We start from the raw sequence: 72089 nt of genomic DNA, 5'->3' as shown, positions 1-72089 counted from the left end.
CTTTAAATGTCCTTATATATAGCTGGCAGGGGAGGAAAGCTGGAAAATTTTAAATGATGTTACAACAGCAGTACAGCTGCCAACATAGCCTTTCACTCTTAAGTCCTGTGATATTTATTATGTTTCATAAAAAAAATAGTTCCTGTAATTCTGTGCTGCAAAACGCATGAACACATGGTACTATTAAATAAGTTATAAAGATACAAAAAAGACAAGACAAAAAAAAAAGAGTATAAAATTTATTTATTATTAATACTGTGATTTGTAGGCTGATCTCAAGGCTTGATTCCCATCAAAACTTTGGGACTGGGAAGACTAAATGAAGAAATACAGTACCTAACTTACGTTTAAACAGCATTAAATCTTCATATTGGCTATTGCTAATATGTGTATGCATAAACAGACACCATATTCGTGGGAAAAGATGCACTAATTAATTTCATGCACATATGGATGATTCTTACTTAGAAATACTTTTGATTTGAGTAAAAGTGCATAGAAAATGGTGATACGCCAGAGGGATCTGCTGAATGTCCAGGGACATCGTGGGCTTTTAAGGAGAATGAAATACAATATCATGTGCTGTTTTTAGAGCAAGGTATGACACAGACTAGGTAGAAGGTCACACAACGTGTATCTAACATTAAGGAACAAAAACAGCATCAACATTTTTATTACTTAAAATCTTATGATTTTGGGGGAAACTGTCTTATTATTTTTGGATGCCTGAGTTTTGCAACTGCATGAAATAAACTGCACGGTAAAACAGCTCCTGATAAAATTTGAATCAGTATGATCTATCTGTTATTCTGACTGCTTTTACAGATCCCAAGGTAGCTTAGTTGGGAAGGGAGCTGGTGTGTTATAAATGCACTTATTATTTTAAATAAAACATTTTAGTCAAACTAACTGACTAAATTCGTTAGGACTTATAATCTTGGCAAAAGATGATTCTCCTTTTTTAATGTTTATCTTTGTTCATATATTACATTATTTCTGGAAAAGAATGGGTAGGGAACCGCTTCTTGACTGAAAATTCAGAATGAAAGAGTTAATGAAGCAAACCATGTAATGAGCACAAATGCAATCACGATTAAAAGGTAAACATATATTTGACAAGCTCACATATATGGAAATGACACCAGCAGCCTTATCTATGTACAAATCTATCCCATACATCCCTAAGCAAAGGACATTGCACAACCCAAAATGCAAGGCTTTTTTTTTTCAACTCTAGCTCACCATGCACCAGACAAGCACATCTTCAGCGATGAGAAAGCCACGGGGGCGGCATGTGTGTTTTGCATAGAGGGCTGCATTCCATTCATGCACTGAAATTAAAGCTAAATGGAAACTGGAGTTCCTCAGGGCAAGAACTATAACTTCTAATTACCAAAGGTAAAAGATAAACTGGAAAAAAAAATATTCTTTCAGATACGGCTAAAATTATGATGTGAGTCTTAGAAATATTTATCTTTCCTTCCATAAGTGAACATTCTTCTGGTAACTTGGAGTTTTTCTTGGACTGTTATTGCTGTTTCACAATGATCTAAGGCTTTATTTGTAGTCTTAGTGGTGCTTATATAATTACATAAATCTAAAAAAAATATAATGTCTGATTATTCTAAATTCCAGTTAAAATGAGTCAATTGAGAAAGGAACTATACCTCAGTGTTTCAGCTACACTTGAGAGGGTCATATGTGCTCAGCGGGCTACAGAATGAATGAACTTGTCACAGGAGATCATCGGGCGTTCTTTGAAATCCCAAATATAATTAAATGTCTAATGTGTATTCACAAATATATTAAGCCACAAAATGCAGCAGTGTCCAAAGTCTCTGGTAGTTCTGAAAAACGCCCTAGAGCTGGGCCAAGTGAGAAACGAGACTATCTCCGCTGAGAGCTTGTCTTTGAGAAAGCACTCAAGAAAATCAAGGCTAATTAACCAAAAGTAGGGAATTAAAGTTGATTAAATAGCTATTCTCATGCAATTGAGGGTAGGACCAGCTGAACTCTGCTGCTGCAGATGCTTTGTCTCTGTGTTGCACCACCATACATACTCCTGGGATTTCCTAGACCTACTGCCCCTCCACAGAATAATTCTGCAAGACCAGCCCAGTAATTAAAGCTGATTCTTCCTATAAGTGTCACACTGATTGCACAGGTCAAAGGTGGCTGTATAATGCATGTGGGGTATATCCTACGCTTGCCAAAGCACCAGGCATTGTGTGAGTGAGGTATATATCCATACCATGTGTCCACACTCTGTGGTTATCTAGGACCTCTGTATACAAGCCAGGTCCAAAACGGTCAGCTCATATGTCAGTACAGGGCATATGCAAAACAGCGTCTGACCTTTCACCAAGAACTAGTCTCTAGGAAGGCTGAAAATCCCAGACGAATATAGAAAGTGATCAAAATTTGCCCAGCCAAGACTTCCAGGCACGAAAAGGGCACATGCTGGGAAACAGAAAGCAAACAACAAACCAGGGGACATGCCAGGAATGGCAGTTTTGCTGTATCATTCACAGCTGTTAATGCATGCTATTGCTGTTGGAAAGTATGCAAACACAAATTTTAAAAGTCCTTCTGCAGAAGCATGTCTTCCTACTGACTAATCAAATCAAAAGTCTGTATTATATTATGTATTAATGACTAGAGCTGGATCAAACTCAATTCAGATTCATTGCATAATCTTCCGTGATTACAGTTCACCTTTTTCTGTTGCTCAGGTCAGAAAAGTCTTATTAAAGATATACAACTATAATTTCTCTTGTTTAGGATTAAAGGAAACCTTAGGAGGAACGGGACAAGACATCCTGAGAAATTCTGTCAGTAGTTGTTCATAACAAAAACCAAACACCTTACAAGATAAGTGTTAATAAAGACAAAACATTTTAAAAAAGCATGGTGTTTAAAAGGAAACATAATTTTCAATACTTTTCACTAGGAGAAGTGTAATGTGTTGCCAGTAGAGTAAGCTGGATTTTGTAGGCAGAGTCCTTCGCAGAGCACAGTGGATCTGACTTTAAACTTTTCCAGATTACAAACTGGGTAACAATAGCTCATGTCTTTTGCACATGCTCTCCCCTGTGCTCCGCAAGAAACTCTTGTAGGTGAGAAGTCCCTAAGCTTTTGGCTGGCTGCCAGTCTCAGGATGTTCACTTGCTCTTTCAATGTAGGCTAGAGGCAAAAATGGCAAAAAAAATGCAGGAAAACATTCAAGACAGTTCTTAGTACTGGGTCCCGCTCACTAGTGTCTTATTGCATTTGGACTGCCAAGAAAAGAAACCAAGGCAGAAAGTCGAAGCAGATCAGAAATCACTGTATTTCCATGCTGTAATATGTACTATATGCTGCCATGAGGATTTTGGCTACCATGCCCTTCTCCTTTGGAGAAAACATTCTCCATCTAGTAAGAATTTGCTGAATGTTGAATGCTTGCCTATTAATTTTGAATATCTGGGCCAAGAAATGTGCACCTGCGGGTCTCGATACACAGCTGGAGCAACATTCCAGCAGGCTCCTGCAATGACTCATCAGCTCTGATCCAGTTTGTCCCTCCAACTGATGAAAACAATAATACCTTCAAAGTCCAGTTTTAAGCCTTTTATCTAGAACCACTTGGCCATTGCTAAAAAATAATGAAGTACTTCTCTGATATACATGGAGATTCAGGACATTTTACAGAGAACGCTATAAAAGTATGTTCATCTTTACTTGAAAGTTGGTTTTCGTGTCATTGCCTTAGCTTAGTCTGTTATACTAAGGACTTGCTTTTAAAGAAAAAGTACGATGTTATCTATCTACTTAGTGCAGACTCTTTTATTTCCTCTTTTATTCATGATTTATTAAATTATCAAATATAAGGTGGAAGAAAATCTAGGCATATATGTTTTGGAACAGAAAATAGGAATTAAGTAATCACTGTCAGGCTAAGCTTCTGGTTTGCACCTTCTTCTTCAAACTAAACTATGAACAAACATAGGAGAGATATCAACACTACATCTTTTCTTATAAATATCTTAGATCCAGCTATTATCACTGATGTTTTCGCATTACAGCTCCCCTGACATCTGTGGAGTTTCTATCTGATTTCCACTGTACTTAATGAGAGCAGAATCATTCCCTTTAAAGATCATCACTTTATCACGATTTGGCCTGACAGTGTACCCCTATTTTCCTTACCCTAATAGTAACAAATAGGAGCTCTGTGTAGAGGCCTTAAGCACCAGACTTTTAATTTGGAGGATGATGAAGTGGTAAACTATCTCAGCCCTTCCCTTCCATTAATTAAGCAATACAAAATGCTGCATTATTTGATTATGCCATTTTCTTTGTGAGACCTATGGAAATTAATACTAATAGTCACCATTCGGTTGCTGGCAAAAAGCATATTAGCAAAAGACACGGTTACCATTGGAGTCTGTTGTCCCACAAAATCATGTGAAATTCTCTTTTCACTCTTTGAAACTTGAAAACACAAACCCAGTGAAAATATAGGACATGGATGAACCGTGAGGAAGAACAAACAGCCCTGATGAAAGTTACACAATTATTGGGTAACTACAGAGACAGTTAAGAGAAAACACATAAATCTGTGCAGTCGGCCACAGATTTAATCCGGCCCCTGCTTTCCCTTCAAGGTGCCCACAGCAGGGTGTCACAGCGGCCAATGGGACTGTGGGTTTCTGCCAGACCCACCCCCCATCTCTGCAGCAAACCCCTCGCTTTACTCCTGGCAGCTGCTTACTCCGTGGCCAGAAGGATGCAAGCACCCGAGGGGGAGTCTTGTCCTGCTCAAAACACCCCAGGGCTGCACACCATCAGTGCAAGGAAGTCCTCAAGTGGCAAGCAGGTGATGCCCAGTTCCTGCCTTCCCACCGTCCCCTACTCACCAATTACCCCCCTAATTACAAGTAACGACCACAAAGGGAGAGAAAGGCTGATTACTAGAAGGTCATTACTTCTGGAAGGTCAAGAAGCACCATATGGATGCTGTGGAAAGAATTTCAATGCAAGATGCAAACAAGGGTGAGGTGTGGCTCATGTGTTTTGAACCTAGAGGAGTGACTCTCACGGTCAAACCAAACTATCGCTGTAGAACCAGCCTGAGGCCTATCTAAACTGGTGCATCCAGAAGCACTTCCGATCCCCTGGGTGAGGGCAGCCCAGACACTTCCCAGCTGCATACTGGAGGGAAAGTCAGACACACGCTGACTCCTCCCTGCCCGGGCTTCTGCAGGAAGCAACATGGAAATTGAGCAGAGAGCTGCCATGTGCTCAGGGCAAGACCTTGATGGAGCTGTGAGGAGGCCAGGATCCTCACTGTATACCAGAGCAGGCATCTGCCCTCAGCCTAGACACAGCCTGGGTGTGCCAGCTGCATCTACCAAGGACCAGGGATACCTGTGTCCCACAGGGAATGGGTAAGATCCTTGGAAAACAACGGGGAGAGGTTCGTTTGTAGCGGCTATCAGCCCAGGGTGATCTAATGGTGCTGTAATTTCACGTACTCACATTCCTCGATTCAAACCTACCATGAACTAATCGATGATCCATTTGTCTCCCCATTGGATAGCAAATAATAGGGGTTTAGATGCCAAACAGGCATGCGGCACAACGGGGGAAGTTTAAAGCTCCTATTTATTTGGGACTTCCCCAAATTGAGATCAGCAGTGATAGGAGGGCCAACTGAGCAGGAAGGATATTATGGACTATTGCCTGCTCTTTGCAATCAATTCCTTTCAAATCTGTGCAGGATGTAGCCTTGTCGTCCTGTTTGAAAACATTCTTTGCATGTTGGAGTTTTCAAGAGAAAAGGTGGCTAAAGGGTTTCTTACGGCCACAGGGATCAAGAGACACATATATTTGTGAGGATGAGCGTCACAGAATAACTCTTTATATCATCCTGCTGGCTCACTGCACCTGTGCAGGCATTGTGTTTTTTAGGAAGTGTTTCAGTTTACAATATCCTGTACTGCTCAGCTGAAGCCACAGCTATTTACAGCAAATGGCAATACAACTCCAAAATGAGAAGTGCTGGAATGTAGTTGTTCAGTGTTTCTTGATCTTTCTCTAGTGTCGGCTGTCATGTCCCCACCCACAGAAATAATTATTTAGCTGTAAGGTAATTCAGTTCAGATCAGTATTTATCTCTCCAGTCAATATTTTCCTTCCAGGTAATTCCTGTTGAGGAGAGCAAAACTTTCTTACCTTGCAGAAAAGGAATCCCCCAAACTGTAAGGCATGCATAATAATGTCATTGGCACTATGTTCTTATAAGTGACTTTGATGTCCGGGCAGGACTTTCTGTTAAGGCCACATTTTGCCAAATCTCAGCAGCAAAGTACCAGCAAGTTCTATGGGAACCAATGAGGAACTATAAAGCCCACCTGTTGGCATGCTGCATCATTATAGTAGCTTGCTTTTAATGGCACTTTCCTTCCTACATTTTTATTTCTATTTCACTTTTAAGAGACGGCATATTTCAAAATTAATTTTGCTAGGTGTTAATAATGTTCATTTCTTAATATTGTCGGGTTTTATTTATTCTAAATAAGAGTGTAATTTAAAATTAGACATAAATAACCTGCTAGTCAACATGCTCCAAACTTGTGAATCTTATTAGGCATATTGCCAGGCAGAGAGCTACCTGAAGTCAATAAACTTTCCTTTGAACTCAAGTGGGCTGTAAGATAACCTCTCCCAGGCAAAATCCCTGGGACTGCTCCACAGCAGGGAGTGCTGGGCATGCTGATTGGCTTTACAGACTAAACCTTTAATTTGGAAGTTTGTATTTTTAAAATCCAACAGTTTTTTTCAGATAATGTAGCATTGATGTGTGTGAGCTCTTTAAATATGACCCCCTTATGTCTTGCGGGTCAATGTGTGTGGAGGGATGAGCTCCGTGGGGCCTGTGAGCTGCCACCAAACAGTCTGGAAGCTTTTTAGGGAGGTAGACCTATGCTCTGAAAGGCTGTACATCACAAAATAGTTTTTGACAGAATTCAGTGAGAAGGATTTGTCAGCACTTGTGAAGTTTCACAGCTCAGAAATGCAGTTCCACACAGAGAGGGTATTGTTAACCAGCATGCAATTTCTGCAGGATGTCATGAATCACAGGTTGCGGGACATCCTCCTGAAAGGCTCCATAAATTCTGAGTCACTTTTAAAACAAACACTACACAATGGCAAGCAAGGCCAAACTAAGGTAAATATGAAAAATACTGAGATGCAGAAATAGGATCCCTTCCTCTGTCTCCTCCCAGCTGACACCTTCCTCCCTTCTCCAAACCACTGGAAATGCTGAGAGCTCTGGCATCCCTCCAGGAATGATTGCCTCTGCATCTCCGCGTGTGCATCCTATTGAATCAGAGCCTGAGCAAATCTTTGTTCAGGACTTCAGGAACTGGTCGACTGTGAGCAAATGCTGAGTAAGACACGTTCTTTTCTTCATGGAATCCACTAGGGAATTTATTGTAATCTGCTCTGGCATTTTTTTCAACGATGCATTTTTTTAATTCAGTTTTTCATAGTTGGACATGTCATGAGAGAGTCATCACATGACATTTTTCCATGATGCCAAGGTTTTTTTTCCAAAAGATGTGTCCATACTGCATAAAATATACAATTGAGATTTGCACGTCAGTTAGGAATCCAGTTAAAAATGGAAAAGACTGAGTAGAAGTGTCATCTCTTCAAGCATAGAAATGCAAGATAGCTGCACATTACTGAAAATCCAAAGCTCAGCTCTAATACCCTAGCCTTAAGCTGATGTGGCTCCAATATTAAACTGAAGATTGATGAACCTACCTGAAATATTTGTACGGAACTCAAAGTTGATGTGAAAAAAAGATGCTCTCACTTCTTACAAAATTATCAAAATGGAGGAAAAATAGATATCTGAAAGCAATTTCACATTTTTCTATTTCTTTCAGGTTTACTTTTTACAGCCTTGAGCAGACAACCAGAAGTCAAACATAAAGATGCGTGCAAGGGATTTTCTAAGTATTCAGACAAGCTGAATAAGCAAATGGTTGGAAAGCGGTATGGTGTTCTGCTCTCTGTGCAGTGCTAGCTCAGATCTAGCAAGGTTTGTTAGATTCCCTAGCTGCGCTTACAGGAGGGCTTATAACAAACTTTTGGGCTTTTTTTTTTTTTTAATTCCATCATCAGATGATATAAACTCAAATGTATAATCTGGTTTGGGTTAACACATACTTCTATGTAGCAACCTGAATTTTAGACCAAATAGAAGGAGCTGTTAGAGGTTTTGGAGCACTGGCTGATGAAAGTAATGGAAATCTTGTAACAAAACCACTTTGTGTGTTTCCAGTAAACTGGCAGATGTTACTAACTGACTGTCTTTGTTCCACTCCAGTAGTTTTTACAGACATAAGTGTAATAAGCCTGTAGTAAATAACATTTTTTTTAAAAAAAAGCCAACATTAAACATACCAGACCCCAAATGAAAACCTGTAAGTATTGTGGCTACATAAGAAAAACAAATTATGTAATTAGGCAGAAAGACAGTTGATTAAGGTTTAACACACAACTTTCTTCTCTAAAATATATATTTGTCATACCATTTTGCTTAAGAGGTTACTCAAAAAGAATAATTTAGCTAAAACAGAATAGGATTTAAAATCAGTGAGTGTTAAAAATCCTGAAAACCATCAGCACCTGGTTCTGGACTAAGCTGGTGCAGGCAAAATTCCTACTGAATTAAGTGGGAGTTTTCTTATTCTAGGGTTTAATTACACTAGCAGGGCACTTTTTGCCTGTAGTTAATGGCCAGTTTGTAGGCTGTAACCACATTTAAAAAGATTCATCCAGTTGCTTCCCAAATGATCATCTAGGATGACAACGTATTTATGTATGTGTGGGATGGAGAGGAAGGGAGAGAAGGAGTTAATGACAGTTATATTCTTCAGATGAAAGTATTTCTGTCGGGGAAAAAACCCACCACTATTTATCACAAGCAAATTAATTTCTCCAGCACTGTCATATTATTATCCTATGCAATTTGATCAGTGTTTTAATCACATACAGTATGTTGTTTGTTTAGCCAGATATCAGGTCATCTAATTATACGACAGGAGCGCTGGTAAAAACATTAGCATAACTGATATGAATATTGTGAAAATTAAAACATATGTAACAGTTATATTTGTTATTAGGTTTCCAGACATTTTTCTGCAAATGCGCTAGGTATCTTACAAAATGGAGGCATCTTTAAAAAATGTATTTCAGATTTTATAATGGTAACCATTTTTAAGCTTTCCTTATATTTTTTTTCTGCTAACACTTTTCAGTCTAAAATAAATCACAAAATCTTTACCATGTGTAAGAAAAAGATGTGAACCTGCATGTCCTGGATTAGCTACTTCCATCTTTCTCAAATTGTATACTCCTAAAGATTTTCTTGTGCAGATACAAACTTAATGACAATGAGCATGCTTTTCTTATTTACGTTTCATAAGCCCCTCAGAACTGGGCACAGGGGCCCACAGACAACAAGTTTAATACTAGTGCTTCAAAAGTAAGGTAGAAACTCACTTCTCTTAACAGTTCTGGAGATGCCAGGCGACAGGAAAAAGTCAGACCTTTACAGTCTTGGGGGTTTTGGTGGTTTTAAGTTTGGTTTGTGACTTGTTTAAGTTGTAAACTAGAGAATATTTGTGGGACTGTGGAATAGGTAATTTTGTAAATTTCGCATTTTAAATGCAGATTTAGTTGATATTGATGCAGAGGATAGACACAGCTAATCACATTTGTGAGAAGGGATAACTCTCCAGTGTTTATGGAGTCTATGGTAGAGGCAGACACGGTCCCAATCTACAGGGCACGAGATGGGGACTGCACAGATGTGGTAACATCAGGAGATACAGAAGTGCACACCGTAGTAAATACATAAAGACATGTCTCTCTGAAGTGTATTTCTTTAAGTGATGCTTGCATGTGATTTCACACCAGCATCATGCCATGATCTTAATAGTTATTCTCGACTTACAGTAAAATCAGCTGAGAATCAATTTTGTAGTACTTAAACAATGTGCAAAGGCCAACACAAGAAAAGATAAATCACTCCTTTGTTTCCAGTGGGAATAGGGTCTCAAAAATATATTAATGGCAAAGAAAACAGGTAATTGTTGATTTTTAACTCAGGTCTAAGTACATGAACAGCAGAGCTATGCTGAGGTGTATCTGGAGCACCTTTCCTATGAAGACAGGCTGAGAGAGTTGGGGTTGTTCAGCCTGGAGAAGAGAAGGCTCCAGGGAGACCTTCTAGCAGCCTTCCAGACCTTAAGGGGGCCTACAGGAAAGCGGGAGAGGGGCTTTTTACAAGGGCATGTAGTGATAGGACAAGGGGGAATGGTTTTAAACTGAAAGAGGGTAGATTTAGATTAGATATTAGGAAGAAATTCTTTACTGGGAGGGTGGTGAGACACTGGAACAGGTTGCCCAGAGAAGTTGTGGCTGCCCCCTCCCTGGCAGTGTTCAAGGCCAGGTTGGATGGGGCTTTGAGTAACCTGGTCTAGTGGAAGGTGTCCCTGCCTGTGGCAGGGGGTTGGAACTAGATGATTTTTAAGGTCCCTTCCAACCCAAAGCATTCTATGATTCTATGATTCTATGATCTATTCTGGTACTGTATTCAGTTATGGGACATACCATGATGTCTGAGGTTATATTTACTGGTTTTAACTCCATGCTCAATTGCACCATTCTGTGGTGTGCTGTGGGAAAACCGGTCTGTCCTTTGTGAGTACCTGTACAGATGAGACTTTGTCCCATAAGCATAGTAAACTACTTTCAGTTTGGCATGCTGAATTTTTCTCTCTGCAACCTCTATTCCAATCAGTGGGAAGGCAAGAATCCAACTTGGAGCACTGATCTGTTCCAGCTGTTGGCATTAATGCAACCTTCATTTTGGAACCAGAAGGTAAATGCAAGATGTAAGACATGTTTGAAGGCATCTTGTCAGTGACTTTTTGTTAGCCAGCAGCATGTCTGGCTAACAACAACGTGCAGACACAGAGGCAGCTGATACAGATTTTTATAGCTGTGAAATCCCATAATGCTGATCAGTGGTGCTGTGATAAGGCTGCAAGCAGAGGGCAATGAAATAGCTGTCTTGCAGACCAGAAGGGATGGCAGAAGTGCCAGACCTACAGGAAGAGGCAGGTCCCATGAAGCTGTTGGAAGAGCTTGCCTCTTCACTTGTCCAGTAAAGATGAGCCCTTAAGGAATCTGTAAAAAAAGCCAGAAGATCTTCTGATCCTCTAAATACATCCCATCCAAATCCAAAAATGAAGAAAAACTGAAGCTACATTACAGCTGGAATTGTCTCATCATCCAAGTAGGACACTGTGGTTTACGAGTATTTGCTGTCATTGGTGCTGGATTAATACCTAGCTGAGAGAGTGTGCAGAGACCCAAAGGAGAGCACTGGCTTGCTAAGCTCTATTTTCTTATGTGAGCCAGAGGGGCTTGTGTGGTAGGGAGAAGGGGCTCTGTAGTAGGCGATATTGGAGAAACACAATTTTTTGCAAGGGCACGCAGAACAATGGCTTCCTGGGAGAAACTCTGTCTGCCTCCCTCTGCAACCTCTTCCTTCCAGCACTAAAAGCCGGAATAGAGCTCTAATTCTCATCTGCGTCAAAAATAAGAATGTGACCAAATTTGGTTTGTCCTGCTGGATTCGCAAAGTGTTTACAAAAGAGTTTCATGGAAGTGAAACTTGGGGAGCAATTGTTTAGCTTAGTGGCAACGGTATGAGGAATGTGAGATGCGTATGTGATATCTGGATTCGGGACAGAAATCTGCACTGTTACCTTTGCTTTATCCTCTGTGAACTCTCATTTTCAGTAAGTGAAGGTCATATAAAATGACTCTTTACCAGCCCACATCCACACCCAGACAACTTCAGCATTTCCTAATTAGGTTATATTCAATCTTTATAATGTGCTTGTAATAGATGTGGTACTGTAGCGTAATCTCAACTGATATTATTCACTTCCCAGGAATGTACAGCTGAAGCTGCTCTGCAGGCTCTGGCTGAAAACAATGGGTGTGCAGCTGACAAATAAAAGTAGGTATTTTACATGCCCTGGTCTATTTGGATGCCATTGTTCAAGCGATGTCTGCTGAACAGGTATTCACATTAGAAAAACAAGCACAATTACAATTTTCTGATGCGGCAGCTATTTTTGAAACTCATTAAAGCTTGCTAGTGCTTTTCCCATGCAATGAAAAACTGGAATTGCCTGTTGTAATATTGGCTGGCAGTTATGAATGGTTTCAGCTCACATTTTATAATGAAGAAATGAGCTCATGCTATATAATTGTGGGCTATCCCCAAGAATATTTTTATTCAGCATTATTGTCAGACTAAATTAAAACCGCCAAAGAGCCTGATTCCTCAAGATGCCAGGTGCTTTCAACTCCCACAGTAGTTAATGGAAGGGAAGAGTACTCAGCAGTTTCAGAATTAGTCCCTAAATGCTGATAGTGATGTGCAAATTTTCATATTAAGCAAGACAACATTTTTCAGAGCTCTCATTGTTCTTTCACTCTTCTTTTTCTTTGTAAAGTGAGCAATTATTGCTAAAAGTAATATTTATTCTATGCCATAACCATTTATCACATTTATACGAGCTACTGCAATACCCTTTCAAGTGATTTGTTGTTTACTTTGCTCCTTCTAAGCTTAAAACAGCCATTAACTTCCTTCTATTAAAAATTAATTTGTGATGTATTTGAAGCTGCTGGTGATCATGGACAGCAGCATTCATCTGGCACTAGAGACTTGTTTGCATCCCCTCCCACCAAATGCTGTGGAATTTTTGTCCTCTTCTCCCTGGGGAGTTCTGCAGGCAAAAGTGCTCTGAGCTTAGGGGACCCAGGGAGAGAAGATGACAAAAGAAAGGAAAAGCTGTCTGGGGCAGTATGTGAACTACCGCCTCCTTTCAGCAGCTGAATCACCACTACACCCCATGCACTCCCCAGGCAGTACTGAGCAGCCTGGGAAGACTGCGGGGTGAGGGGGTAAGGCTGGTGCCCGCACACATGCATGCTTCCACTTGGCGTTTCATAATGAAGTAGGAAAAGGCAGACTAGGAAAGCCAAATCTTGTGCAGTATTTGAATACCAGAAAAAGTTGAAAGTCAAACATCCATTATTAATATGTACAAGGTCAGGCAAAAGCCTTGCTCAAACTGTGGGTCAATTAGTCCTTCTTTCTCCCGGGGGTCCAAAGTGTTATCACCACAGAGGATAACGAGTTAAAGCCAAGTAAGGTCTTCTGGAGCTCAGAGGTCATGGAACGAGAGTCGAAAAAATAGGTTCCAAATATTATAAGTCTTTCAACACTGTTTTCTAGGTATTCTGTTAAATATCCCACTGGGAGGCTTCTTTTCGTCAAACCTAACCACATTTCTTTGGACTTTCTTCTCTACGTGATTTCAAATATATAAAGAATTTAGATGAAAAACAGATCTGTATTTTTTCATTGTTTAAAAAATGGTAGTAAATGCTCACTTCTCAGAAGAGTGATAGTGATTTTATTTATAGAAATTCCCAAAGTGACAGTTAAAGAAATAATCTGTGGCAAACAAGTTGCAGAAGATTTTTCCCTCAGTCAGATCATGTTTTTTCTTTCCAATGCTGCATAATAATTTCCACACAAAGAAGCTGTATTACGTAGCCCTGATCATTGTTTCAACTTGGTAAGAGCAAACGGTGAGAAAAAACGATACAGTCGGGGAAAATAGCAGCCTCCAAATAGGATTGTTATAAAGAAGATGGCCTCACTGTTCTCCAGGCTCAGTGAGAGAAAGCGGACTGATTTGCAGCAAAGAGAGACATAACTTGTGTATCTGTTGGGAAAACAGAAAAAATACAGATAGTGAAGGGGTAAGACTATGGAGCTACCTCAAGAGGTTGTGGAATTTCCATCAGTGGATGATTTTAGGAACAGAGGATAAATGAACACGTGTAGGAATAGCCTAGGCATGTGGTTGCCCAACTGGCCCACAGCACCACAGGGATCTGGGAGGGACTGTGAAAGGTGGCTGAAGAGATGAGTTTGTATGCGCTACATAGCAGCCTCTTTCAGGGAACTCTAAATGGGCTGCGTCTTCCCTGGAAAAGATCATGGCGAGGTCCAGAGATTTTGGAAGGTTTTAGAAGTTAAATGCTCGATCCTGCATCAGGGCACAATGTGGAGGAGATGACCCCAAAGTCCCTTCTGACCCTACAGTTCTGTCACTCTATAAAGTAACTTATCAGAAATCTTGTATGTTTGGATATGTGTGCATTGGTAATCCATGGGAATCATTAAAAAAGAGACAAATATTTAGACTATTCCTATATGGTATTGCTGAACATTATTTAGCAATAGTATTTCAGAATGCAATCTCCAGAAACATTGGAAAATAGTACTAGAAAGTTTTTGAAAAAGGTTTTAGTAACATTTTATTGTTTATGGTGGTAGTATGAAGAGGGTTTACTTTAAATAGTTTAACTTCTTAGCTTCCAGAGCTCATGTTAATCATGTGTACTTTAAGGATTGTAAAACCTTTGTCCAAGTACAGCTTTTAAACAGACAATATCAAAGCATAACAGACTGATTAACAATCCTCACTAAACTCATGATCTAGCTCCAGCTGAAAGAAATGCAAAAGCATCATGGACTTGAGCTGGGCATATATAAATAAAACCAATATTATGACAAATAGAAGTCATCCTGATTCAGCAAAGCGCTCAGATACTTACATTCTCTAGATATCACAGCTTTGTAAGTATTCAAGTATTCAAGCATGCCTTCCATCTAGGATTCTTAAGACCATGCTTTAAACTCCAGTTTTAGTTCCTAATGAGAGAGGTTTGAAATGACAGGAGAGGCAGCATAAATCTGTGGTGGAAAGACACTAAACAGCAGAGGATCCCATCACTCCTTCCTGGTGATCAATTCAAAATCTGCATGTTATTAACAATGCTGATACTTTAACTGCTAAGAAGTTGAAGAAATTCAGAATTGAGGTTCTCTTAGGAACCTTGGTTCTGCATCTAGACCCTACAATTCTGTCTTCCAGGGTCTCCTATAACATGCTAAACTGGGGAAGGGATCAGCATTTTTTCTGCAGAGAAACTGAAACTTTTCTCTAAATCGTTAGTGCCTCAAAACACTCACTGTATTTATGTGTACACATAACACTTTCCTATTACTATGTCCTTTGCTTCTTCATAAGAGAACAAACCAGTATCATCATGGCCTATGACAGTACACTTAGGTGCAGTGCAGGGTAAAGTACGTGCTCCTTGTACTGGGGAATGCAGCCTGCCTTTGATAACTTTGGGGTGACAGACATGGGATTGGAAAAGGTAAGAGCAATGATACAAGAACAGCAGAAATGGTGTGGCTGCGGCTTTGGGCTGAATGGGCTTTTAGGGCTAAAGAGAAGCAAGTCATCTCCTCACCACAGTGAAAACAAGCGTGAATCTCAGATGGGATAAAGACAAGGGAAAACTGAAGAGGAAAAGCTGGAGCAGGTGCTTCAGGTCAGAGGAGCAGGAGGTCACGATATGAAAGAGCACAAGAGAGAAACCTGAGTTAAACCAACTGTGGCACAGTACAGTGGCAGGCAGAGGTTTGAAACCCAGCTCTGAAAAAGAAGAACTGGGGAAAGTATTCAGAAAAAGCAGGGAGGGATGTGTGATGCGACTGGGACAAGCTTTTGAGTGTGCCACTGTAAAATGTTGCCAGCCTGTTATTATAGCAAATGAATCCGTGTATCTGTCTGTTTTGTCCTCAGAAACAGTTGTGTGGATTTTCTTCAGCTTCAGCACATGGAGCCACACACATGCAAGCCCACACACATGTCCTTTCTGAACTAAAAAGAAGTATGAGCAACGTCATCCCTTGAGTGTCCCTTTTGAAATATTTTAAACCACTTAAATTAGGTTCCTAAATGAGAAAGTAGTCTCAAGAGTAGAGCGGGCAGATTAAAGGTGGCGTGGAGTGGATTCACGCAGGATAAATAATTGAATAATTGCAAAGTTGGAAATGTATCCAAAGAAGCCAGGATTTATTACAGAATTCTTTTTTCTTTTGCTTACACAAACTTTATAATAGCTGTTTTCTCTGACTGTCCTTTTGCATAAACTGGGAGCAGCCTCTGGGCTGCTCTCAAATTTACTTTGGCTTCTGCAATAGCAATTAAGAATTACTGGAACTGTGCAGTATCTGGCCATGCCTTCAGTACCATCGAAGGCCACAGCGCAGAGCCATCCCGCTCCCTTGGGCAGCGGTGAGGGCTGCTCCCTCCAACCACCTGCTTGGTTGGTGCCTGCTCCCAGCTGGGGGGCTGCACGGCAGGCTGGGGAAGGGCCGTTTGCACAAAGCCCTTGCTCCAATGGAGCAACTTCACCCTCAGATATTAAATTGACATATGGAGGGCTTGTTTCTTTTTTTAAAAAAATCATATTACGTAAATCAAATGGCTAAAAGGATTGTCATATAATTGAAAATAGTTCAGCAATGAGAAATTTCATGTGAAAGGGCAGCATTTTCTGCATAAGTTCTATTTCCGATAGCGGGATCGGGGTATAAACTGCTGTGTATGACCTGGCGTTTCCTGCCCAGAGACATCACGCTGTATGTGTAAGGGCACAGCAGTCTGCACACATACTGAATATTACAGTCTCAACACCTTGAAATGAAAATGTTCTCTGAATTTGGGCACGTTTGTATTTACAGAAAAGAAAATACAATTGCCCTGTGGTAAAGTGCTATAGCATTCAAGTGCTTCAAAGCTAACAATGCAAAGAGAGCGAAGAGGAAAATTCTCTCACCCAGCTGTGGTTAAGTAAACATATTTTAAAATAAGTATACACTTATATACAATGCATCCACTGTTTACACTTACTTAAAAATGACGTACGTAATGAAAATTATGCAAATATTTATAAAAATATCTTAGCCTGAGTAAGGTATGTACCACACTTAATATTTCAATAAACGCACATGCAGTGCTTGTATGGCAGTGCCAAACGTAACATTTTGAAAAATGACCCTTCGGTAAAACTGGCCGATGGAGAGTGTTGAGTTCAGGTACCTGCCAACAGAAACCTCTGGGAGGATGTCACTGAGAGAAGGGAAACAATACCGGGGTCTCTAGCTGGATTAACCAAGGAACTTGTAAAAAATTTAACATCAGCTCAGTATTTATGGGCTTCCCAGTCAGTCATCTGCCGGACTGCCAACAGCTATTTCGAGCCCTTTCACGTTCTGGGCAAGGTAGTTTCACTTGTATAAAACATATGGGCAGGTGCCCTTAAATCTGTCATTAAAGGGCTCTTAGCCCCGGCGGGTCCCGCGGAGGTGATGCTGGGTGCTGGGTGCTCCGCGCCCCGCGCAGCACCTCCGCGCCGCTGCCCCGCCGCGGGGCGGGGGAGACGCCCCTGCGCCTCGCCAGCTCTCGCAGTATTTGCCGTTTACCTGCAAATCGCAGACCGTAGAATCGTGAAAGCCTGAGCGCTCCTTAAAACCGCCTAAATAATGGAGGAGAGGCAGAGTGAATGAGTGCGGCGGGTGCTGCTGCGGAGAGCGGGCTGGAAGGCTCACCCGTGTCGGCCCGGGGCGTCGAGGAGGTGAGGAGGGAGAGGGTTTGGGTGAAAAATCATCAGCTTTTAAGCACCTCTCCGAGCTGGCCGTGCTCGGCGGGCGGGGGGGTGCCCACCCGAGGGCTTCAGCGGGACACTGCCGGGGTGGGGGGTGGCCTCCCGGCGCACCCCGCAACGCCGTCACCCCCGCAATGAGCTCAAAGAAAAAAAAAAAGGGGGGGGGGAACCCCTTTATTGTTATTGTGGTTGTACTGGCCTCCCGTGCCCGCCTCCCAGGCGGCGCTCCGCGGTGCCAGGATTTCCCTGCAGCCCGCCCTCCCCGCCCGCAGCCCCGCCGGCAGCGCCGCCTCCCCGCGGCTCCCGCTCGCCGCCTGCGGCCCCCGGGACACGGGGCGCCGCCGCCGCCCGCCCGCGCACTGACAGGCGCTCACAGGTGCCGCGCTCGCCCCGAGTCGCGGAGAAGCGGCCCCGCTGCCCTCCCAGCTCCGCACCGGCGGGAGGGAGGTTGCTGGGGAGGGAGGAGCGGCGGGGGGAGCAGCCGGCCGCGCCGTAAGTTGGGGAGCGGGGGCGGCGTGTGCGCGGAGCGGGGCGGGCCGGCACCGCCGGGCTGCGCGGCCGGGGACCGGAGACCGGAGAGGGGCCCGGCACGGCCCCTCTTCCCCCGCGGAGCCGCACCGCGCCCCCTCGGGGGACAGGGAGGGCGGCTGGGAGGGAGGGGAGGCATTTCGGGGTGGCCTGTGAGAGTATCCATTAATCCTCGTGTTTGGCTGCTCGGGGGATTTATGCCGGAGCAATCGCATCGCTGAGACCGTCTCGGGGTGTTTCTACATCACTGAAATCCCGAGCGGAAATTCGTCCCTTATAATCGCTTTAAATGTTCTTCCCTGCGTATTTTGACATACCTGATTTTACGCCCTGTCTCGGAGACAAGGCACGCCTGCATCGCCCCAAAACAGCGCGGGCGTCTTTTGTGCGGGATGTCCCTTTTTGCTGCGCCTTGCTGCGTGGGTTTAAACATAACCGTGCGCTTGAACGCGCCGCCGGCGGCTGCGCGGCTGGGGCTGGGGCTGCACCTAGGGCGATAAAGGGCTGGGGAGAACGGCGATGGCCCCGTGCGATGCTGGTTGTCGAACAGAGAGTTCAAGTCGAGAAGTCAAATAAGAATTTGTGTTGGGTTGCTGATGAAGAAATGCGGGCAGTAGATTAATAAGAGGGACCTGATTTATTTTCAGTTGAAATTAAAAAGAGACCAAAATAGAGGAAGTAATTAATTTAGGACTTGTGTCACTGTAGATTGTTGTTCTGTTTTAAAAATAGGAAGAGGGCTTATTATGAAATGTTTAATGTAACAAATGTGATCCTGATCTCGTACTTTCCTTTGAAAAATATTTGGGGGAGGGAGGGAAGGAGAGCTCCCAGGAGTGAAATTACTCATGTGTAGACCATTATTTTCAGTTACATATAGGTTATAAATATATAATATTGTTCAGCAAAGTACAGGGAAAAAAATCAGAGGCTTCAAGGTATGAAAATCTAAAGCTGAACAATTCTTAAGACGCATAGTACCAGAAATCATATAATCCGTGTGCCGTGGTTCAGATGTTTAGAGGAATGACAGAGATACCAAAAAAGGCATCGTGATACTCAGCACAATTCCAGGAGCAGAATTTTCTCCTTCTGTACAGAAAAGGAAAGCACATTTGTGGAAGCAAGAAGTGACAGATGTGGCATCTTAACAGCTGGCTAAACATAAAAGCATATATCAGCAGGTGATTGCTGTCGCAAGGATTTATTTTTAAAGTGGCTTGTACTGAAAGGGTCCGGCCTGTTTTAGTGTTAGCGTTAAGATTTACTTTTAGCTCTATGGCATGTTGAAAATAGTCTTTCAGCAGAAGCATTCAGAAAAGTAAGAGAAAACTCCTATGTTCAGGGCACTCCTTGCTTTGAACATTTGGTTTTTATTACAGCATGCAGAGGAGAGGAACTGAGCAGGTTCTTTGGTTGGTAGGATAGTACTGAAGGGAATGATTTTTCCTGGCGTCAGCATAAGCCAGCCATCTCTGGGAAGGAAACAATGAGGCCTGTCTCCCCCTTAGATTAAAGCTCATCACAGTTACTGTTCTCTTAGGAGCACCTGGTGCACCCACAGAAGTGAAAATCAGGCTGCAGAAACTACCTCAGTGTTTCTGCCTCTCTTCTGTGATCTTTGGGTGAATTTTGCAAAGGAAAGAGATGGGTATCACCTAAGAGGCAGCCCAGAGCCACTCTTCCCCTGAGGCAGCGTGGCTCTGCACCGTCCCTATTTGACTCCTGTGGCTAAATGTCACATTGACTTCAAAGAGGTGTCTAAAATTGTTCCAAACCACTTATATCAGCTTTACTGTAACCAAAGAAAGCCATGGTTCATGGCAAAACGTGCTTTGCTCTCAGCTTTTTGTAATTAGGTATGCTGGTTTAGTTTATAGTCTTCTAAGCTAGATGACTTCTTGTACAAGAAATTCTGATCCTCTGCCCAAGTCTTGAGAAATAATTTGGGGTAGGAGAGGCAACTGGCATTTAAAAAGAAATTTCCCTCTGCCATGCTTTGCTTCTTGCCAGTGAGGCTGTGTCCCAGGGACTCAGCAATGTTCTCTGACCAGTTCTTCCTCCTGTTCCTCACCATTGACAGAACTGCTGTGGATCAGGTCACCTGGTGCCCATTTTGGCCTTTCATAACAATGTAAAACACCATAAGCTTTCACCCTCCTGCATGCAAATGTTACTTTTTGAAAACAAACAAAACAAAAAGCATCACTGTTTACTCCCCTCCCTTATCATGATCAAGGCAGAGTAAATATGTTTTCTCAAGATCTGAACCATCTGAGGTAGAACTGTCTGCCTCTCCCTCCTCCAGTGGTAAAACTGGACTAATTGGGTGGTCTGTGCCTAATAAGCTCAGCCGTGCTGCAAGGACATGGTATCCCCACGGGTACAGCACTTACAGGGCTGGCAGTCCACTGAAGGTATATCTAGTGGTTGGTTGGGTTTTTTTGTGTGTTAGCAAGATGAATTTCCCAAATGAACTGATGCCTGAACTTAGCTGGGGATGTGGGGAGAATTGTATTCAGGTGTTGGATGGGGGACTGTTTTTAAATTATTTCCTCTTGCTACAAAGCAGACCAGTTACCAGCCAGCTGGTGCTGATGGATGTTTCTGGGTAGAGCAGTGAGAGCAGCTTTGAAGCACCACCTACGCAGGGGAGGGTGTTGTGTGAAGCAGGGTGGCAGAATGAGGTGCAACTAGCAAGTACAAGCTCAGGTAAAGTTCATGCTGAAGAAGAGATCTATTTCTAGTGCTATGTTAAATAAGAAAGATTTCTGAATGACATTCATGAAGATGATAATTGCTTACAATATTTTACAATGTTTTGTATTCATAGTGTTATTGAGCAAAGATATTGATTGAGCACGGTGACTGCAGGGGAGATGAGTGTAACAGGAGCAGCTCGAACTGATGTCTTCATAGTTTAAGAGTTAAATCAAGACCCAGTAAAGCTTTAGAAAACACACTGCCAAGATAAAATGAGACGATTACAAATGGACAGAGTTGGCCAGGGTGACATGATATATTTATAGTTTTACTTGGGTTTCATTGACATTTATGGAATAAATAGTCAGGTGTATAAACAAATGTTTGTCTTATGGTTCTGCCACTAGTTCAAGTCCACAAGGGCACAGTTAATTTTTATAGGCAACTGTGAGATTTTTCTTCCAAGAGGCTAGTGAACTGTTAAATGTGTTTTATTCCTTTTTGTTTTGTGGTGGGTTTTTTGGTTGTTTTGGTTTGTTTTGTTTGGGGTTTTTTTGTTTGTTTTTTTTTTTTAAAAAGAAAGGAGTTAAGCCATTTACAGTCTGAGCCTACGTTGGAGTAGCACATTTTAATACCTAAAGCTCTGAAGATGTGAAAGTGATGGTTGAATACTCAAACTAAACTGTATCTTCATGACCATAGTAGCTTTTTGTGAGACCGTTTTACTGAAATATATGTTTAGCAAAAGTAATTTGAAATACTGTTATATTTGAAATTATGCAAGTTGTGCAATACTCCTAAAACTTGATGACTAGTATCTCATGAATGCCACATTAAGGGTTTCAACTCCCACCTTGTGTGGGACAACAACATACAACTTAACTATGTAAATGTTGCGTTAATGTTATTTACTTGCACTGAATAATAGAAGAAAGCTCACTAAGTCTGATACACTGCTTTGATTTCTATCATAAAGGTGAATAGGGAACAACTTAGATAAGAAATTAAATGGACTGATATAGTGAGGTATTGTGCTGGGGCTCATTCTGAATAAGCTAAGTGAACTTTTCTGTGGTTACAGAAGCTGACCTTCTGTAGAGTTACAAGTGCTGATGACGAGCTGTGGTCACTGAAACTAGGTATGACTTGCTTAGTCAGGTCTCCGCAAAATTGTTTTCATGCGTTTAGATGGCAATTAAATTTTTTTTTAAGTTATTTGTAGAGAACTTTCTAAAAATAAATAATTCTTCACATCTTTGCTGGGAAGGTGTAAAATGTAGGGCTTGGTGTATTTTTTTTTTTTAATTCTGTCTCTTTGAAATACCAGATGTTTCAAGTCCAGTTCTCACTGTTTTGCTGTAAAATTTTATGTGTATCTGAATATTTGTATTGTGCCTTCAACAAAGGAAACGGGTGTTGAGTCTTCATTCCAAATGTTTTTTTTTCATATTAGAATATTAGACACTGCCATAAAAATAGTAAATAAAAGCAAACTGTTAGTTTGAAAATCTGTTTTTTCCCCTTCAGTTAACTTTTAAAAAAGCCTGTGCAGTATAACTGTAAAGTTAAATAAACCCAAAAACCTAAAGCCTGTTAGGCTGGTAAAAGCAAGTATCCATAAATTGGAAAATGCCTGTAGAAAATGGTGATACATATATAAGTGCATTATTGTCACGTTATTTCTCATAGCCCTCTTGCCTCAAACAGTAGGTGGAGTGAATGAGGTAAGAAGTAACAAAACAAGAGGATTTGTTTGAAATTCTGGGCTAAAGCTGAAGGTCCTGCTCTGTCATAGTCCTTTTGGGTGGTGCTGGGCACCATTGTAATGCCAGATGGTGAAGGAACCAAATAATGGTTGCACAAGTAATATAATCTTGGCATTTCCTAACTTTGTATTCTTGGACTTTGCAACCTTAGTGTTCCACATATGATATTTCTAATTATGGGGTTCAGAATTCTCAGTGATACTCAGCAAGGAAGATCAAAGGTGCTTTGCTGCCACCACAGTCAGCATCTATGAAACATTTCTCCAAAGAGGTTGTGAAACTAGCTTTCTAGCCAGCTGAGCTCTCTGTCATGATCTTCACAAGGAGAAACCCTGATACCTGTAAGGGTATGAGTAATATTGTTTCACATCTTCAGCAGGAAGCAAAGAGGTGGCAGGAAGGAGATGGTAGACAGGACGTGAGGCTTAAGTCTTTAGTGAAGAAGAGGCTGATGGATCTTGTTGCTTTCATAAACACTTTCTCTGTTTCTCCTATTCTAGTAAAGCTCCTTATTGACTTTTTTTCCCAGGCTATGTGACTGTGTCAGCTCCTGTGTAGTAGGCATTTTTTTTCTTGTTTTTTTTTTTCTAGTGCTTGAGTGGTGCACTAGTACCAAGTGATGGACGGGAATGTAACACTGGTTTTGCTGGGGATTTTTTCCCCACATTTAAATTCTTGCCTTTTTGTTTATTTTTTTCCTTATTTCATTTATATTGCCAAGAAGTGTATGATGGATTAAAGTGACTCATTGGTTCTTTGAGAATATGTGTTTTTGTAACCACAAAGATTAAAACCAAAAGCACCTCTGACACTAAAAGCTTCATGTGCCACAGTGAGGGTGAAGGAAAAAGAAAATGCAGGTTTTGCCTTTTGTAGCTTGATGTGAAGGCCAGCCATACCATTTCTCCACAGTGCTGTGGTCCTTGCAAAGGTACTTTTCTTTTGCTTTTGCATGACTTGTCTGTATTCATTTAGAGGATGGTACATGGCTATGTAGTCTTTGGTGTTTCCTTCTTTTAAGGATGCATCGGTCCTGCAAATATATAATGTTAGAGGTTAGCCCAATTTAAGGAAGACTCAAACAGTAGGAGACCTACATGGCAAGTGAAAGAGGGACAAGGAAAGAATAGTGACATTGATTGTCCTGCATGTCAGATGCAGCTCACGTGTTGCTGCTCCAGATACAAAAGATTGTGGCTCTTATCAAGTTGAAGATGGTTCTTTGCTTGCTCGTGGCTCTCCAGCAGATGACCCTGGAAGAATAACCACGGTTCATAAAAGGGTAAGATGCAGTGTATCTGGGGGTCTTTTCTGCTTGGATGTTTAAAAACCAGATGGGAATGCGGAGGTAAAAAATAAATCAGTGTGTCCACACATAGGCTGTATATATGGCATACAGAATTGTATTTTACTTCAGTCTGAACACTTGGAGTGGAAGGATGAAATAGGAGGGAGGTGATGCTCACAACAGTTACAATTCTGTTACAAAGCTAACAATATTCCCTGTCCCAAAAGATACAACTGAAGAACTGTCTTTTGTGAGATTTTGTTGTTGTCATTTTATGGCTGCATAATTCCTAATAAACTAGATACGTGGCTTGTAATTAGGGCTTCTGATGCTACAATAATACAAATTTATAGTAATACATTGCTCAGTTTGGTCATTTTGCCTAGAAGTAGATGGTAGAATCTAGTCAGTTTGAAGAAGACTTTTAATGCAAAGGTTGGGTTGTTATGGTTATCAAGTCTGCTCTAACTTGTTTCTTATTAATGATATGCAAAGTAATTATCGGTAAGAGAAGTCATACAGACTGAATAGAAAATCTGTTGTTAGGAACAGGATAGTGGACTGAGCAGACCAGTAATTTATATGGCAGCTGCTCTGTTCCTGTATGTCCCTTTCCCACTTGCATGGTATGATTTTAGTGGGGAGGGAGGCTATGTTTCTGTTGGTTTTGTCTATATGCACCCTCAGGCATGATGAATACCCAGCTCAGTCTCCAGAATCTTTTAGATAAGATCCACTAAAATCAACAGCAAAAACAACAAACTCATTCATTTTATGGCAGAGTGAATTGTACAGCTCTCTTAAAAATACATATTTCTTGTCCGAAAGAAGAAAAGTTACAATAGCAAGAGCCCGACTAGATTAGGAATCTGTAGGAGTTACTAAAGGAATTTGTGAGGACAAAAATAAAACCAACTCTCAAAACAAAAGCGATGAACAATCAAGTAGTTTATGCTGCAGACAGCTTTCAGATTTTTGTCTGAGAATTAACTTCACTTTTAGTTGCAGTAGTTATTTTACTTTGAGACTACAATGGTGCCTTTACTTTGGCAGAGGAATATGCGTTGTAAATAAGGTATTTTGTGTCATGGTATAACAGTTGGATGGCTAGGATATGCTTTGACAACCTTATAGGAGGAAGAGACAGGAGTAGCATCTAATGAAGCAACAACAGAGAAGTTGGAAGCTTTTTGACACTGCCTTTGGTAAGAACAGTATATCCATTGAAATGTAAATCCTTAAGTGTATGCAAGTAATCTCTGAAAATACAAAGATACAATCTGCATAAAACTGAAAAATCTGTAAGGAAAGAAGCAGGCTTCAATGCCCAAATGAGCAATCTAAACAAGAAATTAGCTTATTGCTAAATTCCAGCTAATTTTCATGCATCAAGCCTGCTTACATGTCTTTTTCCCTTACATCTGTGCATAAGGGTCAATCCCTTCCCCACTTCCACTGTCCTCCATCTCCTCGTTCCACATCCCTAGTTCTTATGCAGAGATTCTGTCCTTCCTGAATTTGGGCTGATGGTTATTCCTTCCTGCTGAGTTATGGGGATAGAGAAATGTAAGCAGGAGGGGTGGCATTTTTAATAGGGAGGGGATTTTGGAAGACTTTAGCTGGCAGACACTAAGCTACTAAATCTTGCAAAAATTAAAACACCTTAAAATTGACTATCCTCGTAATTCACAGTGACAGGAAAAGACACATTCTCAGGTACAAATTTGAATGTCAGGACTAGATTTAAAAGTACAGAAGTCCTAGAACTTTTTAGCAAGGCTGTGGATTTTGATGGGTGGTGTATGCTCAGTTCTGGGGCTGGTGCTGTTCAATATCTTTATTGATGATCTAGACGTAGGGATTGAGTGCACCCTCAGCAAATTTGCAGATGACACCAAGCTGGGTGGGAGTGTCGATCTGCTGGAGGGTAGGAAGGCCCTACAGAGGGATCTGGACAGATTAGATAGATGGGAAGAGACCAACAGCATGAGGTTCAACAAGAACAAGTGCCGGGTCTTACACTTCGGCCACAACAACCCCATGCAGCTCTACAGGCTGGGGGAAGAGTGGTTAGAAAGCGGCCCGGCGGAAAGAGACCTGGGGGTGCTGATCGACAGCCAGCTAAACATGAGCCAGCAGTGTGCCCAGGTGGCCAAGAAGGCCAATGACATCCTGGCCTCTATTAGGAATAGTGTAGCCAGCCGGTCTAGGGAAGTGATCGTCCCTCTGTACTCGGCACTGGTGAGGGTGCATCCTGAGTACTGTGTTCAGTTCTGGGCCCCGCACTTCAAGAAAGATGTTGAGGTGTTGGAGAGAGTCCAGAGGAGGGTGACCAAGCTGGTGAAAGGTCTGGAGGGTCTGACCTACGAGGAACGGCTGAGGGATCTGGGGTTGTTTAGCCTGGAGAAGAGGAGGCTCCGAGGTGACCTTATTGCAGTCTACAACTACCTGAAGGGAGGTTGTAGTGAAGTGGGAGTCGGCCTCTTCTCCCGGGCAACTAGCGATAGGACAAGAGGACACAGCCTCAAGCTTCGCCAGGGGAGGTTCAGGTTGGATGTTAGGAAAAATTTCTTCTCAGAAAGGGTTATTAGACATTGGAATGGGCTGCCCAGGGAGGTGGTGGAGTCACCATCTCTGGATGTGTTTAAGAAAAGACTGGACATGGCACTTAGTGCCGTGGTCTAGTTGACAGGGTGGTGTAAGGGCAGCGGTTGGACTCGATGATCCCTGAGGTCTCTTCCAACCTGATTGATTCTGTGATTCTGTGTATGCATGGGAGTAAAGGGCATTACTGTGGAGCAGGGGAGTAGAAATACGTAACTTTGTTTTGTCTCATTAGAGAAACAGTTTAACAACTTTTGTTAAAATTCTCCCACCTCTTTCTAATCCTCCCAATAAACAAGCATATACAGATTGCTGCAGATAAAGGATAGAAAACGTTGGCTTGAATGGCAGTCTGATATTTATAAACAATTCTGAAAACGAGCTTTAAAATCATAGAATCATAGAATGGTTTGGGTTGGAAGGGACCTTAAAGATCATCTAGTTCCAACCCCCCTGCCACAGGCAGGGACACCTTTCCTCTAGACCAGGTTGCTAAAAGCCCCATCCACCCTGGCCTTGAACACTGCCAGGGAGGGGTATCCACAGCTTCTCTGGGCAACCTATTCCGGTTTCTCACCATCCTCACAGTAAAGAATTTCTTCCTAGGATCTAATCTAAATCTCCCCTCTTTCAGTTTAGAACCATTCCCCCTCATCCTATCACTACATGCCCTTGTAAGAAGTCCCTCTCCAGCTTTCCTGTAGGCCCCCTTCAGGTACTGGAAGGCTGCTAGAAGGTCTCCCTGGAGCCTTCTCTTCTCCAGGCTGAAGAGCCCCAACTCTCTCAGCCTGTCTTCATAGGAGAGGTGCTCCAGCCCTCTGATCATCTTCGTGGCACTCCTCATGGACCTGCTGGAGTGAGTCCAGTCCTTCTTATGTTGGGGGCCCCAGAGCTGAATGCAGTGCTCCAGGTGGGGTCTCATGAGAGCAGAGTAGAGGGGCAGAATCACCTCCCTCGACCTGCTGGCCATGCTTCTTTTGATGCAGCCCAGGATACGGTTGGCCTTCTGGGCTGCAAGTACACACTGCCGGCTCTGTTAAGCTTCTCGTCAGCCATCACCCCCAAGTCCTTCTCCTCAGGGCTGCTCTCAATCCATTCTCCACCCAGCCTGTATTTGTGCTTGGGATTCCGCCGACCCACATGCAGGACCTTGCACTTGGCCTTGTTGAACTTCATGCGGTTTGCACAGGCCCAGCTCTCAAGCCTGTCAAGGTCCCTCTGGATGGCATCCCTTCCCTTCAACATGTCGACCACACCACACAGCTTGGTGTCGTCGGCAAACTTGCTGAGGGCACACTCAATCCCACTGTCCATGTCGCCGACAAAGATGTTAAACAGGACTGGTCACAGTACCGATACCTAAGGAACACCACTCATCACTGGTGTCTGCTTGGACATCGAGCCGTTGACCGTAACTCTTTGAGTGCGACCATCCAGCCAATTCTTTATCCACAGAGTGGTCCATCTGTCAAGTCCATGTCTCTCCAATTTAGAGACAAGGATGTCGTGCGGGACAGTGTCAAATGGAAGCTTCCAAGGCATCTGAAGGGTAGGTGGACATGTTAAAAAGTCATCATCTAAGAAGTTGTGTATATGCTCTGTGTAATAAAACAGTGTGGTATCTGCGGAAGTAGGAGCAGCTGTCTCTGTGTGTATATACATTAAAGATGCTTGTCTGAAATGGTAATAGATAATTTTTCAGGTGCTCTGATTCAGTGTGTTCTTTCAGTCCATCTAATGAGGTAATTGTCAGTAGTTACTGGGTTTTCTGAATTTCAAAGTTCGTAGTTCTTGGGTTAATACCCTGAAAGTACAAATGTGGTCCCAAAGTCAAGTTTTACAGCAGTAACAATATATAGGAGATATGGCTTGAAAAGAAATGATAGAGTTATTGTCAAATTCAAGAACTAACTCAATTTCTCTTGAGTAAAAGTCAATGAAGCCACATCTCATTTTTTCATTGTGCTTTCCTTCAATACTGAGTTTCTGAAGTTGGACACTGGATTCTGCTCAGCCATGGATTTGAGATACCCTTGTTAGAAAGTTGTACTTTTAAAATGTTTAGTTTTCCTTGTTCATTTTGAATAGGCTAAGTTGCTGTGAAATGTGTGCCCTTCTGCTTGCACAGCATCATAGGAGAAACAGCTTTTAAAGTTTGGAGATCTCAAACTGTTCATGGCAATTTGACAGGAAATAATTTATTCAGTTTTCCATGCAGGATTTGAAGTAGTGTCAAACGTAGATATCTATTTTTTTTTTTTCTATTTTGTGCTGAAAGACAAGAACTTTCCAAACACAACAGTTTGGATGAGAGCTCTATTTTGATAACTTCCAGGAGATTTGCCCTTTCAACCTTCATGATTATCTTGATGGCCAAGAAAACATGATCTGTGCACAAAAAGACTCTAAAAATTTAGTATGCCTTTCCCTAGGTAAAAATGCTTTCCAAAATATTTAATTCTTAAGAGAAATGTCATGTATTTAGGGAAAAATACTGTTCATATCTTGAATGATAAAAGCCAGAACAGACCATTGGGAATCTGTCTATGACAAGCTGTAGACCTTTCCTGAATTGTTACCCAGTATTGTGTCTGCATGACTCCTGTCTCTGCCTAAATTGTTTGAATTGGACAATGAGCAATTTTTAGAACAAAAAAAAAAATCTTTTTTTTTTAATAAAATTTCAAATAATTCAAAAAATTCAAAAATTCAAATAGAGAATCCACCACAAGCCTTGATGAATTGTTCTTGCTATTCTGAAAAGGTACATTTTCTTTCTTACCTTGCTTTGTCTAGCTTCAGTCTAGCTAACGTAGGTGATGGTATCAGTCCTGTGGCTCTTCTGAAGCCCTGTTTTGCTTAGTGGCATCCTCCCGGAGTTGTGGCTACTGGGACTGGACATGGTGATGGCCAAATACAAAATTACTCGACCTTCCATTTCCCTTGTCAGTGCCCTCTTATGCAACAGGGGATTGCAGTAGCCCCTTGTGACTACAACACAAGAGAATCAGGTTTAGCTGATTATCTTTTCTGACCTGCAAAACTCACATTACTGTTTCTGAGCACAATCTTCCATCCTGAAAGTGTAGCCTATGTGATTTAGTCTTAAATTTAAATCTTGAATGCATGACTTTGGCTACTGTTCAAATTCAAGTGGCTTGCTGGTGTTCGGATATCAGCTAATCAAGATCACTCTTTTCCTCTCATTTCCATTATCTACGAGTTAATTTTCATCTCCTCCCCCTGATGCCCAGTCCTCTGCTGGTGCAGGTCATTTTAGGAAATGGATGAATTGAAGGCAGATAGTTTAAGAGCATCCACTGGCAAAGCAGGTTGAAAGTCCTTCTGCTGAGCAGAAAGCCCACACAAGTCCTAACGCCTATAGAAAAAATGCCACAACTTCTGTTTGTAACACCTTGTAACATCAGTCTGACTTGGAAGTGACGTTACCTTTTACAGCATACAAATGAGAAAATCCTATGAACTCAGGCATATTACACTGGTGTATAAAAACTCATACTTGATCTACTTTGAGATCCTGTGACAGGAAAAAATAATATTCTTTTGGTTTTGAGTAGATGTACTGAGCAGAAGAGGAGCTGTGTATGTTGGGTGTTATACAGACTTATCCTTCCATTGCAGTTGTATCGGTTTTGTTATCTTACCATCTGTTTAGTAAAGCAAGAGTCCTGATTCTGATCTGATTTGCAGTAGTTGATCTTGGTTGTTTTTTAAGCTATGGGAAAAGTGTCATTAGTAGCTGTCAATTGCTACAGTGTTTCAACATGTTATTTTGTTTCATTCTTGCTTCTTGCATTTAATACTGGAATATTCTAGCAAAAAAGAACAGAAATAGGAGTTCATTGTACTTCCCGGGGTTGGGGGGTTGTTGCTTTCCAAATACAGCATGTGTACCAAGATGTTTATTATATTGGTAAACTCTTTGTTGCACTCTGAGGACATGAATGCTGTTTGACCAAGGAGAAAATGGCTATTTCCAGGTGCCTAGTAAATGACAGCTGTCAATGGAAAGCCCAAGAAGAATATTTCGGTGTCTGAAAAAACACTTAAGAAAATTTTCTGTATCTTCTCCTGCATAAGAAAGGTGAATAGCAAGAGGTATGAAGGGAGTTTCATTATTTATTAGGCTTAATCAAGTTCTAAACCAGCACTCAGTTCGTCTTGTTGGATAAGTCATCACTGGGAACGTAACAGCCAAAATGCAAGGCAGATTAAGAGTCTCGCTGGATTTTTCAGGCATTCACAATATTTTTGTTTTTAAAAGTGAGATTTCACTCTAAGATGTAATGCTCTTTCAGCCTGTGTTGGCACCCTGGGTAAAACTGCCTGCCTTGTTTCAGACAGTCTTCAGACTTCAGTCTTCACTCACTTTGGGAGGTATGAACTTTCCCAGCCACTAACCTGGGATCCTGATGACTATTAAAAGTTACCTGTTCTACTGCAAGCTGCTGATGTGTTGTATTTGGAGAGTTTTGGTTTACTGGTTAGGTGCAGATTTTTTTCTTTTCATTGTTGTTTGGACCTTTTTTCTCTTCCCATGCTAAATTATCTCTGCCTTCCCAATTTTGTTCTCAAAAGTGAATGGATTATGGTCTTTTCAGGAATGGCAAGAGTTTAACAGCAGTGTCTGTGGCAGGATTTTTGTTTAAGAAAATAGATATATTTAATTTTAATTATTGTAGGATAACCCATATTTAGTGTTCTGAGAGAACTTACAACAACAAAATCACGTTTTCCCTCAAGGATGTGGTTTAACTTAAGCAGCATAGCAATATAGCAATAGGGGTGTTGATGAGCTATTTCTACTATGGATCTTTGTAGCTGTTGGTGAACAATTTAATGATTTCTTCCAGTAAGGATTTCCTTGGGCTCCTTCCTCGGAGCCCAAGTATGCTGCCCCACTGCTTCTGCAGCCAGAAGGAGCATACCTCTGGTGAATCCAGGTAGTGCCCACGCACAGAGGAAAAGAAGGAATGCCAGTTTGGTAATATCATCTTCCTTCTAGAAGTTACTGTACATGCCTTTTGCTGGGACTGTGTTTCAAAGTATTTTGGTTATGATATTTCTATTCCTTCCCATGTGAGCTATGTCCAGCGAGTCTGTGGAACAGGCTCTACATTATCCATGGATTTCTTCCTGTCCAGTACTGAAGCAGCAACACTGACATTGTTGATGCCCTCCTCAGATGCAAGTTCCCTCTTAAATTTCTTGTGTACTGTCTCTGTTGGCCGTGTGCTGTCCTGGAAGAGCTCTCTTCAGGGAGCTGAAGTGTGTTGCTTCCCTGTGTTTCTACAGAGGCTATCTCTGTTAAAAGAAACAGCATGGACTTTTACAAGAGAAGAGAGCACCACACTGTGCCTTAAATTAATGCAATCCTGGTGCATTGTTATGTTATTATATAGGGGATTTTTTTCTGGGTATGGTTTGGATTTGCACTCAGGACAAAGAAATTGACCTCAGTTTCTGCTCCCCTTGCCTACACAAAGGAGATCAGGAATACCTGGCCACTTACTTGTGTGGCTTGGATTCTGACCATCTTTACATTGGTTTTGTCTTCTGAGTTGGCGGGGGTTTTTTTTTGTCATAGCTGTTGTGTTTTATTTTTTTGTTTGGTTTTGGTGGGGTTTTTGGTTGGCTTTTTTTTTTTTTCCTAGTGTTTGAGCAGAGGTTTTTGTCAGCGCTGCAGGGGTCTGTCCTGGACTGTACAACATGTCACCTGTTTTAAAATTTCTGAAGGATGGTAAACCACACTAAGCAACGTATCACTCCTCCCATGACTTGAATTCTGACTCCCTGGAGCTTGCAAGAGCCATTAGAAATTTGCTTTAAATAGCCTTCAGTAAAGGCAGAAGTTCATCTTACCTACTTATTAAAGGATTAAGTAAATAAATGTGCCCTTTACACAGGAAAGTAGGTCCCTGAATTATGTTCTTTTATTTGCCTGCCTACGTCCCACTGCCTTCTGTACCAGCTGTATGAATTGGTACATAAGCGACTTGCAGCATGTGGTCACAGCTCATTCTTGGTCAAGAGAGTGGTGCATCCATGCCCAAAGGGATTGCTGCACCTCACTTCTGTGCTGTTATATAAGTAAGACAGAGTTATAACAGTCTAGCAACAAGTATCACAATGCAAAATAAGGCCTTGGTATATGTCTGCTCTGTTTCAGAATGAGCTTCTCTCAACTCTGAAGTAATTAGTGCAACGTAGATAAAGTATAAGCTTGGTATATTCAGCTGGTGTCGGTTTAGTCATACCTAAATGTGACTTTTGACTTGTGCAACTGACTGTTTCTTCTACCTGTCCCCCAGTACTCTGCATCATGTGAGGGGCAAAATGTTTTGAGATTTCTAAGAGGCAAGCTGAGGTTTTACTGAAAAGCCAGGTGGTTGTTTAATTTGGGTGGAATTTGGCTGTCACACCTGGTATAGGTCTCCTCAGTATCCTGGGAGTGGAGGTGCCACTGCTGATCAGTCTTAATTCTACGGACAATGGTTTTGGCAATGGGTTATATATTTAATGGTCAGCTTCAGGCTCTCTCTCCCCTTTGATCTCTTTTGTCAGAAGTAGCATAAGGAACACAGTCGCTGGTGCCAAGGAGCATGTTTAGCAGCTAGTTGGCATTTGTAAAGGGGAGTGAAAGGGACCTGCAAATGCAGGGCTTTGCTCCTGAGGTAGAAGGGAGGGAGAAGAGTCGACTCATCCGTATTTGGCCTGTGAGGGCTGCAGAGAGATGCAGCTGGGTGTTGTCATCTGTTACCTAAAGTCTAGCCTAGTTTCTGTTGATTAATTTTGGGGTTTTCATTAATGTGGTTTTTGGAACAAATTAAATGTGACCAAGGTCCCAACAAGGATCTGAAATTTGTTTTCTACTGAAGAACTCTTTATACAAATGAACACCAATTTGCATCATTAAGCACACGCTTCACTTAGACTGCCCAACAGGATTGAACACTGAGACAGAAATTGCCTCTTGAAGTGCCTTTCTTATAAGGTGACAGCCACGTAGGCCCAGCTTGTGCTTTGGCTTGAGTGTGTGTGTTCTTTTACAACCTTTCTGGGGAGGTGGTAGTTGTTTTATAGCAGTCTGAGTTTGCTGTGATGCTCTTCAAAAGGGCCATGTATCTTGTACTTTCTTAGAGACTAACTAGCAATTGGATATTCCGCACCCTCTCCCTACACACCCTAAGGATTTACAGTGTTTTAAGGTGTGTGAGAGAGTTTGTCCTGATAGGAGAACTCATCATAAAAAGTTGTAACTTGTTTCTTGCAACAAAGGCAAGTTGTTGTTTTGGTTGAGTATGGTATTACGCCACCGTGTTTGTCAGTGTCAATTTATGCCAGGCTTTAAATAGGATACTCTGCAATGAGTTTGTTTTCTGGTAGCCTGTAATCCTTTCAGGCTAGCTAACATTGACAAGCGGCAGCATTACTGTGGCTGGTTTTCTTTTGATCATGCACAGCCCTAGTCAGGAAATGGGTGAGGAGCATGAGTCACAATTACATTACCCTAATGTGACTGCCTACTAGAAGTTTTCTTTTTGCCGCCAATGCTCATTCCCTTGACACTACTTCTGAAAACAAAATGTTCATTTTGGAGCACTTTGAATTATTGACCTTTAAACAGAGGGATTTATGTTCTCTTGCAGTCTCAAGTCAAAGTTCTGAGCAGGATCCCCTGCAGAGTGCAGAGAGAACATGAGCGTCTGCAAAATGCTTTTCCAGAAAGCTGCAAAGGGCAGGACTTAACTTGCAGTACATTAGGTCTGCTTGGGTTCATTGGATACAGCATGTGTCCCTGACCCATTTAATTATTCTGTCATGTTGCCTGCACATGCAAGCTCGAGGTCCAGTGTTCTCTATATACAGATGCTGTCATCTCATCGTTTGGCTTAAGCTGTGTCTTTGAGCTGTACTTCTCTTTTGAAATATGGCTGCAGTAATGGGAAGATAGGTGCTGAGTACTGGCTGAGGTAGACCCCTGAGTGTTGAGAAGGTAGCTTTAGTGGGATTTGAGACAGCAGTATTTCAGATAGTTTAATTAAATACATGGGGTTTAGAGTTTGAAAGAAAAATCAGCTGCTAATCAGTAAACTAGCTTTAGCACTGAATTGCCACTGCCACTCTGAATATTCAGACAGTAAACCTCTGTGTAAGTGCTGAGTATATTAATTTCTTTCAAATTAAACTGATTAACTCTGCCTGGTTTTAAGAGCAGTATGTGAATGACTGTTGGCACAGAGTGAATGCACTCTGATACTACTTGATATATTCCAGAAAAAAGAAGTCTGAGCAATTTAGTACAAGCAACTCAAGTTAATAGGATGGAGCATATGTTGCAAAGAGATTTCAGGAGGAAGTGGAGACTCCTGTGCTACTGTCCAGCGTGATGCATCCCTATCAGCTGGGGCATGTCACAGGTGTCATTGACATGCTACAGAGCAGAGACAGAATATGACGTGTTTTTCAGTTGTCACTTATTCCTCCAGATTCTTACCTCTGCTCAAATGGTGCCTTCAAAGAGTGGATTTTCTTTGTTAGGAGTATAGTTGAAACTCACAGTGAAGATGTAATTTCTGTTTTTTTTCCTTTTGTTTCATATAAGGGTGATAAACCAGTTACTTTAGTTGTATTAACAATCTACTTTGAATTGCATATAGATAATAGGACTTCTAAAATTTTGTTTACTCCATGATTTCATCCCCATTCATTAAAGAGGGCATGAGTTGGCCCAAAAAAGAAATTCAGTGAAGATTTTTGTAATCCATTGAAGAATTTACTTTCTTCCATCTACCCCAGCCCCATACTCTTTGATCTCATCTTGATGACCATTCAACTTTCTGAAGGAGGCAGAACTGCAACGGAGCAGAGGATTCGTCCTTTTTCTATGTAATAAAACAGTCCTGTGCAAATTTGTATTTTTCATTAGCTTTGTACCTCTACCTCATTGTTAGCCTTTGCATATAGAGGGCTCTCTGGCCTTCAAGTTTGTTTTAAACCTAGTTTATCAGCCACTTCAAGATGGTAAATATTTATTTCAGGTGAAACTTTTTGAGAATTGAATAATAGGAGAACTGGTGATTAAAATATACTTATGTCACTTGTGTGTTTCAAGGAGATGATAAAGAATATTTGACTTGGAGATGAAGGGTATTTGAGAATTGGAGGTGGGAAGTTCAGGATGGGGGATTTTTTTGGGTGGTATGCTTTCATTTTAGATTGCCTATTGTCAGGAGCTACCAGTTATGGAAATGTTAAACTAGGGATCTTTTTTTTAAAAAAAAAAAAAAAAAAAAACCACTCTTAACTATAGCTGGAAAAACTTCATTTCAACATGACAGCTACTTTGGAAACCCTAAGACAGAAGCTAGTGGAGCTAACAAACCATTTTTGCATCAGAAGTTAATAAAACCTGGATGTAATTCCATGGACATTATTTCTTGCAGGAGAGTTGGTTAAGAATGGCCCTTCCCTTCTGCCAGAACTCCTGCCTGTCTAAGAGTGATGTTTCATGAGGTAACTGAGCTATTCAAGTGACTTGTCACAGCTGAAAGTAGCAGTCTCACTCCTAGCCTTGTGATCTCTCACCCCTTTCCTAGCTAGTTTTCACCTAGTTCAGTGTGCTGAACTGGCTTATAAGGGCTCAAGTGTGTGCACACAGTAGGGGGAAGGGGAGAATGCCTTTCTGACAGCAGCAGTTGTATTGGGCTTGAACTTCCTTGAAGCATTGCCATCAGTCTCACTGCAGCTGTTGGTAAGCCTTTACTGTAAACTGAGTCAGTAGGGAGAATTGCTGCTGTGACCAGTTTGCAGTGTGGCTTGTAGGTCTGCCTGCCCACGGAGGGTACAAGGAACTGCCGTGCAGAACTGGGAACTTGCAGCGAGGACTGAGGAATCCAGGGTGGGAACTTCTTAAACCGGCTTTGAGAGCAGAGCTGAGTTGGGGAACTACACCCTCGGTGTCAAAAGAGAAAGCCATCTATGCTAACCTGCTCAGAATTACAAAGGGTGTGGATTCATAATCCACTTAAACTGATATGAGTGCTGGCTGACATCAAAAGGGGCAATACTGCCTGCCTCAGTCCACATCTTCCCAAGTTCTTCCATATGGCAATACCAGCACTTATGTGAACATGCCTTGAGCTGCATCAGGGAGTTGCTCTGGCTAAAAACTGTTCCTTTCTTCTCCCTCAGCAGATGAGATTTCAAGCAGAGCGGTTACCCAGTCTTTTAGGTGTCACATGGGCTCAAGTTATAGGTTTGGGGTTTTTTTGCCCCATTTCACAATTGTTTTCGTTTGGCCTACGAGAATTGATGGACAGTTTTTAAGCCTCTCCATCTTGTGGCTTACAAGTTTATAGTCCCCAGCTGTTTGCTCACCTGGTCTGCTGGCTTTGTAGGAGGAAACGTGTGACTGTGCTTCAGTGCACAGTCTGTCTGATGTAGCATAACCTCGCCTTCACTGGCTGCATGAGTTAAGGTCCTAGACTTTGTACTGACATGTACCTATGCCTAAATCTGCATGGTCTTCCACTCACCCAATTTTTGAAAGCCAGTGATAAAACTGAACTATATAGTATTAAATCTGTATGTGTGAATGTACCAGCCAACAAAGATAAGAAGAAGGTAATAAAGACGGACCTGTTTCAGTCCATGGAGCCAAACAACAGAATACAGGGAGCTCATTAAATGGCTGTCTGGAGAAGAGAAGAAAAGGAAAAAAGTTTTTATTATTGTAGAAAATATGCTAACTTTTCAAAGCTGAAAGAAAGCCGTGACTGAAACCTGTTGGAAAGTGGAAAAAAAAATTGCGTAATGAAAAAAAATTGACTTATTTAAGACATTCCAATGAGTGGTCAAAAGCACAACTGCAAAAAAAGTCTCTAGAAGGCATTTGACTTAATATTGCGTCACAGCCAAATTTTTAAAACATTAATCCTCTGCAGTGTCAACAAAGCACATACTAAAAACATTTAAAATCTCAGAGTAAATGTCAGAAAAGTCACCATCAAAAAGGGGTGTATTTCTATTGAAATAATGCAGGGCAGCATTGGGCTGTGTAGTATTTTTATGAGCAGCCTGCAAATAAGTGTAAAATTGTTGTGGTACAAATTTGCAGGTGATGGCGATTGGTGAGGAAGTATATTGATGAGAAAGATGGAGAAATCTCAACTGATTTATCAATTGGCAGCTTGAGCACATTTACATAAAATATTTTATCTTTCTGAGGTATGGCCTTGCTTTTTATCTTAAAGAATAGAAATCCAGCTGTTTTGCTGGAGAACAATAGCTTGGAAAGCCTTTTTTTTTTTATTCATAAGGAATAGAGTCTTACTGGGCAAACAGTGTAATATGAGCACCACTATTGGTTGTGCTGGCAAAATTTGTTGATTAAATGAATATATGTGTATCTATCTTCATCTTGAAAAACAGAATGGGGATGCCCACTCTGAACCAAGAATTGACAGTGATAACAAATTTCTACTTTTGCCAGTATAGTTTATTCTGCTTGGAGAACCCGTTTCTGTTATACCAGCACAAGAACTCTTAAATGGTTTGTAATATAATGCTACCCTGTAAATACAGGAAAATTCCTGTTGTAAGATGGTGAGGATAAAAGCAGAAATATGATCTTGTTTATGAACAAGGCAGCCATGATGGGAAGAAAGAAATGATTTTTATCTTTGTGTGTGCTGTTAGGGAGAGCGATATTGAAATGTTGTCACTAATTCTGATCTGCTCTGAAAAGGATGTTGGAAAATTGGAGAGGGTTCAGAGGGGAGAGAGAGGTATTTGAAGGCTTAAAATTACTCCCCCGCCATCACCACATGAGGAATTCCCCCTGTTCACTTCGATCAAAAAGGATGACTGAGAAACAGCTTGGTTAGTATTCAAGTACCTTAACAGGGATGAATGTTACTGGTTGATAAAAGGCCTTTGTAATATCACAGACTGATACAGAACAAAATAATAACTGAAGACTGGGGCCAGTTGCTCAAATTAGACAGCAGCCCCAAATTAGATAACTTCAGCAGCTCCTTCCTGCTGTGCTGGTACAACTGTTTGAAGGATACGTGAACTGTGAAAATAATTTTTTTTTTTTTTTTTTTTTCCAGACCAGGCTGGCTCTTCTTTATTTATTTTTCTTACAAGCTAAAATGAAAACTCTTAAATATGTGAGAACTTGTTCATTTCAATATAATGCACAAGTACTTTAACAGTTTAAAGTTGAAAGTGTTCCCTGGTTAATAAGATTTACTACATCTTGATCTATTTGAAAGGATACTATGCAGGCAAAGATGGCAAGATTTAAAGCAGTCAACAATTAAAAATCACTCAGGAACTTGATTTTTCTTAATTCGTGAACCTACGTTTTAGCAGGGGAAAAAGAGGAGGGTGCTGGAAAAATGGAAGATCCCTGGAGAGAAAGACACTGTATGCAGTCTGGTATTGGGTGGAACTCTGCAAGGCTGTCTTCCATCTGTTACTACACAATATTTGCATGAATGATTTGAATGTATGCTTATTACATCTGCAGATGATGCTACACCTGTGTGCTATAGAGGCCAAGGTTAAAATTCAAAGTGATCCTAACCATTTGAAGTGTTTGAAATGAATAGAATGCAACGCAGTGAGTATGGAGGCTTTGCTACAGGGGCATAGTCAAGAAAAAGATGTAGAATAACTGGCTAGACAACAGTTCTTCACTAAAGGAGTCAGGTTTTTAGTGAACCACAAACTAAACATAAGTCAACAATATTGTGATGCTGAAAGAAAAATGCAGGTGCTCTATTAAGACAGAAATTGATATCTCAGCTTGAATATTGTGTTTGCTTTTGGGCATATTTAAAGAAAGGTTTGAGCTGAGGGGAAGAAGACCAGAAAAGGAGGTTGAGGGGAAGCTATCTGAGCTCCAGAAAACATGACCTGCGTTGAAAGGTTGAAATATTTGTGTTGTTTAATCTGAAGAAGAAAAGGCTGAGAGGAGATGTAGAATGCATAAAATCATAGAATGGTTTGGGTTGGAAGGAACCTTAAAGATCATCTAGTTCCAACCCCCCTGCCACAGGCAGGGACACCTTTCCACTAGACCAGGTTGCTCAAAGCCCCATCCAACCTGGCCTTGAACACTGCCAGGGAGGGGCATCCACAGCTTCTCTGGGCAACCTGTTCCAGTGTCTCACCACTCTCACAGTTTCTTCCTAATATCTAATCGAAATCTACTCTTTCATTTTAAAACCATTCCCCCTCATCCTATCACTACGTGCCCTTGTAAAAAGTCCCTCTGTCACTTTCCTGTAGGCCCCCTTAAGGTCTGGAAGGCTGCTAGAAGGTCTCCCTGGAGCCTTCTCTTCTTCAGGCTGTACAAGCCCAACTCTCTCAGCCTGTCTTCATAGGAGAGGTGCTCCACCCCTCTGATCATCTTCGTGGCCCTCCTCTGGACTCTCTCCAACAGCTCCAACACTCTCCCCCTTATGTTGGGGGCCCCCAGAGCTAGGTGCAGTACTCCAGGTAGGGTCTCACGAGAGCAGAGTAGAGAGGCAGAATCACCTCCCTCAACCTGCTGGTCATGCTTCTTTTGATGCAGCCCAGAATAATGAACTGTATTCATCAGGGCCCAGGCTGGACCAGGGGAGACTTTAGGTGCATCTTCTCTGATGACTAGCCTATGTGAAGTAAATTAATGTGTGCTGTCTGTACCCATAGGGAATTTTAAGAGGAGGGTGAAGAAACATCTTCCAGGACTAGCAGAAGGCATCTGTATCTTTGCAGGAGGATGGAGAAATGAATGAACTGCATCATAGGGTCCCCTCTTGACCAATGTTTCTGTAGCTGTGGGAAGGATTGGGATTTGTTTTCCTTCATTTTCTAAAAAGTGCATGTGACAATGGGATGAAATAGGTTAGATTTGATCTAGGAAAGTAGGTTGAGTGCAGTTTAAGAAAATTAGTTGAACTGAAGTGTGATTAGCCTGATTGTTTTTTTGAAGTAATTAAATCTGTAGCTTTAATCAGAAAGGTGCAAATTCTTTGATGGAGGGAGAAACAAAGGGGCGGGGCGAGGACTTCTAATCTGATCAGGGAAGTTGACTTTAATACAGATGAATTCAAAGGCTGGGCTTCTTATAAACAAGGTAAATTTAGGTGAACAATCTGGAGGGAGAAGTGTTACCACCTGATTTGGTTAAAGCTACTCAGAAGGTGGTGGCTGGATAAGCTTACTGGTGGCCTGGTCTAGAAGTGGACAGATTTGTGGCCTCTCAGCTCCAGAGGCTGCCAGTTGATATGGACACCTAAGTCCACAGGAAGATGAGAGGTAAGGCCTATCGTGCATCAGCTACTGCTCTTTTTGTACCTGAAGACTTGGTTATACTGGGAGTTTTACCTGCATTCAGGAATTGTGACTACACGAGTTCAAGTCCCTGTTACAAACCCAATAAAAATGTAGTTTGTACTGATCTTGTTTCAGGCATAGTGAAAGTATTAGCATTGACAAGGATGTTCTCAACAGTTTGTGCTGCTGAAGGCTACTTGTAGCTAAAAGCTAAAATGAAACCGTAAAGCCTAATTCTTCTATGCCCGTGGATATTTCGTTGAGTAGAAAAGTTGCAGCAGCTTATTGCGCAGTTTGCATGTCTTTTGATGTGTTACTGTATTCGCATTTGGATATTGAAATAACGTACAGACTCTGTTTTCTCCTAGTGGCTTGCTCCACAAAATAATTCAATGTTATTTTAAATGATGCTTTGGAAATGGATTTCTCTAAAGTTCACATGCTTCTAGCCAAAGATGTGTAAGGCAGAGCCCTTGCAAGGGATTGTCTTGTAGAAAGCCCATAGGCTTCCCAGAGCACAGTCTAACTTCTGGTCCTGCTCCGTGGAAATAGGATTTTCTTTATATCATTTCTTTGCTTAGGACACTGCTAAAGGATCGAGGTCTCTTGGGATTTGTGCACAAATAAAATTTTGCACCTTGACCCTTATTTGTCTCTGGCTTTGTAAGCTTAGCTGTTAAGGTATTTGCTGATAAGTCTGTCCTTTTAGAACAGTCTGTGGAATAAACTGAGGCATCCATGGAAAACTGAGCTGTGTGGAAGGTGATGATTGCTGAGTGGACAGAAGGTTCACAAGGCAGATTGAGAAGTGCCTCTGAAGATATTAGTCTTTGTTACCAAGCAAAACACTTATATGAGAGTGTAAAGTGATAGGAATGAAAATGATCAAGTGTTACAACCAAACTAAAACTTTAATTTTCAGTGGGCTGAAGTTTCTCTGGCTTGGCTCATGCTTGGATCTTGTTAGGAGAGGGATATCTCTTCAACTGAAAGAAAAATCCTTTCATGTTGTTTTTCTCTTAAATTAAGGTCTTCCACTGTAAGCTGGCAGTCTGGGACTGTGGACTTCTTGTTATGCATTTGGTTTTCTGATAATTTCTGATTCAGCTTTCCAGTTTGGCTTAGTTCACATTCACTTAGTTACTGAGCTGAAATTAGTCAAAACAGAGACTCTTTTGGCAGAAAGATCAGAAAAAGGTGTCATTTTAAGACAAGGTGGACCTTACTGTGTGGCGTGGTATTGAGACTGGAATGTTTTCTGCCCCCTCTCTTAGCCTGTGTGTACTGGTGGTTTCATTAAATCTTGCTAAATGCATGGAGTGTGTAAGGTTCTTGTGAAAATTTCGTGGACTGATTTTTTAGTTTTGCAGGAGTTGAGCTGGAGGCTTAGTCATGTTAAGCCGTTCTTCATTTGCCAAAGTTGGATTTTAATTTTTTTTTCTTATTAAAAGAACTGCTTTTTTAAAAAAAACACATTTTATGCAGGTTTTTCCTTATTTAATTGTAAATGAAATGAGTAACAACAGTATTTTGGGCTAAGTGAATATTTCCAGATTTATGATATATTTCAGGTGTTCAAAGTAGATTAAAATCGGTACTCCTTTGGGCAGTAGTTGACGAAGAGGATAGGTATGCAGAAACAAAGTAGAGTTGCTCTGAAGCCTATGTTATGCTGTATGTGGAAAGCCTATCCATTGAGGAGGGAACCCTTATCTTTTATTTACAAGGTGTAATTTGCAGATTTTTCAATAGAGCAGCTAGTGAAATCTACAGTAGTGGTAGCCTTTGTTTACAGCAGAGCAAACGATGCTTGCAGTAAGCACACAATTGTGACAGTTCTCAAATGTAAAGCCTCTTGCACTGGCCAGATGGAAGGCAAGGCCTTCACAAATACAGGGACTGCTGTATAGAGAGGGATTATAATTCCTGGCACTGTAGTCGTTTTGCAGCATCTGCTGAGGTAGTGTGGTTTTACACTGCCCCTTACTGGGGCTCTCTCATAGTGCAAGAACTAAAGCAGATCTGGATGCCCAAAAGTTTGCTCTGTTTTGGGTTTTTGCATTTTTTCTCCCTGAGCTACGAGCTAAATAAAATACAGTGCTGCTTTTGTGTGTCAAACAGATTATTTACATTAAAAGTTATTTTACACTTGATTTTAGTGTTTCTTGATGTTCGGCTGTTTCGTTGTGCCCTTCAGGTTTCTTTGAAATCTCCTTGTGGAGTTTGGTGATAATGGTCTTTGATATACATCTACACTGGTGGAAGCCATGAAAGCTTTGAATGAAGTAGGATTTGTCTTTCATTTTTAAACTAGTGACCAACAGGTGTGACTTTGGACCATGTTGACTCTACATTGCCATTCCTTCCAGATTAAAGATCTGAAAGAATGAGGAATTCGAATCAGGGGGAATTCTGCCTGTTATTCCTGAGAAGTGAGATAGAGCCGAGTTCACTCCTCACCATTCAGCTTTGTTTGCCAAGAATAGTCTTCTCTTTAGAGTTGAGGACACTTTGTTTAGTGAAATGGGTTGCTTGGGTAGAATGATAATTGAGGGAGGGGGAAACGGTGCAGTGAATTTTTCAGTTTAAAACTGAAAGGTAACCGACTTGACTAGTCGGTTCTGTTGCCATGGAGTGTGGCACAAGTAGAGATCTTATTTAGGATTTACTTTTGTATCTTCCAGTACTGACATGGAGTTAAGTTGGTGGAGGTTTGGTCTGTGAGGTGAATCTCCTAGTATTCTGTAGATCCTAATGAATTACCATTTTGTTGTGTAGAAGGAAGCTTTGAAGTGCTTTTAACTAATGCAATAAAATATATTTTCAAAATTGAGCTTAAAGGTATAAAATCGAGCTTATTTTCTGTGACAGCTTTCATCTCTTTATATCTGTTGTACTTTTGTGGGGAGGGCTTTTCAATGATATCTGAAGTGCAGTAGATATCTGGTGGGGATCAAAAACCCAAAATACTGACCTGGCCAGATTCCCAGCTCCCCTTGTGATGCAAAGTTAAGTACCCCACCGTAGGAACTAATTACTCAGGTTAAAGGATTTGTGAAAATGCTTAAATACTTCTTGACAAAGTGGCTGTATATAGCCATACAGTACAAAGTTTTAAAACTGGTGATTCTTATTGGGCTTAATTTGATGAAGAAAAATATCTGCTGGGGCATGGATGAAAGACAGCAAAAGTAGCCCTTGTTACAGCCAGCTTCCCTTCACTTACTGCATAGAACAGTCTGTCTGTGCAAAAACTGCAAGCTTCTTTACAAAGTGAGGATGGTGATGGACAGAGTGTGAAGGATTTGGGGCTGTGTTCTGGTGAGGAGGAGTGACCTGTGATGCTCTGGTGTTCCATGGACTGAATAGGGGGAAGTACAAACATGTCGAGGAGAAAAATGCATTTATTCTGAGATTGCTCAAGAGTCAGGAACTGGTAATGTATGGAAGAAATACACCATTAAAGCATTAATGAAGAGTGTTTTTCCATAACTTGTTGACCCAGTAGCCTGTTAGCCCTTGTGGACTGCTTTATCAGCCTTTTTAGAGACCACATTTTAATAGGGAGACTTGGTTTGCAAACACTGTTTCATTTGGTTGCACAGAGCAACTCGAAGTCACCGTGGCCTCATGGCGTACATGAGCTACAGTCTATAACTAATTGCTCTGAAGATTTCCTGCAGTCTGAAGATTATAGTCACAAGAACCAGTCTCTTCTAAAACACCTGCATTTGAATGTTTCTAATTGTAAACACCTGGACTAACACTTTTTCCAAGTACCTAAAACTACCCTTTTAAATGGGCACATTTATCAGAAATGTTATTGGGGACATTTTGTGAGAGTTCCAGCACTAAATGGGGGTATCTAAAGTTCTCTCATCCAAGGTGGTCTACTCCATTACCAAAAAGGTTTCCTGAATGACTCTGTTAATCTTCCTGGGTCTACCAAAAGCTTAATGTTGTTGAATGTGATTAATGTGTTTCTGCATGTGCTCTCAAAGGCCAGCATTTTGAATGCCAGAATAAGGAGAAGAAAGATTGAGATAGTGATATTTATCAAATGAATTGTGCTCAGCGATCATGTCTAAAGAACTCTGACTTCAAAAAAAGCTGTGAAGTCAGAGAAAGGTTAGCTAGCCCTTGTTAATCTGAACTCTTTTATCCTGCCTAATGAAGGGAAGCAACATCATAAAGCTAATCTGCAGGCTGGAACTGTCAGTACCATTACTTTTTTTTTTTTCTTTTTTTTTTTTTTTTGTAAAAACAAGACTGAATGAACCATGAAAAATAAATTAATGATAACCTGATTTTGTATCCCATGCAGGTTTTCTCAAGTTCTGGAAGTAGCAGGGCATTTGGTTGCTAACTGACCTGAAACTTGTGTTCTGCCTTGGAAAGATCTGCAGTGGGAGACATTCACCTTCACATACCTCACAGTTCTCTGTGTCTGAAGAAAGGGACTTCATGTGCAAGAGTGGTTCAAGATGATGATGTAACATTGATAACGCTGAAGGTCTCCCAAGAATAACTGACTTTGTAAGAGGCTTCTCCCTTCCCTCCCTTTTTTTTTTTTTTAATAACTTCCTCTCTCAGAAACTACAAGCAAGATGCCAGCCAAGACACCCATCTACTTGAAAGCTGCTAACAATAAGAAAGGGAAGAAATTCAAATTAAGGGATATCTTGTCTCCTGATATGATCAGCCCACCACTTGGAGATTTTCGTCACACCATACACATTGGAAAAGAGGGACAACATGATGTTTTTGGAGACATCTCCTTTTTGCAGGGCAACTATGAGCTATTGCCTGGAAATGAAGGAGAAACCAGAGTTAGCCAGTCTGGTGGCCACAATGAATTCTTAAGGGCAAACAGCACTTCTGAATCCATGTTTACAGAAACTCCATCACCAGTGCTCAAAAATGCTATTTCCCTTCCTGCCATTGGGGGTTCTCAAGCCCTTATGTTGCCCTTATTGTCACCAGTGACATTTAATTCAAAGCAAGAATCCATCAGGTCATCAAGATATCCTAGGCTTAGCTGTGAGCCAGTAATAGAAGAAAAAATGCAGGAGAAAAGTAAACAGATAGAGGATGGAGAAACATACAAAGATGACATATGGGAGCAAAATGGTTCTTTGCATTTTACTAATGGTAGAGACAGTCACTCATCCAGCTTTTCTGAACGATGCACTGATTGGCAAACAGTTGATTTACTTGATGACAGTCGACTTTCATGTGAACTAACCAAGACAAAGACTAAATCAGAAGAATCCCTTTCAGATCTTGCAGGCTCTCTTCTCTCATTACAACTTGACTTGGGACCTTCACTTTTGGATGAGGTCCTCAATGTAATGGACAAGAATAAATCTTAGAACTGGTACTCCCTTGCTTTTTTATAAGTGATTCACTTAAAAACAAACAAACAAAATAGTACAGAAGCAGAGACACTTAAAAAAAAATCAGCTGTATTTGCAGTTGTTTGACGGGTTTTCTAAAAATATTCTTAAAATACTATTTTTTTACCTATTGTTTTTCATGATTTTTATTACACTAAATTCTCATAGCAGGAAGGTAAATTTTAATAACAGTTTTCAGCAAGTATAAAGTGTTTTTAAGTACCAGTATTAATGATCAGAAATTTAAGAAACAGAGTTTGAGGATGATACTTATTGTGACATTTGGTTAGTTCACTTCTACGGGCTTCTGAATATATGTGAATCTCTAAGTATCAGAAAGGAGACTGATATTAATTATTCACTTTTATAAATTATTACAACATCACTTTACATATAGGCCTTTTCTAGAACCTTGTGTTTGAGGGTTTGATAGTGTTTTTTCTTCATTCTCCATAGTACCATTTCTGTTATACCTTCACTGTAACTACTTACTTGGTCTTATACTACCGCTCTGTATTCAGATGTGAACAATTTGAAGGCTTTTTGAGCTTGAACACCTGGTCCAGAGTCTCAGCTGCTTTAGATGAGTATGCACAAATTTACACAAGTTGAGGCTTGGGCCTGACATTGTATATGAAATGATATGTTGTAAACAGGTGTCACATGCAAGATATTATGGTTAAATTATTTTGAAAGTTGAAGTATAATTTTTGTGTGCATATTGGCTTTTTACTGCAGAGCCTACACATACGGTATCTCATCAAGATAGTTGCTTGGCATTATTGGTGCTCTTCTGAAAATTGTATATTTGTGTGTTTGAAAAGAATTATGTATTGATACTCCTTGCTTCTTTTCTTCATTTATTGCCACACATGCTTAAACATGCAACCAATTATTTGAATTTTTGAAGAAGGCACTGGTTATTCACAATGCTTGTGATGTGTGCTGCAACAGCCAATGTTTCAGGAAATGTGGATCCTTGAATACAGTACCTACATGGATTGCATAGATATCTTGTGCAATACAATAAAAAAACTTTCAATTGCTATGTCTTTGTGATTCAGTACATAGCCTCACCAAAACACAAAGTTTTGTTTTCTGCTGTGATGAAATAGACTGCAGTAGAGTTGCAGAAATATGGGACCAACGGACAGATCAATTCTACTATCTTAATTCAGTTGAATTCTCAAATTCAGTTTACTTCCTGAGGTTTTAAGGGCAAACTCCAAGCAGGTAGGACCCTCTGGGCTATACACGAATTTTTAGTAATCAGAGACAAGACAGTAATACTTTGGTCCTAGTGAAGTTAATGGCAAAGTTCCAACAGCTTTCACTGAAGTCTTTAGGTAAAATCCTGACACAGTTTGTAGACTGTTCTTCATTAGATAATGATGTTTATTTCCTATCAGAACGTGTAAGTCATGGATGATTTAATATATATTATATTTATCCTTAAAATTTCTAGGGAGTCAATGCCAACCAATTCTATTTCTTCAGTGTGTTTTAGGAACACAGTCACTACCCTGTTTCTGGTTAAACACTTATGTTATTGTGCATTCATGAGACATACAGCTACACTCTCCCATATTACTCCTGTAAATGAGGAACTGAGACATAGAATGGCCTGTGTTTATTTTTTAGGATAATGCTTAATTGCCTTCAACTTCATATTCTCTGTTGTATGGATCAAATTTCCAGTGCATTCATGATCCAAGAAGAATGGTGGTTCTGTGACTATAGTGCTTTTTGTATTTTACAAAGCAGGTTCAAGGCTCTGCTTGGCCACATATTTCTTAGGGGACCTGGGGATTTAGAACCTAGTTAGAATTTAGGCCAAAACTTTCATTGGAAAAATCTGACAGTCATTAGCATAGAGGGAGTTTGGGTGAAATGGGGCATTAGACATTTTCTGTGTAGACCAGCTTCAAATACCATGATTAGAACATTAAAAGTATTTGCTGAATGAAAACTCATTATCTTGCAGGACTTCTCAAGTAAGTATTCTCTAGAAAGCAGAAACAGATTCTTACAGCAGCTATTGCAATTGTGTTATTTTTGCTTTGTCGTGTTTTATACTTTATTTCCTCCTGGCTTAGTCTGCTGAAAAATGTCTCACTATTGCAGGAGTTTTTGGTCTGTATTATCCTTCCTATGTGATTGGTCTTCTAAATTTATAATTCCTTAGGTCTTGTGATGAGGGTAGGTGGTCTGAACTAAAATAATAACAATCGCTCCAGGCAAAAAGAACTACTGTGTTGTGGAGGAGAACCTTTGCTCAAGTCAGGAAGTGGACGTTTACACTGGCAAAGTAGATTTTGTCTAAAGCCTTCTTGCTACTTCCTTCAGAAGCCGGATTCCTGAATTGTTCAGATCTGCTCAGTCTTACATGTAAATACCTAGAAGATGCAAAGCTGAAATGTGCTCAGCTTCTGTTCTGACATGGTCTTCTGTAAAATACTGCTTTGTGTAATCTGATCTGGCATCTCAGCTGTCAGATCAAAACCTTGAATTTCTGGTTTGTGAGAAGTTCTGCCTTCCTGAAGCCTTGATAAAATTCTTAATGGAAATTAGACTTTCCACGGGGGAGTTACACAGCAATTCCCTCAAAACCAAGATACTGCTGCAAGTTGGCCTTAGAACAGAGGACTGCAAGGAGTTGCCTCGGATATCAATTTTCTGTGGCTATGGGGAAAGATAGCAGAACTGTAAGACTACTCAGAAAGGTCCACAGATGCTTCAGAACTCTTTCAGTATGCCAGAAGACACTTCCCCATCTCTTCTGCTAACCAAAGTAGTACAGTGAAGACCTCAAGATGTAATCCAAATGTGCCAGAGAAAGAAGCAGAAGCCATAATCCGTGTGCTTAGTTCTTGCATGAGTATTTGCTAAATTCCTCATCTGTACAATCCTACAAGCTGTGCTATGCACAATACAATATAAAAACATACCAATTTAAGAACCCTTGAACCCCTGTCCCAGTTCCCCTGCCAACCTAACTGGGGCAACCAGCATTGTGCTGAGGGTGTCAGTGGGAGGTAAAACACAGGTCAAATGCTGGGAAGTGCACAACCCCACATTGATCTCTGTCTTTTTCAACCAAGGACCAAATCCAATGCCTTAGAGGAAACTGAAAAGCAAAACAAACCTCCGAGCTGGATCACAGCTCAAGGGTGGGAAACAGCCTGACAAGGAGGCTAGCAGAAACCCTGAGATTGGGGTTTGATGCAAACACAGACTTTGGACAAACATACAGTTTCTTTTGAAAGTCCCTTGTATAGGTATATCAAGTAACTAACGAATTCCACAGCAACCTTACTTTCCTCCCTGCATTGACAAAACTACATTATGTGCATAAAAATTGCTCATCATTGACATTCGCTTGAATTCATGCTCTTCAAACTTTAATGTATTGAAGGTATCCATTTCATTTCATCTGTTTACCCATACTATTACAAAGTGTATACAGGACAGAACCATCTGGATTTGCTGGCAAATGGGTACAAATAACTCTACAGTATGTGAACATGACAGAAAAGGGCAGAAAATCTAAAACAAAAAAGTCTGGAAAGAGTCATAAACAATACCTTGTTTAAAGATTATTTTGTGTCCTAGGCCTTTTTCATTTTTGCATTTATTGGTGTTAACAAGGAAGATAGTTATCAGGGTTAGGGCTGAAGGACATTCTCTAATTTGTGTAAGAAATTCTCAAAAGCAACAAGAATAGGCTGAGGACAAATTTCAGAAAAACATAGGAGGACTTGACTCCTAGACAGTATATCAACTCAAAATTTTTGTAATTCCTGCTAGAATTAGTGAGAGAAGGGACACTTTGGATGGCTGCCTTTTTGAGAATGTCATGACCAGAATTGGAAGCAGCTGTTTGATATGTCAAATATAAGTAACCCAGATGCAAACATAGTAGGGAAGGTGTTGGACCCAGCATAGTGAGGCCAAATAAAGTTCGGATGATGCAAGGGGAAGGCGAGAAAGAGATACACTGGACTTTATTCCAGGGAAAGGAATTAATGGTTGCTGTAAGCAAATTAATTAAATTAGCAATGACCTAACTGTTCTTCTTGCATCCATTTGCTTTTCGTATGAACACAAAGTACATTAGTACATCTGTTTCCTATAAATGCTTTAATTTTATGTGTTTTTTAAGGGGTTTCCTGACTCCAAATGTAAGGCTGGATCCATCACTAACTGCTTCTCTCTAGTTTGTATTTTGCAAGTACTAGAAAATCAAGGAAGTACCTAATACTTTCTATTTACTTTTGAATATTGTAAGTTATTTTCTCCCTATAACAATTCTAAAAGGACTGATTTTCTTCAAATAACAGATTCTGTTTTCGCCAGAATATTCCGAGAGAGAAATAAATTTCCCAGAATATTTGCACCAAAGATAATATTCTTTTTCACAGGTACATTGCAGTATGACCCTACACATTCTTCAAGCTATTTCTTTTCCTTGTTGTCTAAGACAGTTCTTTGTTAGCTTGTGCTCAGAGAAAGTAGGACTTTAGCTTTGTGGATGAGTGACTTTTAGCCTGTGCTGTGTTTCCTTTGCTTCTTAAGATATTCATATATTTAGGAGCCTTACTTCTATTAGAACTTTCTGTCAGCATGCCACATGAGCCATGGCAGAGGTGGAGACCAGCACTCCTATGGCATCGCTAGGTCAGGGACTGAAGGCCCTTGGCTGAGCTGAAATGGGGCTCCTAAGCCCATGGACAGGGTTGGGGTCCCACTTGAGAACCCTGACACCTCTGGCAGATTTTTGTGGATAATACTTTTGACCTGAGAGATGGAGCTTAATTTTATCTTTGGTAAGTCATAAATAGTCACAGAAGCCATATAACACACTATTAGATTTTGGTTCAGTACAAATGAAGGAACCTTGGGCCATTCCCTGGTTGCTAGGTAGGATGGAACTGTCCGGCAAAGAAAAGTCAAACCCATTTGCCCATTTAACAAATTGCTAATACCATTCCAGGACACCTAACTGCCTTATTAAAAAATGCTGCAGTTTTACAAGACAAAGTGCTGATCGATAAAACTACTTCTCAAGAAGAAAGTTGCTCCCACATAGTGCAGATGTAGCTATATTTTGGCAAGATTCACACCAAGTTAGATACCACATGTCAGCAATTAGCCAAGTGGATTTTTTGCCAATCCCTTCTTGACTCCACAGCGGTAAGTGCTTTGAGGTCACAGTCCCCAGATATTCCCCAGAGGTGATCACATTACACTGTAGGATAATGTCTCATGCACTTTTGAAAGATTAGTGGACCTGGGCCTTTCCTTGCTTCTTGCCAGAATCCTCCATATATACTGTCAGCTCAATTGTGCCTAATGAAAGCAAGTCAGGCCCAGACCTAACCCAGAGTCAGAACTAGCCATAGTGGAAACTGCATGCTCAGCAATTATGGTCCCCAGGAGCTATGTGTCTGTTTCAGTCTCAACTGGAGTCAGGCAGACCAGCTGAGAGTCCTGGGAGGAGGCACCCAGGAATGGGCCCATCACTGGAAATGTGAAGAATAATGCCATCTATTGTGCCAAACACATATCCTGAGGACCTAGATCGAAGAAGGACCATGGCTAGCCCTTCAAGATTCATCCCCAGGGGAGTCATGGGGAGTAACAGCTGCCCTCAGTGTGTGAGTGTATTAGATCTACCATCAATTGTGTTCTTGGTCAGGAGTCAGATTCAAGCTTTGAATACAAGGGATACATCAGTGAGCATCAGGGAGGAGCCTTTGTTCAAGACAGTTCGAGTCTTCCAAGGCAGGCGAGCAAGGCCAAAGCAATGGATGAGCAGAGAGAGAATAGGTTGCTGGGGACCAAGGGTGGAGGGGAAGCAGGAGAAAGATCCAGGAACAGATCTAGTTGGAAGACACAGGACCTAGAACCTCACATGAACAGCACTGCTGCACATTAGGAGTGCTGCCTTATGAACTGCTTTGTCAGCTGTGAGGGTTTTGTTTTTCCTTCCTCTGGGCACACTTAGAGCTCCGAGCTGCTTTGCCAAACGGCAAGTCTGGCGCTCTGGCTCTGTGGACTGTGCCTTTTGCCATACACTGGCTACTTGTGCTTGTCACGGTCTGACTGACACCAGATTTCCACCTGGTGCACAGAAGTTCCCCACATCCAACAATTTTACACTGCCAGGACATTGTCCCCCCATCCTCCTCCTCCCAGGCTTATGCTGCCTGCATTCTATGGCAGAATTTTAAAAGCGAATGAGACAGTCATGGAAATGCAGTAAAGTTAGGTTAGGCCAGGCTCAATCCTTCCACCTGGCCCAACAAATGATAAATAGTTATGTGTCAAATTTCAGCAAATGACTTGGGGGTTATAAATCCAAACTATAGTCTTAGGTAGTAGAGTAACTTTGTGAGAAGTATTTCCCAGGATAGCAGATATCTCCACTGACCTTTCACAGTGTCTATAAACACAGCTTCACCAGTGAATATTTAGCTTGGCTTCCCCCCTCATCTTGGGGAAAGAGGTACTTTCTTTGTGTCACTAAACATAGCTGTTGCTAGAAAGGTCCTAACATTGTTTCCTTGATGATGTGCCTAGGTACTATGGTGATGAGTGTGGTAGTGTCCTGAATGGGGACATACCTCTCCTATGAAGAGAGGCTGAGAGATTTGGGGCTGTTCGGCCTGGAAAAGAGAAGGCTCCAGGGAGACCTCAGAGAAATGACACAGATCAATATCATAGGAACATAAGAACAGCTGTACTGGATCACATCAGATACAGTACAACATCCTGTTACCCAAGAGTGAGTGCCCAGGGAGGAGTACCAGATATAGAAGGTTGTTGGGTTGATGAGGCATAATTTCCCCTTTGTACCTGCAAAATGACTACTCCCAATCACCCTCTAGTCCTTCATTTGTTTCAAAATGGTTTAAAGGATTATTTACTCCATCACCTTCCCAGGGACTGTGGTGGGGCTGACAAGATCCTCATAGAATCATAGAATAGTTTTGGTTGGAAAAGACCTTCAAGATCATCAAGTCCAACTGTTAACCTAGCACTGCTGAGTCCGCCAGTAAACCATGTCCCTAAGCATCACATCTACACATCTTTTAAACACCTCCAAGGATTGTGACTCCACTCCCCCGGGCAGCCTGTTCTAGTGCTTGATCACCCTTTTGGTGAAGAAATTTTTCCTAATATCCAATCTAAACCTGCCCTGGTGCCACTTGAGGCCATTTCCTCTCGTCCTATTGCTTGTTACTTGGTCCTTTCCCTTCTTGAAGACAGAAGTTACATTTCCTTTTTCCTGTCCATAGGAACCTCTCCTGATCACCACAACCTTTCAAAGATTATCAAGAATGCCCTTGCAGTAACACTGGCCCTTGTGGTTGCATGCCATCAGGCCCAATGGACTTGTATATGTCCATTTTGTTTAAATATTCCCTAACCTGATCCTCCTCCATCCAGGCTAAGTCTTCCTTTCTCTAGACTCCCCCACTGGTCTTGGGAACCTGGGACACCTGAAGGCCAGTCTTGCCAGTAAAGACTGTGGTGAAGGAGTCATCAAATACCTTAGCCCTTTCTACAACCTTTGTTACCAGGTCCCCTGCCCCTTTCAGCAGTAAGCACACATTTTCCCTGCTGTGCTCGCTATTGCTGCTGATATACTTGCACAAGTTTTTCTTGTTGCCCTTCACATCTGTCACCATCACCTCACATTCACTTCAGTGGGATTTGGCTTTCCTAACCTTGCCCATGCATGCTTTGACAGTGTTTCTATATTCCTCTTGGGTCACTGGATCCAGTTTCCACCTCTTGTATGCTTCCTGTCTGAGTTTAGTCAGGAGCTCCTTGTTCATCCATGCAGGTCTCCTGCTACCTTTGCTTTATTTCCTTCTCATTGGGATCGACCTTTCTTGAGCTTGGAGGAGGTGATCCTTGAAAATAAACCATCTCTCTTGGATCCCTCTTATCTCCAAAACTACATCCCATGGGATTCTTCCAAGCAGATCCCTGACAGATTAGAGTCTACTCTCCTAAATTCCTGAAGTCTAGATCTTGCTTTTGCCTGGCTCCCTCCTCTCAAGATCCAGAATTCCACCACCTCCTGGTCACTGCACTACAACCAAGGCTGCCCCTAATCTTCAAAGTTGCAACTGGTTGTGATCCATGTGGACTGAAAATGCACTATATATTATAGCATAGGATAAGCTCTAGGCTACTCATTAGCTGCCTACAGATAAGGTGCATACTTAAAAAGAAAAATGTGCACCAAGAATAATATTTAAGAAACCCATGCTCACTGCCACTATGTTTAGACAACCCAAATTAAAAAACACTTTAACTGAAAACATTTACACCAGGCTCCTTAGACACCTGTCTAAAAGCAGTATCAGAATCAAAAGAAAGGATTTTAAATGCTTGGAGTCCCAAACAGCTATCATTGCCATCTATTTTATAATGTAATAACTGGATGGCTTATTTGTTTTCTAATATTTATTCTCTTTACAGGAAACAGAATTCCAGCCATTACTTTTTGTTTCTGAATTATACTGTAGGATGTTAGCCCTGTCTCTCAGGGCTTCCACCTATTCCTTTTTGACAAACCACTCTGCTGCAGTACTGAAAAATTTCTGGGGATACATTCTCTTTGCCTCCACCTTCATTTCTAGAAAATTTTATCTGGTGGCTTGGAAAAATTGTGAGAATAGAGTTACTCATAATATTTCTATTTCTTCTCCTGGCAGATACACATATCTGCAGTTCGTGGTTCATGTATTTATTGATTTTCTAAATTCAGAAAAGCTTCACCTCACTTGTTATTTTATCCAAACTGCTCTCACTGGAAAAATGCCGATGGAGACAGCAACTTAACAAGCTGACTGTAAATGTTGACCTTCTGCATCCACAGGGTTGCAAGAGCTTTCACTGCATTTGGCTTATGAAATTACTTTTGAATGTAAGTCAGTCACAAATATGCTAAATGTTAACTAGGATTCTATAGTGAGCCCTATATCCTGTGACAGTGTTGGGGAAATCCTAACCTCACTAAGGATATGCACACTGAGGAATGCCATTTCTCACACCGGAAATAACAACACTGATTACTGTGCTTTGACTGGTACAGTGAAAAGAGTTTTCCCTAGCATTGCCAGGGCAGACAACCAAGCTAACAGGAAGAACAAAGGGAAAGGGAAAGCTTCCTCCAACTACAGCATTAACCTGAACTTCTAGGCTCTCTTGGCTCTAGCACAGACTTGAACTGTGGGCATGAACTTGGGCAAATCATTTAATCTCTCCACAGCTGAAACTGACATCTCTAGAATAAGAAGAATAACATTGTGCTTCTATCAACTTTTGTCTGTTCTGTTAAATTAGATGAAAAAAATTGCAGGTAAATTGTTTGAAGGACAGTGCTTAGCCTAAGAGCATTAGCTGGGGTATCTAAGGAGTACTGTTATATAGAACTGCAGTGATTTACTAGACTATACGCAACATGGTATTGTAAATATGTATGCTTAACAGACTGTATAAGGTTTCAATGATAGATGCCTTAAGATTATATTTTCTGTAAACTCCCATGAAAAACTGTATCATTTGAAGAAAAAATCTAGGTTTTGCTCTCAGTTTGAAATATAATCAATCATAAGGCAATATGATTACAAGACTTGGAAAAGAGGGCAAGATGGGATAGTGATGGCTTCAAGAAAACTAATATTCAAGGATTACCAGCAAGGCATCTAATTTATTTGTTTGACTATTGTTTTTCTTTTTGGAATGGTGCTGGGGAGCAAGGACTGTCTTACCCTATGTCTGGAAAGCAGTTAGAATAACCTGGCTGTCACCACAGTTCAAGAAATAATACAACACATGTCCAGCAACAGAGGGATATTCACTGTGACATGACATGTTAGCAGAGATGTCAGGCAGAGGTCAGATTTGTGCAGAATCAGTTAAGTGTGAACAGGTGCGACCAGACCACCACGAAATAACTCTCTGGTTAAGTCGTCCTAAATGAGGCATGAGACACTCGACCCTAGCGGTATTTGTAACCTTAAACCATCCTGTAGCCACGGTCTATCTGACACTATTCCTAAAGCAAGCAAGCAAGAGAAACGGACATCCTCAATTACTGCTGCATCACAAAAAATATTTATCCTGTTAATATTGTGGATTGCTCCCTGATGTGGGAGTAATCAAAGGATATTTTCCTTTCCTACTGTTATTGAATGAAAGGAGAAAAACTGTAAGTAGTCCACATGTGGTGTGACATCCTTTCACCAGATCATTTCATCAGAGTGGGAGAGAGTCATATAGCAAAAGGATTATTTTGCACTTCATGCAACAAAAAAATGGCTCTGGGAGCCCAACACATAGCTGTCCCACAATCTGCAGGAGGCTGTGCCGTTGCTCATTAAGTCCCAGTGCCTTCACAGCAGCTTAAAACCCTCTAGACTTTCCCACCTAACTTAGAAATTAATTCATTCAAACTGTTGGCATTGAGCAATGGAGAAACAGTGCATACCAAGGCTAAGACTGTTCAGCAGAACAGCATCAAGACAGAGCTCAAGAATGCCTAGCTCCCCTCTGCCCCATATGTGCAGTTCCTTCTACTGAAAACTGAGCATGGGAATGGAAAATGAATGTCTGCTTGGGTCTTGCTCTGATCTCAGACAGGGTGTTGCCAGGGTGTACCCCCACAGCCATAAGGCCAAGAACACACCAGTTTATGCATAGTCCTAGAGCTTTTCCCTGCTGGAATTGTGGGCTTTGCCTCTTCACCATGCACCTTGCAAAGTGTCACTCAAATGAAAGGGTGCCCACTGTGTCTTGCTTTCTGTATATCATATAACCTGACAGCAAGCAAAATATAAATTACACATTTTTCCACTTGGGGCCTCCTCTTGCAGTTCTGAAAACTGAATATGGATTTAAAACAAAGGGCTACTGCCTCCCTCTCTTCACTGTTAACTTGCATTTGCAAGGTGCATTCTGAAAGCTTGCTTACTGCATTAAATCATAACTATTTAGCCCTTGGCGTGTTGGAAGATACATCATGCCAGTAGGGAAATCTGAGAAAAGAACGTAGGTTTGTGGCTGACCCACTGTGTAATGCAGCTTTTTCTGGTACAGGATAAAACTCGATCTACAACATTATATGCATATTAAGACATAAATGCGCACAGTCGTACAAATAAACCAGTATTTCTAATGCATCATGGTTTTTAAGAGCTTTCACATCTTTGGGAGCAGGGGGAAATCCTGTTGTGTGAATTCTCTCACATCTAAAAAAAGGTCCTTTCATAATACAGCCTTTTCTGCCTTGGGGGAGTATAGGCATACTAAAAGGGTCTTTCTCTGCTGCCTAGCTGCTTGTTTCCATCAAGTTTGTAGCAAACAGAACTAAGCCATTTACCTGTCCATCAACTCTGACTGAAACAGATGAAGGTTTTCAAAAGTACTTCAGGATCTCACACACATACGAACCCACAGAGAGATTTCTGAACTGCGTTTCTTTAGAAAGCCAGGCTAATTGTGTACTGTGTTGTATCCCACACTGAAGTCTAGGAAGTCATGCAAAGTATAAATTCATGCTGAATTTGATTTAGTGTTTTGATATTCAGATGTGTGCTAAGTACAAATAAATTTAAATACTATGGAGTAAAATTTTTGATTGTTTGTTCATTGTTTCTTAACACATCTTTTAATCTGCTGTGGACAATTCTCTATTCCTTTTTAGGAAATGTCTTAAAGATATAATTTGAACTATCTCGTAAAAAGTTCATCACTGTCAGGCAAAGATATGTACAACTGGGCTTGCGCATGGCTATTTTTTGGATTCTGTGAACTATTTCCTTTTAGGGGAAAATCTATTGACAGGGCAAACTTCCACTAGTCTTCATTTAAGGGAGATGTAGCTATATACTGTTATTTGCATTCTATACCTGCTTGTTCATATTCACTATACTTTCTACCAGCATTAAATTTATATGAGAATTATTAGTTGATACATGCCAGCTTTTCAGATCAGCCAGGTCTTTTCATTTATGTGTGCAAAAAGTCTGCACATGATGGAGTCAAAGTAGGGAGGACACACAATCGGAAATATGACATTTTCCTTCTAAAACTCATGCAGTAATCAATTCAATCATGTTTCCTGATTAAATCTACATTTCTTTTGAACGTGTTTTCCTGCCCAGTTAAAGTGCCTTTCTAGTTACAAATGTGTGCATGATGTAGGAGAGTTCAAAAAGGTATGAAGCTTTTTTTCACAGTTAGAGAGCTGTGCTATCCTTAGATATTCTAACTTAATAAACCAAGAGTTCATCACTTCAGATGCAAAAGAATACCTTGAAAAGAAAATATGACACAGTTTTGGTGGTATTCCTTCTTGCCGCAATGTAAGATGTTGCTTTAAATAGGATTTCACCTATAAAACTCAGTGATGTATGGACTTGATAAAGAAAAGGAAGAAAAGAAACAGAGGTATCTCAAATCCATCCATAAAGCTGTAACAATTTACACCCATGAGGGATTCTCATAGTACCAATTAGGCTTGAGGAAATTAGGATTTCTCTACTGTAAAACTGTTTAACAAACTGAAAGCTGTAGATCTGACCTGAGGATAAGCAGAGTCCGTGGTGCTCTGTGAATTTTCTTGTTGAATATCCTTCAGATCACTTTTACAGCAAAGCAGGGTTTAGCCTCTGTGGAATGAAAGAAGAATTATCACTTTAAAATATATTGTCTCTTAGATCTGAGTGGTTGTCAGAAAGCAATCAGAAAATAGAGTTGTCTGTAGGAAGCTATATGAGTTTACAATGCTGCAGTGGTTCTGGGTTTGCCCCCTTCCTCTTCCTCCCAGTTCCTTGCAACAAGGCCACAGCAAAGTACTAAGCATGTCTTTCTTCTGGCCACCACCCCTTGACCAGTCTAAAGCACAAGAAATGTATGCAGAAATGAATACTGCGTTGGGAAATCCTTCACAGGATCCCCAGTTATATTTCCAGTAATACATAGGTGGCCTTGGAAGTGTCCCATTCAACCCAGTTTAGACCATGGAGCTAGAACGTAACCATGACAGGATCCTACTCTGGAATAATATGATTCGGTGTTCCTCAGACAGAATCAGGTATCTCTTGAACTCATAGATAATCACCACTTGTTTTCTATGGTAACTTATTCCCCATGTTTATCTTGGGGGAATTTCAAGATGATCTCATAAATCTTCTTCATCTCATCCATTTATAGGATTGTTTTCCCCTTCTCTTATTTGCACTGCTAGATCCAACTGGCCCAAACCCTCGCTACAGTAACTGCTTTACACCAGAGATCATTTTTTTAATGTGTTTTATAAATAAACAGTTTAGATCTTTTGTAAGATACCCATTAGCTGAATATGCTGAAAGAGAATAACTGATACTTTTATAGTCTGCCTGCAAGCACTCACTGTACTAGATGAACAGTTTCTTCTGGTCAGGCAAAATATAACAAGGAATTTAAAACCAGCAAATCTAAACCTGATCATAAAGAGATGTGGCTCTAATGCTTTGCTTCTAACTGTCTGTTTAAGACTTGTGAAGAGGAGTCAGTCATTTTAAGGCAAGCCACACACCCAAGCAAGGCCTCGCTGTGTTGCGGAAATGTGGCAGCCCAGCGGTCACCTCTGGGTCTCTCTGCAGCAACAGAACAGGAAAAAGATTGTCTTTAGAGACCCTTTTTATCTATTCTAACTAGAGGATCAGAAGGACTTTCATCAATAGCATGAGAATACAAGGTCTTGGTGAAAGTCTAAGAAGTTATGTACAGTCTCTGGATGCAGTATAACAGAAAGATAAATCTAGAAACAGTCATAAGCCTGCTCATATGTAAAGGCAAAGTCTTTTTGCCAAGTTATTTATTAATACACCACTGCAAAACTTTAAGTAGCTCTGAAATTATTTTTCTAAGTTCCTAAGTTGTCTAAGAACACATATCCTAGAAGAAGCTTCTCTAAGGAAATGGTGAAGAATCCTTCATTAAAGTTAGACACCTGCCTATGTTTCTCAAAAAAGTTTTAAAAATGAACATTTTATAACAGTTATGAAAATCACAACCACACTTTTTTCCTACTCGCTCTCTCTCCCCAGTTGTAGAAATAATGAAAAGATCATTAAAATCAGAACGTGTCTATGTGCCCATAAAGCTTACTGTAGGAAATCAAGCAAATTAGTTTTATATTTAGTTATAAATGCAGTGAGATCTGAAACTCATCCTTAGTTCTATAAGTAACGTATTCCAAATGTAGTAAAGCCAAGTCCCTGTCTCTCTTGCTCATGAGGGAGCCTGGACTCATTTCATTGTTCTTCTGGAATGCAGCTGCTGTGTGAAGGTCGTGCTCACAGCTGGAGAGGCAATGGCTGGAGTTATTTCAGTACATGTTTGTTTGTAGACTAGGTCTTAAAAAGATAAAACTGCATTAAGTATCCCAGTTATCCAGACCAATCTCCCACATCATAGCTAGTCCCATTGTATAGACGTTTTCATAGCTAGGTGAAACTCCATCTTAAACCCTTTGTTTCCACTGCTGCTGTTGTAACTCCAGCATTTCTGCAGCAACCTTCTCCTTGTTTTTCCAGTCTAAAATCATTAAGGGTCAGTTTGTACCCTTGTGCCAGTGCTGTCTTTTACCCTAAATAGCTTTTCCTCCTAGTGTTTACCCCTCTTCACCAGTGTATTTGTCGACAGCATTCATTTTCTCCCTTGATCTTCATTTTGCTAGACTAAACAAGCTGCTCTATTTAAATCTCTTAAAAGGCTTTTCATTCCCTAATGATCCTTCCAGCTCTTTTCTGCAAACATTCCAGTTTAAGTTCATCCTTCCTGTACAGAGATGGTTATGCAGCTTCCCAAAAGTAATTTCACTAGTGCCTGGATTTCCCAATTTGTAGTGGAAAACCTGCTAGAGTCTTGGGCCTTGATTAGCATTAGTGATTCCCTATATCCTGCATGAAATGGGAAGCCACTACAAACTGCAAAGCAGTGAAGCGTGATGCTAGTGCTGACTTTTGTTGCTACCTAGAAAGCCTTCCGTGCAGTGAACCAGATAGAGGCTACATTAGCGTATGTGTTTTTATTCCTAGGTAAGTGTTATGGTAACATAGTCCTGAATTCCTGAACTTACAGATCACTGTGGTCAGGCCTACTTCTGAAAGGGAAGTCCAGCCTTAGGCATAAGCAGACATTATTTGGATACCTAATAGTACTGAAATGCTTGAAAGAACCTAAAAGTTGTTGACCACTTGTGTGAATTAGATGTTTTTCCACAGCACTTCCCTCTTCTTGCTATGAGGCCATCTTTGTGTTCCACTCACTTCCAGCTGGCTGTTCTCAAAACAGTGGTTGATTTTGCTTTGATAAAAAGCTGGAGGGTTGTGCTGTGTGCATTTGTAAGGAAGATCCTGTAGATCTGGATACTCTCCACTCACTGTTAGTACTGTATGCTGCCTCGCTGCCCACCCTCCTGCACCATGACCCAAACTGTAGCAGCAAAGCAGTTGTTTCTTTGCAAGTCAGTTATAGAGCACGGACTGTTGTCACCAGTAAATACTCATGAAGTAAAAGGATGCACCTGAGCTACACCTCTCCTGAACATTTGTGGTGGCAAGAACTCTCGGACAGTTTTCATGCAGTTTCCATCTCATCCTTTATTGATAAGGTGTTGTGGCATCCCACAGATCCGGGGAGGCTGGAATCTGATACATCTGAACCACCACTGAGGGTCATCCTCAGCACTAGAGGAAATGGAAGCATGCCACAGAGGTAGTTCTCAACCCTTCTAGAAACAGTGGCTATGAATGTATTGTGTGGATACGACTCTCATTTTCTGAGAAAATTTCTCATTTTTTCATGCTGTTGTGAAGCGGGAAAAAAATCTCTCGAGTATATCTAGACCTCGTTGCAAAATCTGGTGAAATCTTAGTGTCATTTAAAGTAACGGCAGATCTCCTGTTGACTTTCCTGGGGCCCAGATGGCCTGGATGTTAACTGTAAGGTATAATATCAGAGCTTCTATTTGTTACCCTCTTTGGTAAAGCCAAAAATTCTTCACATGGCTTAGTTTTAATGGATGCTAATAGCTGTAATGCAAATATTATTGCAGAGAAGGTGAATTCTAGCAATATGTGACAACTGAGCAACAGATCATCAGCTGCTGAGAATTGTCACAGCTTAGCTGAAATCACATTATGTTAGCAAAGTATGTTCCCCACACGTTTAAAATACAGGAATAGTGAAGGTGTTAGGAACTTTAAACGTGTGGGAAGCAACTTAATGATTCACTTTGGTTTAGTGTTGGGAAGTCCAGCTTCATGTATCGCAGAATTTTTCCACACTATGTTGGAGAAACTGAATAACAGACTCAGAATGTAAAACACATCAACTTTGAAAGAAATTAAGCCATTGTTGTTTATTACTGGCTGCAAGCACAGACCCACAAGCAAAGAAGTATTGTGGAAAAATTACTGGAAACTCATATTTAAAATATGATACCTTCCAAAATAATTTCTACAAGCAGTAAGAATTAATGCATTGTGAACAAAAGAGTGCTTTCACTAGAAACCTTTAAAAGGAAAAAGGTTCAGAAGAGAAAGTCTGCAGTTCAATCTCTGATGATTTAGGCTTTTTCTTTTTTAAGTGTTAATAATTTATCAAGAAGCTCAAGGGTTTTCAGAAGAATAACTCCATGCTCACTCATTTTGAAGCAACTCTGGGTTTTTCCTTTTGTTTTCAATTTGTTCTAGTCACATTCCTTCTGAGTGGGAAAAATAAACCAAGTATTTCTAAGATATAAATAGTTTAGGATGAGATGAGTAATTAAGTGAGAAGAAACCAGAGTTGATTGGTGATAGATCTAAGTGACATTACAATGAAATTTCATTCTTTCCTACTAGCTCAGCATCGACGAGGTGATGATTTTATGAAACAATGCTCCATAAAAATACAATGTATTGCGGAACATGATTATACCTCCTCTCAAAATAAAAAGTAACAACAAAAAATAAATACAGAAATTACCTCTTACTTTACAAAAGACATGCAAACTATGGCACGTTAGGTCATTTCAAGCATTTTTGCAGGTGTTCTTGCTGCAATTTTGGACCTTGGGAAACCAGCCACCCCCACGCTAAATAAACCTTACTTTTCTCCAGCTGTCACCATCTCTCACTCACCTGCCTGCTTTGGAACCTGCTCCTTCTCAGCAGTAGGAATAGTAGCTGGTAAGGAGGAGGCACATTTTTCACAGTTTCGCACTCTTCTTATTACACCTTTAATATTTTGGTTTTCTTCCCTCAAAGCGTAAGAGTACAAAGCAAAAGACCATCAAGGAATCAAATAGTTTATGCCTCTTGTTTACTCCAAAGTTAATAATGCTCACATTCCTCTAATAGAATCAGTAAATAGGTGTAAATACATGTAAAATGTAAATGTAAACACATGTATTTGCTTTATTGAATTAATTAGTTATTTAAAGAAGACATTTTAGTCTCTCTTTGAAGAATTATAAATAGACAATGATTGAAATCGAGCACATTGGCTCTACATTGTCTTGCCATACTCCATTTTTACTTTTACTTCCCTGTAGTATCAATGTGTCTATTATGGTGAAATAAAAGAGCTTAAAATGAACTGAAAATAAATTATTAGGCTTCCTGGATCCTCTTTTGCCATCCACCTACTTAACATGCTTATATTTTCCTTCAATGTGAAAGATCTTTGCTATTCAAGTATATATTGCAAGCCACTTTACATCACTGGTGGAGAGAATATTTCAAAGGTTAAAGATCAAAAAGTGAGTCCTAATTTAAAGGAGAAGGTGCCAAGTGAAGAATATAACATACCATTGTTACTGGGGAAGGGAGTCATGTTCATTTCACCTGGTAGGAGAATGAAGCTCGTTGGTGAAAAATGCATGCCCTTCCTCCATGTTGTACAACAGTTTTGTAAAGTTGGGTTTAGGAAACAGGGGAAGGGCTTATTGTTTATTATTCCTAGATGAGCCATAGATTTCTAGAGGAGCCTTATCTACACTAGTTTTACTGCTACAATGTTTTACAGCATTTCCTTAGTGCAGATGAACATGCTTATTCAAATACAGCTTATTCTAGAATCTGTATTAGCTATTTCAGTGTCATGCATTTTCATATGGGTGTCCACCCAACAGCCTTTCCTGCATATAACTATTTTGGTATAACAGTACACTTCTAATCAAAAGAGTAATAACAGCAAAACTTTTTAAAGTATATCAGATCAGAATGACCTTTTGATTCTCAATAGTCCCGCAGTGGAAATTTCTTTCTCTTCCCTTTTAGGAAACACTCATCAAGATTAATTTATCTCATAGAAAGATCATCATGGGGAAACAATAGATTGGACAATAGAGGTCTTGTGAACTCAGTCGCACAACTGATGTGAATGTCAAATCTATTGATACAAAAGTCAATGTGAAAAAGCAAAATTATCAAAACTGGGAGTGCTAGAAGGTTACATGTAAAAACAGTCATTTTAAGCTCTAAAACAAGCCAAATATTTGTGCTGCTTAGAAGCACCTTTGAAACTATTCAGTGACATAGGAGCACTATCTGGGGTAAAGCAAGCTCAGGTTCATTTATACAACCTCCTGTTATTGTAAAAGATTACTGTTAGAGAATATACAGATAGTGCTAAGTTTAGAATTATTACCTGCTGAAATTGTAATGGAAGGATTATGCCTATCTGGAGAGCTGTTCCTTTGGAAAGCTTGTGCTCTCCTTGATTTTCTGCTGGTAGTAAGGTGTCATCTCCTTGCCATTCACAGCAACATTTTCCTTCTCATCTGAAATGAAGATGACTGCAAAGGAAAGGGGAAAAATGGTGAGGTTACCAACTTCTGTCAGCAGGAGCAAGTATAGTAGTTGAAAAAGGCCTTGTAAGCGGGTTTCTGTTCTCTATCCTGACAAAGACTTAACAGCTTGTGCTTCTCTTTTGCCTTAGTAGCAGAAGTATTGCATATATGTCAACTAGTCCATCCCACAAGCTCATTGAAGCAAAAGTGGTCTCCTTGGCAACAGTCTTTGAACCACAAGGAGGAAATTCCCCAGTCTCTCTGACCTAGAGGCTCGAACCCTCCCTCTGGGGACCAGCTGCCGTCTTTTGTCTCTAGCTTCATTTTTAAAACATTTTAGCTTTGATCTGTGTTTATATTGACAAAAAGATTCTGTATAAAATAAATGAGGAAAGTTCAGCTGTATAAACCTGCAGGCTGCCTCAGCAAGAGCCGGAAGCAACAACGCTGAATATGATAGATAGAAATCTTCAGCATATTCCATTAACATACAGAGACAAGCAAACTGGCATTATTGCTGTCTTCAGTAGTTCTTACAAACAAGGAGAAGTATGTACTTCCACACGGACGGACAGCAAAGGCCACTTACATTCTCTCTTCTGTTCAGACCTATAGTTTTATTGGACCTGACTTCAACACCAGTCCTGCAAATATTACCTTGTGTTTAATTTCAAATATATGAAAAATCTATTAATGCTAGGTGACATATGTAAAATATTGCAAGATCAGGGTACCTATCATATCTGTCTCTTACCTCCATGCCAACCTACTGCAGTATGAGGAACTACGTTAATATGCCAGTTCTGCTGCTGCTGGCTTTTTATGTGGGAAAAGTTAGTAGGCCATTGAACTACCACTTTTCTGCACCTGCAGTGCAAAAAGAGCCTGAGAAAGCAAGTATAAATCAAAAAATGCACACTGTTATGCTCTGGGAAAGCCTGTTATGGAATTGGGCTGAATCCCACCTGTATCTATTCGGTTAGCTCCCCATGGTAAAAAAAAGAAGTGGCATTAAGAGCAGTTGATGCTGCTGCTCATAGAAAAGCTCTAGTCCAAGGAATGCTGACAGGGTTATGGTCCTGGCTGAGTGACCAAATGGGCTGAGGGTACCTCCTAACAAAGTGGCAGTAGAAGTTTTGATGTAGGGTCCTAGTTGTTGCCTTTTGCTAGGATTTTGCTCAATGTTGAACTGATAGGTACTTCAGGAAAAGAATGATATGATATGCTATCCTAGTCAGAATTTTGATGATGCATTGCACTGGCTGGCTCACATGGCAATGAGGAAGCCTTGTCCAATGCCAGGCTTGATGGAAACCTCTTGTGCATATACATGTTTATACTCTAATTTGCTTTCTGCCCCAACAAGTGACTGAGTGAGCCAATGCCTAGGATCAAGTTTGTTTCCCTTGGTGGGAGCACAGCAGTAACATTCAATGTGCTTCTTGTCTCATTCAGCTATTGCTTCAATGCCTGAGAAGGTCTACAGAACATGCTAGTTTATGGACCTGCTTTTTATGTCCATTTCTTCCTACACTGTTATTCATGAGGTGGGAACACAAGGCAGCTTACACAAATACTCCACTGTGTAAATCAGTCTGGCCCTAAAACTGAATGCTAAAATGCAACTTGTACCTAGGCACATCTAAAACTGATATTGAGGTGGAATTACTGCTCTGCTCTAAAATGATTTTGTTAAGAATGCAAACAAGCTAGTGTTAGCTTGAGACATTTTCATCTGTTACTTTATTTATAAGAAAAAAACCATGCTAGTAGTGCTAGCAAGCATCAGAACTAAGCAATTTCATAGGGTGATTATACAGCAGAGTTCTGGAAACCTTCTGTCTACTGCAGCTCCTAGATATTAACACAAGCAGCAGACTAAACATTTGTACCCTGTTTGTACTGCCAGCTGACAAATGAAGGTAATTCATGGGCAGCTATAAGGTGGAAGAGTCTGGAAAATACCAAAACTTGTCATCCTGAAATGCACAGCACTGATGTCAGAATATTGATTTAATTGCATTACTGTTGCTAAGTAATCTTGTATAGTTTTACATTATGTATTGATGTTTACAGATTATTATTTTTCCTGTTTCTTTTCTATCAAACTTTCCCTCTAAACATTTATTGCTAACTGGATATTAGACAAAAAAAATATCCTATATCAAGTGCAGCTATTCAAATCAACTGGTAATAAGAGTTGACACTTGTCAGGTTTTTTTGAAGTTAAGTTTCAGTTCTCTCTTTTTTGAAACATGGACTCTGCTAGTGGATAATTACAATGAATGTGCTTATTGAAATTAAAATCAATGACATGTGTGCCTTTGCTCTTTGAGGAAATAACCGATATAGGGAAAAAAGATTTTCCAAATACTCTTTTATACATAATCACAGAATCACAGAATCAATCAGGTTGGAAGAGACCTCTGGGATCATCGAGTCCAACCATTGCCCTGACACCACCCTGTCAACTAGACCATGGCACTAAGTGCCATGTCCAGTCTTTTCTTAAACACATCGAGATGGTGACTCCACCACCTCCCTGGGCAGCCCATTCCAATGTCTAATAACCCTTTCTGAGAAGAAATTCTTCCTAATGTCCAACCTGAACCTCCCCTGGTGAAGCTTGAGGCTACGTCCTCTTGTCCTATCGCTAGTTGCCCAGGAGAAGAGGCCGACTCCCACTTCACTACAACCTCCCTTCAGGTAGTTGTAGACTGCAATAAGGTCACCTCGGAGCCTCCTCTTCTCCAGGCTAAACAACCCCAGCTCCCTCAGCCGTTCCTCGTAGGTCAGACCCTCCAGACCCTTCACCAGCTTGGTCGCCCTCCTCTGGACTCCCTCCATCACCTCAACATCTTTCTTGAAGTGCGGGGCCCAGAACTGGGCACAGTATTCAAGGTGCGGCCTCACCAGTGCCGAGTACAGAGGGACGATCACTTCCCTAGACAGGCTAGCTACACTATTCCTAATAGAGGCCAAGATGCCATTGGCCTTCTTGGCCACCTGGGCACACTGCTGGCTCATGTTTAGCCGGCTGTCGATCAGCACCCCCAGGTCTCTTTCTGCTGGGCCACTTTCTAACCACTCTTCCCCCAGCCTGTAGCACTGCATGGGGTTGTTGTGGCCAAAGTGTAAGACCCGGCACTTGTTCTTGTTGAACCTCATGCCGTTGGTCCTGACCCATCTATCTAACCTGTCCAGATCCCTCTGTAGGGCCTTCCTACCCTCCAGCAGATTAACCCTCCCACCCAGCTTGGTGTCATCTGCAAATTTGCTGAGGGTGCACTCAATCCCTACGTCTAGGTCATCTATAAAGATATTGAACAGCACCGGCCCCAGAACTGAGCCCTGGGGAACACCGCTAGTGACCGGCCGCCAGTTGGACTTTACCCCATTCACCATCACTCTCTGGGCTCGGCCATCCAGCCAGTTTTTAACCCATCGAAGAGTCCACCCATCCATTTTGGGAGTGGCTGATACTAAATGAAACTGGAAAGCGAAGATGCAGGACTGTATACCACTTGCACTACTCTGGGCTGATTACTTTCTCTAAAATCCATAGTCATGTAAGGTGAATTAATTGTATTTGGCCATAACTGTAGAGTATCCTCCAAATTCACAGTTCTCTGCAGGCCGCTGGGGGCATCTACTCTTCAGTGGAATCAGGAAAGGAACACTACAGCTTCAGCTTTCAAGTCAACTTTTTTAGAAAATGTGCTGCTTGTCTGGAAGGCTATAAGCCTATGGCTTGTTAGGTACATGGTTAGGTACAGGATAATCATGGTTTGTAGTAAAAAGGGATGGTTATAATGATCTGGTCTGACCTGACCTCCTGCCTATCTTATCCAGAAATTTCCATGGTTACCCCAAGGACTTCACTAGAAAATATCTTTTTATAAAGACAGCCAACTAAAATTTAAGGAGTGCAAAACATGCTGAGTTTTCCATGCCTGTGGTAAACTGCTTCAGCAGTTATTTCCCTCAGTGTTAAAAATATATTTTATTTCCTGTTTAAAATTTTCTGATGTAAACTTCAACCACTGCATTTTGCTATCTGTATGTCTTTATACTAGAAACGCTTCAATCTACCTTCAGCACTGATAAAAATCATTCTGTCTGTGGGGTCAGAAGAGGGATAAGTTTAAAGCTAAAAAGCAATGGATTGGCTCTCCAGTTTTCCAGAAGAGGCATACAAAGATAAGTTTCATTAGTTGCTAAATTTTATCACACCCAAGAGAGCTTTCCAAGATTATGCCAATACGAGCACATTATTAGATCATGTTATTAGATTAATCCATATACAGATTATAATGCTTTTTTCTGCATAGCATTTTTCTCATGGTTTTATTGTGTGATTTTTAAGAAAAATATTCACATCCCACTTTAGAAAAGCTACAGGCATTTGTTTGAGTGCATTGGCTTGCACAGGGGAAGATAACATTGCTCTCTAGAAGGATGTTTCTCTGAACAAAACCTTGGGGATGTGCACATCTAGGCATTGTGGCAGGTTCTATTTTTCATTCATGAAAGGGGCTCAGGCTGCATTTCAGCCATTGTAGTATGGTGGTAAAATCAGTTCCTAAATATTATAAAAGTAATTCCTGTCCCAGGATTTTTTTTTTGTCTTAGAAAGGAGAAAACTCATTGCTGGTAGCCCTTGTGAGCAGTATGAGGAGCAGTGATGGCTGCTTGAAGCCAGGCCCCAAAATGGTGGCAGCACTCCATTGGCATGTACCAGTGACTGAGGGGAAAGGCTTGATAATGCGAGGCTGATACTCTTGGGATTCAGAGTTAAAATAAAATGAAGACTGAACTTCAATAAACTGATCAAACATGGGCAAGAGGAGACTTAATCTCTCCTCCCTCCTCTTCCCACTCTCCCTGCTGCTGGCTGTGCACCCCCTTTCTCACACTTGCTCTGGCACACTTTTGGCCCTTCTGTGGTCTAATTTAGCTCATTAGTATGGCAGAGCCTTATTCAGTTTTTCATTGTGGGTTTTTTGGATTTTTTTTTTTTTTTTTTGCCATTTTAGCTAATGGAATTGGCACATGAGAATGGCTCTGGCAACTGCCAGCACCAGCTTGACAGTGAGGAGGAGAGAAGAGGCGGGTGAGCGTGTACACCCGCTTTGGCGGCAGTGAGCTTTACATATGCCTGCTGTGCCTTTTGAAACCATACTCTTAAGTTTTAACTGTAGCATAATTAATACAAGTAATACCTTGAAATGAAGAGACCTGTTGCAGATCTAGAAGGCAGCATGGCGGTGGGATCCCAGAGAAGCTGGGGTTGCCTGAAGCAAGGCGGTGGGGAGAGCAGAGGGTTTCTCTCAGGGCTCCTGCTCTTTCTGCGAGGGCCCTGTGTGTGTCCCTTGCCCCTTCCTGCGCCCTGAGGCGAAGCAGAGGCAGCCCCGGAGCAGCCCCATGCATGGAGGAAGCCCAGCGGCAGGGCTGCAGCAGCCCAGCCGTGGGTGACCAGCCCCAAGGGCCTGGGTGCAGGACCCTGGGGAGAGCCTTGTCCTCTGCCCCAGCATCTGAGACATTGGGTGAAGGGCTGGGCTGGCCAAAATCTAAGGGTTTGCCCACTACAGACAGCAAGCGGTGGCTGAGGGAGAAAAGGCAGCCCCAACCCTGGCAACCTCAGGAGGAGAAGCAGAAGCCCTGAGAGACATCAAGGCAGTAAGAAACTTTAAAATATTTTTTTTTTAATTCCTTTGAATTTGCATTCTCCTTTCCATCATTTGCTTTTGAATGCCGTGGATGCTTACCCATGGCCAGGGGCAGTGAGGGGAAAGTGTTGTTCTTGAGGGACGGCATGACAAGATGAAGAGGGCTCTGCCACACAGCTCACAGGGGCGAAGCAACAGGTCCCACTGTGGTGCCACTGGCCCGGGTGCTCCAGTGGGCCCAGGTGCTCCTGCATGGCCCTGTGCAGCACGGATGCCCCTTCATCACTGTGCTATTCAGCACAGATGCCCCTTTGTCACTGCCCCGTGTGGCACAGACGGCCCGTCAGCCCAGCTGAGGGCCTGCGCAGGAGCCCGCTGCCTACCACACACAGGCCTGGCTGCTGCCCGTGGGCCTGGCTGAGGCGTGGCAGCAGTGAGCACCGCGTTTTATCATACAGCAAAAAGCCAAAGTTCCTGCAGCTGGTGCGTATGTGCCTCAGATCTGTGAATGGGCGCTTGAAAGATGAATGTTGTTCAGACCTCATGAGAGGCAGCCCTGACATCTCATAGGATGTGAGGTACTTTGTCAGCGTGTCTGGATTTTAATGATAGATTCAGCCACATGTAAAGAAATTTTAGAAATTGATTCAGACTTCAGGTGATATTTTTATATTAGGTTTATCACATTGACCAGCTGGGTAAAAAAATAGCAGTTATTACAAGAAACACATAGTTGTATAATTTATAAATGACTCCAAAAAACATCCCATGCTATACGTATAGCTATTACAGAAAGACTGTCAGATTGGATTGTGAAAATAGAAATTATTTACACAAATTGCAGTATGCTTTTCTGTATATCTTCTTGCTTCTGTTCTGTTGCTGGTGCATGCTTAAATTGATGACCTACATTTCAGGTCATTTTTTATTTTCTTCCTACTCTGTTTTCTGCTGCTACTTATTTTGTGTCAGTCTTTTGCTTCCATTAACTTAATGGTTTTGAAGTAAAAAAACTATATTATCATTCACCGTTGCTTGATATTTTCATAATTCTATCACTAGGCTTATTAAGATTGATTAATCATATTTAAAAGTGTCTATAATCACAATTTTGTTGTAGCAGAGGAGAAATCCTAATTATAATATCCTACATAAATACTTTGATACAGTACAGTAGCTCGAAATCGTGTGTAAAATGGCTTCTAATCAATTGTGTGGGTCTGGTGATGAAACAAACCATGAAAATAA

At 41.1% G+C, this 72089-nt stretch overlaps 1 protein-coding gene and 1 long non-coding RNA gene across 3 annotated transcripts; one reads left to right on the top strand and one right to left on the bottom strand.

Annotated features, from left to right (window-relative positions):
- Window positions 1-13542: 13542 nt before the first annotated feature.
- Window positions 13543-17802, bottom strand: LOC137671064 (uncharacterized). Its single transcript, XR_011049392.1, has 2 exons — window positions 17504-17802; window positions 13543-13880 (listed from the first exon to the last, which is right to left on the bottom strand). It is a non-coding gene; the product is annotated as an uncharacterized lncRNA (long non-coding RNA).
- On the top strand, window positions 17497-47373 carry CDC42EP3 (CDC42 effector protein 3). 2 transcript variants are annotated; one of them, XM_068398681.1, is made up of 2 exons: window positions 17497-17655; window positions 45254-47373. In XM_068398681.1, the coding sequence occupies exon 2, from the start codon at window positions 45537-45539 to the stop codon at window positions 46299-46301; it is 765 nt and encodes a 254-aa protein (XP_068254782.1). In that variant the 5' UTR covers window positions 17497-17655; window positions 45254-45536; the 3' UTR covers window positions 46302-47373. The 2 variants fall into 2 exon arrangements, with proteins under 2 accessions (XP_068254782.1, XP_068254774.1); XM_068398673.1 differs by lacking the exon at window positions 17497-17655 and adding an exon at window positions 17990-18177.
- Window positions 47374-72089: the final 24716 nt, after the last annotated feature.

Source organism: Nyctibius grandis, chromosome 1, assembly GCF_013368605.1.
Source record: "Nyctibius grandis isolate bNycGra1 chromosome 1, bNycGra1.pri, whole genome shotgun sequence".
Classification (NCBI taxonomy): domain Eukaryota; kingdom Metazoa; phylum Chordata; class Aves; order Nyctibiiformes; family Nyctibiidae; genus Nyctibius; species Nyctibius grandis.
Note: the sequence above shows the minus strand (reverse complement) of the source record. Positions and strands in the feature narration are given on the sequence as shown.

What these genes read in the sequence shown, in the direction of transcription:
- CDC42EP3 (XM_068398681.1), top strand. Translation starts at nt 45,537, where the DNA reads ATGCCAGCCAAGACACCCATCTACTTGAAAGCTGCTAACAATAAGAAA.